This window comes from Bombyx mandarina, chromosome 15, assembly GCF_030267445.1.
Source record: "Bombyx mandarina strain Sakado chromosome 15, ASM3026744v2".
NCBI lineage: Eukaryota > Metazoa > Arthropoda > Insecta > Lepidoptera > Bombycidae > Bombyx > Bombyx mandarina.
This window is the reverse complement of record NC_143221.1, coordinates 5,866,653-5,928,799: the sequence shown is the minus strand read 5'-3', so window position 1 is coordinate 5,928,799 and position 62,147 is coordinate 5,866,653. Positions and strand designations below refer to the sequence as shown.

The following is a 62,147-nucleotide window of genomic DNA, read 5'->3' as shown; positions in this document are numbered from 1 at the left end:
GCGCATTATATCTCAAATTCAAGTTCTTTTTTTAATGGATAGCTTAATTTTTTGAATTATTTGTTCGTTCAATTGAATTATTTGTTCGATTGTCTTGTTTCAGAATTAATTTTCAGATTTTGAATTGTCATACATACGCATACATTGATTCACGTGACCTTAAAGTATACCGAAAAATAAACTATTAGTGTACCTACATATTAAAAAAATAAGGCGAGCTGGTTTATCGTTGCTGGCTGGTTTATTCATCGACGAGTCAAAAGTTCAATGAATTATAGAAGTAATGAAATTATTTAGCGGTAGGCAGCGGCTTGGCTCTGCCCCTGGCATTGCTGAAGTCCATGGGCGATGGCAACCACTCACCATCAGGTGGGCCTTATGCTTGTCTGCCTACAAGGGCAATAAAAAAAAGTATTTAATCAATTTTAGTCAGATAAATAGAAATTTTTACAACGTAATCACAAAAAGGGCCAATTAAAAGATTTAACATATAATTTTGCACATGTCTTAATGCGTACTTCGGATACCTAGCTGAAGATCTATGTATAAAGTTTTGAAGAAATATTGTTTTACTTTATATTATAACCTTTTTTAATATTGTATTAATTTAACTGCTCTAGTAATAAATATCGCATTTTTAAGGTAATTTATAATTCATATTTATATACCTAGTCAGGTCATAAATTCTGTCACATGTTTAATGTAAAATAATTAAAACAAATTTATTCATTATGTAACCATTCATATACCAAAATGAACTTAACAAAACATAGATTCTTATGACACTAAAGTTTATTCAAAATGACCTCCGTGATTTTGAATACAGGCCTTCAATCTGCGCGGCCAGTCGTCTATCGCAGCACGAACGAGGTCCATGTCAATATCGGCGGCTGCCTTAATCAGGGATGTCTTGAGTGACTCCAAATTGGGATGAGGCTTTGAGCACGCCTTTTCCTCCAAGTTTTGCCATATCTTGTAATCTAACGGATTCAAGTCTGGACTGGAGGAGGGCCAGTCTTCGTGCCGGATGAAGTCGATTTCACGCGCCGCCAGCCAGTCTTGTGTGCTCTTCGCTATATGAGCCGGCGCCGAATCTTGTTGGAATACCCAGTGCCTGTTATTGAACATGGTATGAGAAACAGGTTCCACAAGGCTCGTCAGGACTGTATTTTGATACACAACTGCATTCGTTTTTACACCTTTCTCACAAAAATGTACCTCTGTTAAGCCCCAATAAGAAACTCCCAACCATACCATGAGCTAGGATGGAAAATGACCTCGTTGGACACGCGGAATACGGTTGCTCGCTTCTTCACTACTGTGTGCGTACACCTTATCATTTTGTTTGTTGTAGCTCTCTTCTACGGTAAAAATGTTTTCATCCGAAAAAAGAATTTCTCGATATTTTTTCCCGCGTACCGCTTCAACAAAGCGCGGCATCTCTTCAGTCTCAGGTCCATTAGACGAGCATTCAAACGATGTCCTGTTTTTCTTCGATATGCCCGAAGCCCTAAGTCTTCATTTAACACCCTTTTCATCGTGATTCTGCTTAACCCCATCTGAAGGGCCAACAGTTTCTGCTTACGTTTGGGATTTCTTTGAATTCGCGCCTTCACAGCTTTTATCACTGCTGGAGTCCTAACAGACCGAGGGCGACCACTTCTTGACCTGTCATCTACACTAGAGTATTCATTGTATCGTTTGATGGTACGATAAACGAATCTTTTCGTTATATTCAAATTTTTCAGTATTTTCAAAATTTGAATTGGCGCGTAACCGCAACGATGCAACGCAATAACTGCAACACGGTCTTCTTTAAGCGTCCACTCCATATTTAAGAATGAGTGAAAATTCTAAAAGTATACATTTTTATTTTCATGAACAATTCGAAATTCGAATTCAATAAACTTTTTTGTGGCCAGCATTCTAAAAGAAAAGTTTTTACTGTGTGACAATACTTATGACATGACTAGTTAAATTATTTTATTAGTCATTTTCAAATATATCTTACTTCAATTTTTTCAAAATTAAAATTGAGTTGTGAACATTGCAAGGTTACAATAATAATATTTTTACCGTTATTATTCTATTAAACACTAATTATTATTGTTATTGTTATTAATATGTTTAATAAAAATATTTTAATCACTGTACTTAAATAACATTCGATGATTCTAGATTTTTCGTATCAAAGGATTTCCAAATTGACCGGTAGTTTAACACAATTAATTCTTTATCACGTCAAATGCAACTATATAGTTTTTTTCTTTACAAATATAGTGCATGTGAAGCTGCGTGGCAAGTCTAAATTATTAATTATTAAAGTAAAAGTTTGTATTGTTAAAAAAAGGTAACTAGAATTATGAACAAATTATTACACAGATATTTTTCTTTATTTCTTTAGATGATTAATCATACAGACTAGGTTCATTTAAATTAAGGTAGCCGGTGCAGACAATCCATTTGGGGCCCCCGTAAATCTTTGCGAGTTTCGATTGATAATTACACCTGTGTGGCTTAATGTATCTTCTTGTCTCTGGACCGGTAATGAAACTTTTTCGAAGATTGTTGTGATTGTATAATTGTCCTGTCGACAACTGTCGAAGAAGTGGTAGATACTCTGGTTTCGAAATCTCATTTGAAATACGATCCATCTAAAAATATACCATTGTTAAAGTTTAGATAATTCAACTAACGAAGGTACCTATATATATAATCAAGACATGTGATTCGCGACAGTGTAATTTTTAGTGTATCTTGTGTGTTATAAACAATGTGTTTTATTTTATGGTTTACCTTAAGATAACGATTTATCGGAACACCAATTAAATTTCATTACCATTTATTTTAATTTATATGTCACTGAATATTTTCTTTGAAGCTGGTTCCAAGAAGAGTCACAGTCCTGAGAAGTGTCGGGTTAGGTTTTTTTTATGATTGAGCGATCCTGGTTGCCCGGAGGCCTTTCCAGTTTCACAATGACAGGTGGGCGAGCAAGGGCTCAGCCAGGAGGGGTGGGATCTGCTAGCAGCCACTCGAGCGCCTCCAAGGGAGACCTAAGAACTCAAGAATAGCTGCTTGGCGAACTAATCTACTACTACGATTACGGGGGTCCCTAAGCCCGCTCCTAGTGTTATAACTAAAGGCACTAATGCAAGGGCCCTGTGGCTACGGCTGCGTTCTGGAGTTTCCTTGCGATTAGGGAATTGTTTCTACTCGAGTTGCAAACAGGCGTGTCGTCGGCGAATAAAACTAACTGGGTCGGCGGCGACCGGGGAATATCGTTGCCGAATAAACTAAATAGAAGCGGCGAGAGGACAGAGCCTTGCGGGACTACAGCCGTGAAATGTCACGGAGAGCAGTGGGTTCTTTCGACTCGATATCAAAAAGAGCGATTCGACCAGAAGTCCCGTATGATGAGCACGAGACTGTCCGGCACGCCCATGTTGAATAGTTTGAAAATCAAATCGTTGTATCAGACTTTGTCAAACGCTTTTACGACGTTGAATAAGAGAGCTCCCGTGTAGAGCGGTTTTGGTCGGTTAAGCCCTACGAGAATGTGCGTGAGGTGGTAGTCCTGTTGTACGCATGAGTGATTTTTGCAAGGAATCCGAATTGTTCATCGATGAGAGTCCCTTTGGATTCTCATCCAAATAAGAAGTCTCTGAGGCGTTTGTAGAACAGACGCCCATACAGTTTGCCTAGAGACATGAGGAGGCTAATCGGGCGGGTAACTCGTCGGATGATTTTTTGGTTCACCGGGTTTATGTATGCCGATAATGTCCGCTTCATTCCACGTCGCGGGAAAGATACCTCTCGTCATAGCGGCATTGAAAATAGATGTCAACATTACGATGAGTTGGGCGGGTAGAAGTTTAATAACGCGATTAGTTAAACCGTCGGAACCGGGAGCTTTGCGAGGACGTAGATCTTTGATCAATTCTTTAACTTCCATCGGTGTAGTCGGGTTAGTCTTTTTATAAAGTTTATTTTACCAAATACCATGAACATAGATGTACATGTACAAAATTATAATATACAGTAAACTGAAAAGGCACAGAGCGAGGACCTCACTCCCACACAGTGACATTTAGTAACAAATCTTTGACTTCCTAATCAGTTCCTAATCAGTTTTTATATCTATGAACTGTTGGTTTCTGAATGGACTTAGAATTACAAATCATTAATTTTAAAAAAATGTACTGGGTTGCTAAAACTTTGATTTCCTTACAATTATCTCTAAAGTACTTTTATTATGGTGCACTCGCAGAAGTCGAGCATCGCCTTTCCCGACTCGTCGTCGCCGAGCATCGATGCCACAACACTCGGCAACGACAAGTCGTTTCCTATTTTTGCGACGAGGACACGGCGCCACCCCTCCCATGCGGGGTAGGCAACGAGCGTGTGCTCCGCCGTGTCCAAGTCGCAACCACAATGGTAACACTCTGCCGTCGGCTCGGCTCCGATCCGGTGCAGGAACTCACCGAAGCAACCATGCCCAGTGAGCACCTGCGTGACCCGGAAAGTGAGGCATCCTCTGTCACGATTCACCCAATCCACAAGAATCGGGCGAATCGCCTCGACGGTCCTACGAACAGCCGAAGGATCGGCCAGCCGCCTGGATCATGACTCCAGCACGGACCGCCGAGATTGGGCCCTCCGCGCTCTGACCACACTGGGGCTGGGACGCGCCACGCCCCGGGCACGAAGGTTAGCCCGTCACTGATAGTCAGCGGCGAGCGCCTCCGCCTCCAGGACCCAAGGCGGCGTCCCAGCCAGTACACACGCCGCCTCAAAATAGATGGTGCGATAACCACGGAATTGGAGCTCATAGACATCTAGAACGTAAATGCGCCACCCAATATATAAGTTCTAAGGTCTCAGTATAGTTACAACGGCTGCCCCACCCTTCAAGCCGAAACGCATTACTGCTTCACGGCAGAAATAGGCAGGGTGACTCACAAGAGACTCACAAGAGGTCCTACCACCAGTAATAGAGTAGTACTTCTCCCAAGTTTTGTTTATAAATAATGACATACTTACAGCTAATTTCAATTGATCATCTGTCAACGGAGTCACTATTGGTCCAAGTAATAACACACTGCTATTTTTTGCTAGGCTTTCTGGGTCAACTAGCATTAGTTCATCAGTGTTAACCTTACTTTTGAGTTCGTCATTAATTACTAAAAACATGTGTTCTGAGATAGTTTTCGTGAGTTTTTCATTTTTAATTGAGTTCCTTTTTTCGATATCTTCTGCCTTTATGGAATTCAAAAAGGTTTTTAATCTATCGAATGGTTTAATGGATTTGGCTTGGTTCTTTTCGCAACACAGTGACCTCAACTCAGCAACTAAAATATTAAATAGTAAGTCTCTTTTTTTATCACCCCCAATTCCAGAAAATTCGTCGTCGTACCATCCACGAACATTATTGTTTAGTAATTCAGTTAATTTCTTAACCGCTGGATAATTTCGATCATCAGCCGCATTTACGATTTCCCTGTTCTGCAATCTGTAGACTGCATTTTGATTGTCAATTCTTTTATTATATAAATGATTTTGAGGTAATTTGGCAATTTTGCTTTTGAAATCAACATCTTCTTTCTGTTTAACAAAATATTTAGGTGCATCTCGGTCTGCATTATATCCAACTTTAATTAAATCGCTAAATCCATATTCACTTTTCTTTGGTTGTGAATTTAAGAGATTATACAATTCTTCGTCTGTCAATTTTGATAACACGTAGCTTGAATCAGTACCTATGATATACAGTAAAGTTGTAAATGATAGAATTATTATGCTGGTATCGTATTATAGTTCAATGAACTAATTTCGCAAAAAACAAATTTAGGTTATACATATATTATTATAAATACTTTTGATGGAATTTAAATTTGTAGAATTCTATTTAAAATTGCAATAATAAACAGAAATCTTGAAATCTAAAAATTCAAATGTTTAAATTTCTGTCGGCTATCATTTCTTTGATCTTGATTTTTCAGGAAAAATTACGGCGGGAGGGGTTGTTGGTGATAGTAAAGCGTCATAAATTGTGATCACTAATCACTAGAAGTATTGGTAATAAAAGTTCAAGCAGTCCGTATTTTCTTCATTCACTTATCATTTGTTACTCACGCACGGCGCAGAATAGAAACGAATAGAAGTAAAAGTTACACAGTTACCTACTAAATTAAGTTCATTAGTTAATTTAGGTATATACTTCGAATTGGGCTGGTTTGTACGAAGCTACTTACGGCGCCGGTGCATCATGCATATATGATCCAATTTAAAAATCTTTAAATTACTATATGTTATCCATAGTGTAAGGAGAGAGTCGGCTAGGATGTAAAACTATTCGTAGTATAAAAATAACTATACAAAGGTAGAATCAGATTTTAAGTTTTACCGATAAATTGTAAATATGTTTTGTAACCTACAAAACCTTTTAATTAATATTAACTGTTCACGTAACTAATTACTTAACGCCCAGTAGAACGGCTTTCTAATTCGTATCTACTATTGATTAGCAGGAAAAAGATAGGAGCTACACTTTAGCGCTGGACTTAGGCTATACCGACATCCATAGTGAGTAAGGCCTCATTTGCAAGGGAGTTTTTTTTAAAAAAATAAGCGTTCATAATATAAAACAGATGCATTTCCTATGTTCATACGTCAGCGCTTATAAAACGCGACGCTTTTTTATTGCGCAGTGTTGCATTTTGAGCGCTAAGCGTTGGGCGTTACAGATTACGTCACATTGAGAACGTTATAAAAGCGCAACGCCGAGTTTTAACGCAACGTTTTTAAAGCGCCCGTGCGAAAATAGTCTAATAGGCTACTTATCTTGACATCCACTGCTCTCTGATAGAAATATTAATGATGAACTCGTGGATTTATTAAGTCCGTACATGAGTACAAAACGAAACGTTTAAAATCACTAAATCAAGTTATAAATTTCCAAAAACAAACCTGAATAAGTGACTGCTGAAGGCATTTTTGGTAAATTTTCTTCGTTTGGAATATAGCTTTTCGATTTTATGTATTCTTCTAGGTCACTATTCGAATCATATGATGAAAAATATGAAGGTTTTTGCAGCATAGCCATCGGAATTGTATGTTGTATCTGAAAATTAAACTTTATAGTAGTTTTACTGAAAGTCGGTTTAATCAAAAATAAATTTCATCATGCTTTAGAAACTGAATAATAAAAATAATTTCATTAGCAATTTGGCTATCAGTTATCGAGTTTCTTAGATTAATAGTTATTAAATATCTTCTATTTTGTACATAATTACAGCATGTCAAACAAACTAATGTGTTAAAATATTAAATTGTGTGATACCTTGAATAGGTGCCCTCTAACTAAAACTAAATATTGAATGATGATTTACTTACCAATAAAATCAATAATAGTGGTATTTTGACAATCCATGAAGGCATTGTAGCATAAACAGTTTAATATCAAACTAACCGATGCACGACCACAAGTTTGCTGATAAAAATCGTTCTGTCATTATTGTTTTTTAAAATTAACAATGAACAAACGCTCGTAAAATTTTTAACACTTATTGGAAAATTACTCGGTCAACATTGAATTAACAAGCCTCTTTTCTATTTGTAGTGATGTTCGCAGTTACAAATTGTACTCTTTTTGGTTGAACTTGACAACGAGTTGATTGAAATTGCTGATCGTAGACCAAAGGAAAAATAAACGTTGGACACAACGGTCTCTACTACCTAAGTGAACTTACCATTTCAGCATTATCAACGTTAACATTAAATTTTTAAAAATACCGCACTGTCTAGTATGTTATTAAGATTTAAGACCGCTAACAGCGATAAGACGCGCGATTTTATACTACAAGCAAAAGGCAAAACAAAGATAGTATTTTTAGGAAGTACCTAATTCTTCTTGATTGGTGAAATGTAGTAGGGAAACTGATTTAAGGACAAATAAAATGTTATGATAAATCATCCGTTTTATAGATAGTTTTTGTACGTTTATTGTATAGTACTTACACATCTTTGAATTTTGCTCAGCTTTTTCACCCAATAAAAACAAAAATCTTAGCTAAAACGTTTTAATGAAATGATGGCTTTGAAAATGGTTTCAATTATTGATAATTACAATTTTTTTTTAAAAATCTGCCTGTTTAGTTCGATTGTTTTTTTATTAATTAGTGTAGATGGGCGGACTAATTTACGGGATATTATTAAAATATTAGCTGTGCATTATTATCTAAGCAGTATAACAACAATTCTACCAATTAAATATTATGTGTATTTTCTATTATTCTTACTCTTAAAGCCGGAATACATGTTGGCTGGTATATATGATGACTCGAACTCATGAACCCTGTGTTAGTATTTTTTGAAAATGTGAATTGCGAATATTATGAAGTTTTTGATTAAATTTGTATTTTAGGTGCATGGTTATATTTTTTCATGGTTAGCGTGGTATGGACATGTGATGCGTAGAGAGAAGATGCATGTGACTAGGAGATGAATGGAAATGGTAGTGCAAGGTAGAGGGGAAGCGGTCGACCGAAGGAGACATGGATGGAGTGTGTAAATGACGATATGAGAGAGAGAGGAGTGAGTGTTGAGATGACGGCTGATAGAAGAGAATGGAAGAGAAAAATCCGATCCCACCTAGTGGGATAAGGTGGTGAAAAAGAAGAAGAAAGTTATATCTTTTCATAATATAAGTTATTTAAATACCATTCTTGACAACACCAGGTAACATTCTTCTCAATATTAGTCGTGATGGTCATGTGTTAGAGGGGCAGACTTGACGCGTCTCACGATGTCCCGCCATCTCTCCCTACTCAAGGCCATTCTACTGCATTTCTTTAGGGCAGTTTCCAGTGTAGTTTTAATTTGGTCAGTCCACCGCACTGGCGACTTCGCACGCGATCTTATACCGTTCCGCATTCCCTATATGACAAGGCGTTCTATGATCCGACATCTCGTCGCAAAACGTGTCCAAAGAAATATTATCGAGATCTTAGTACGAAGTCCAAACATTCTGCTCCAGCACCAAATCTACAGAGTATCTATTTTTTTCCTTTTCACTTCTTGCATAGTCTAAGTCTCAGCAGCGATATATGCAGAATATTAATGTTCTAACGAGCCTGATTTTTGTGGTATTGATTATGTTTCTATTTCTCCATATTTTGCTCAGCCCGTCCATCGTGTAGTAATTAATGATATTTGTGGATAAAAATCTTCGAATTGAATTTTTTCTCGCGATGTAGAATGTTATTTTCGAGAAAACCTGCACCATTGCTAATATAATATAAATAAAATTTTAAATATGGTACTGGAATTTACAATTTACATCACTTCACACGATCACCATTTTTGTTACAAGATATTTTGTACTTTTTACCGAATTCAAAAAAGAAGGAGGTTCTGAATTTAAGTATTTTTTATGTGTTACCTCAGAACGTTTTTTACAATGTTTCAGAATGTTTTATAACCACAATGACTTCACCTAAAAGTCTTAGTTACCAGGTCATAAAATCTTTTAAAAAAATATATTTATATCTTAGAAAATTTTAATCAAAATTCAAATTCACAGAAGGAATGCAAATAGTTGTAGGTAGCAGGTAATTAATTAAGAATTATTAAACAATATTAACTATAATACCTAGAAAGATATATTTTTATAGACATTGTAAATGTTTCAGGCTGCCTGAATTTATATGCGCGTCTATGGCAAAGTAGTGACAAAAGATATTACAATTGCCCTAACCGATGCAGCATAAACTAAAAATATGAATATTCCGTTTCCGATATTGACACCTCGGTTGATCGATTCTAAATGGTTCAATGCAGACAGTCCTTGTGATGAAGAGGCCGAACTTACTGCTTTAGAACAAGCAAACCAACAATGGGTATGTTAAAATTTTGTAACTAAATAACTAATTCGTCTCTATTTTTTACCTCGATTTCTCAAACAAACTCATTTAACTAAGTTTGTGTCATCTATCATTGGCATAATAACATTTGAATTTAACTGTAGGTAGAGTTTTTATAAACCATTATGAGGTATTTTTGGAATATTTACTTAGTTCTTCTAAAAAACAAGTTATATATTTATACAGAAGAACTTATACATTACAATTATAATTAATGTAACATGAAGAGTTTTATAAATCTAATTTGATACCTTGCAGCTGAATTCAATTGGCCAGCAATATATGAAACGTGCCCCTCTTGGTAAGACTGAACCTGAACCAATGGAAGAAGAAGGAGATAGCGATGAAGAAGAAGGTAACTACAAGTTCCTTTTTAATTATTTTTTTTATCTCGTTATACAACGTATAGATTACTGAAAATATTTTTTATAGATCGTTTCTGTTGATACTATTTTGCAGTAATAATTTATTGAGGAATACATCAGATTTCATTTTAATTTTTAATTATTAAGTACACACACAGTAAATAATTGCCTCCATCTTTCAATCCGAAACACATTACAAATAGGCCAGGTAGTAATACATGTGGGGTCACTAGATGCTCTACCATCAGTAATTATGAAAATGGTAATTCTGTGACTATGCTGGTGTTTAAATCCTGTGGGCAAAAATGTTGTAATAAAATATGTACTCAACACACATTTGCAAATTACTTCCATGATGAAGGAATAACAACATGAAATTAAAATCAAATTTTAAAGTCTGTAATTACTGGTGCTCATCTTATGACTTTTTATTGAATAATTTTTTTTTGATATCTGATGCTAGCACTTTTTTGATATTCAATTTAAGCTGCTGTAAAATTTTGCTCTCCTTATTCTTGTTCAGTCTTTGTAATAATGAAACCTTGCCACCACTGACCCAGTTAGCTTTTTGGGGGATGACATGGGTATTTACTACTCTAATGGAAACAAGCTCTTCTTTGTGAAAAAACTAGAGACCACAGCTGCAACCCTGGAACAGTGGTTCCACAAGTGCCACATCAAAGTAACTTGACAAAAAGCACAGTTATAGTTTTACAAAAGTAGGATCTCAGTATGAATTTCCTGCAAAGGTCCTGGAATAGCATCCCCAGAACAACGTCTTAATGATAACTTACACCTGTGTTTTCTAAAATGTGCATCGCAGTTAATTTTGAGAAAATAAAACCATGCAGTTCTGTATATAATATCTTGTGATAGTTTAAATGGAAAAACTGCATTTATTACTTACTTTAATTTCATATTTTTAGGTAATGACGAATCAGATGAAACAGAAGAATCTCATGATGAGGATGAAGAGGAAGATGTACCAACAACATACTCTCCAGCTAGGAATAACAATGAATTAGAACCTGACAGTTTAGATGATCTTAATGATGCACCCGAACTTAATGTTGCAGATCAAAGCTCCCTTGCTGCCCTTTGGACAATACAATAGTTTAAAATGTTATTACGACAATAAATGAATTATTTCAGATTTAAACTGATGTGTAACACATTAATAAACGATGCACAATTTAATGCGACCCGTGAATCGGTGTGCACTGCATCGTTGTGATTCTAGCGTCCCATGCTTGGTATGTACTGCATCTTAACATCTGTTGTACCCGCTTGTATAAAAACGCGAGCTACCATTGTAGCTGGTCATTTAGAAGCCGCGCTAAACAGTTGATGTTAAAGTCGAGTCCTCACTTAATGATTAGCTATATACAAATGGTAGCCATTCAAGTTAATTATTAGTGCCCGATTTGTGATGTCGCTAAGTCTTTAATTGTTCATGTGCTCAATCTCTAAAGATTCTTTTAACTTACTATGTATAATTAATGGATCCAATTGTCCCGTCAATCGCGATTTTATTTATCTGTTGGAATATGCTCTGTGGATCGTCCCGTAAGACTCTGTACCTATTACTTCTGAACTTATGCCAAGGAGCTGGATGGATCTCCTCAATGGACCCCAAGATCCTTTACCTCTAAATCACCATAGTTTCAAGATACGTATCACCATTTAATTATTTCAAAATTGTAATATTTCACCATCACCAGCATATGATTACCCTCAATATTTTGTGAATATAATATCCTATTATTTAATCTATTTAAGTTACATGTATAAGTTTTTTTTTAGATATTTTCTTTTTTGCATGTGTGTGTGTGCTTTAGATTAATATACATAATATATATGTTGGTATGACTGACTGCATTTAGTTTTTATTTTTATGGCGCCCTGAGAAATTTTTAGAAACTCATACTCTCCACTGCAGCTACCGGTTGGTGTAACGATTACCGTTACAAAATTTATGTATATCGACGCCTGAAAGGCAAACGTGACTAAGCGACAATAACTGCTTTGTACATAAATGATAGGCAATAACCATATTCGATGCGCAAAAAATATATATTTCTAAGTTTATTAAAATCATTTCAATCCTACAGCTAGATTCGTTAAAATAGTTTTTTTTTCAGGTATTTCAACTTTAAATTAGTCTACTGTAAACTTCACGCATTGTCGGTTAGTCACGTTTGCCTTTCAAGCGTCGAATTATGTATCTATAATATATTATGTATAAACCATATACAAGGTCTTTATATACCTTATTTTCGACTATTTTTACTGCGTACGTCATGTGATTGAAGTATCAAATGCATCGTAATCTCTACAGGACATATAAACTTTGTGAGACTCAATTTTTGATGTTATTTCTTGTATTTGACTATTCTTACTCGCATTATAATCTATATTTCTGTTACTAAACGCCTAGATTGCCGGCTAGCTTTACCGTTTTTTGTTAATGTTTGTTTTAGTATTTTAAGGTCTCTTAGAAAAAGTTTCGCTCAGTATCATCAGTTTCGTCTTTCCTAGTCTACTAAAGGTCCACATTTAGAGGAGCGGAGGCCCCTTGGTCCCAAATTATTTTCCAAATAAACTTTTTCAGTCGATTTTCGAATACTTAAATTTTTTATTGTGAAACCACGTAGATTCTCTTAGTATTTAGCAAACGTCATAAATATAATCGAAGACAAGAGTTATCTGAAATTAAACTTCGAAGGAAGGAAAATATGTTTATTAGTGTTTACTTGTCGGCATTTGAGATTTTTTTCCAAAGTCTATTGTGGAGGCACCGGGGCTTTCGCCCCGGTTGCCCTCCCCTAACTTCGGTCCTGGTCCACTAGGCCTTCCGGCGCTTTAGTAACAGAAATCGGCATAATTACTTCAGTGCGTCACGTAGGGCACCGGTGACCTACACGGGATCAAAGGGTTATTTGAATACTATTCGTTGGTAATCACGTGACGACGCAACTAAAAAAGTATTTACGAAATAATGATGGAAACTACCTATGTGGCGTTGCAATTGGCCTCTATGTTGTTTTTATAAAGTGATCATATACCAGGTTTTGCTGTTGTGACGGGTTTTATTGATTTTTTTGTATGTTGAGTGGGTCCTTGAGCAGCTCTATAATTACCATAAGTAGGTGGCACTGTGGTTAAATTAAAAGTTTTTAGGACGTCTGCCTGCAAGTAGCAGCAGAAATAAACCCAGGAAAGTTATAAAAATTTATGTATTTACAAAAAATTAAATGTAACAAGAATTATCACAATTTATTATGCATGATTAATAAAATTAATAAATTCAATGTGAAATAAGGCCCTGTCCACTCAGTTTGGAAATTATTTAATATCAATTTATGATTCTGTTTAGGTAACTGCCACAATTATTTTCATAAAATTAAATTTAACTGGAGAACCATTCAAATCTGGGGCAACCATTTTAGAAATATCTAAATGTTTTTGTGAAGACAAAGGTTTAATGTTGGTAACAACACCCAGCAAATAATCCAAGGTGCTCTTCATCGAACAGAAATTTCGTTGCACATTATTTTACTAACAATTCTTGCATTTCTGATTGAGTAAATAAATTTAAAATAAGATATTTATAAAATAATTAATAAACTAGGCTAAAATTATATTGGAAGTAAGTAAAATTATGTGTCTTGGCTTCGAAACAAAACAATTATATCACAAGCAATCTCACTATAATTAAACATTCATTGAAACATGCAATCGCTACACTCTCATCAAGAACAAATACATATATATAGGTATTTAATTTTCTTAATTATGTTTTTATAATAGTAACAAATACCTAATAAGTTCACTGTGGTAATAACATTTTCAATCATAAATATGTTATAATATACATGTTACATTCCTGTAGGATAAGTACTATTGATGCATAGATCGTCCAACCAGCTTCAGTTAACTGAACCCTTTGAGTGCATACTGTCGTTAGATCGACTCTCTATTAATTCGTATAAAATTCGAAGCATCAGAATACTGACTATTTGTACAGTTTGATTAAAGGCATTAGGTATTGACCTATACGAATTGTAGTATAACGATTTTAATAACATTTATAAATAAAGATTTAAAATATTTTGCTGTAAAATTTGCATTGATTCTCTTAAGTTGCATTTTTTATAAGGTACTTTTTTCAAAAGAAACCCTTCAGCAAATTATGCAAAATATTTGAAAATAAGCTCAGCACTTCCATTAATTTGTTACTGGAACTTTTAGATATTAAAACTTTAATGTTGTTATCCACATTTCATGGCCATCTCATTTTTCAAACCTGTATGCATATATGCTTCACAATAGGCACAGGCTGGATGGTTGTGCCTACTACCAGGAAATGAACAGCACTCATATATTATTTATTATTACTTATTACCATCAGTTCAATTGGATAGTGGTTTTAGCTTAAAAAGTACTGGTAACATCAATTAGTACGCTAACAACTCTACTTAGCAAGGGACCGATGTTGGCTGATGGGACACTCTTCCATTTGCTTGCAAGACATTTCTCTACATGACTATGAGTTGGCATTTGATCTGGAAAAAATAAAATAAAACCAAATTTAAAATGAACTGGATCCAATTTAGTCTTCCTTTAAGTTTTTTTTCTTCTCTCTCTAAACTGGATGAACGAACAAACGGCTCTGACTTGCCGAGCGCAGCAGCCTCGTAATGATGCCTCGAGAGGTTCCTCGCTCTTTGTGGACTCGCCTATTGTCTTTTCGCTGTTCATTATATAAAATTATAATAAATGGTTTTATTCGAATTTTAATTAGAAAACAAAACGGGTCTTTAGTTAGTATTCAATCTTGAAAAAAAGAGGCTTCCGATAATCCCTTATTCACCAGAGAAATTACAATTATTATTTATTACTAGTTATGAGAATTAATATTATGGGTAGGCACTAGATAGACATAATGAATTAATTGAACTGTTGATCTACTCATTAATATTATTTTGTCATCACACCATTGAAGTGGTTTCTTTAGTAAATTCTTGATGAAACTATTTTGTTATCAACAATTATCCCTTGATTGATAATGATGATTAGACCTATGGCAGTGGAAAAATTTGCTCACCTGAACAATTGCTGAGGTCCAATGTGAAGAATATAGCACTTTTTTTAGCTAAAGGATTGTATTCATCGCAATAATAGTGTAAAGCCATAGCTAATGATGATGGTAGAGAGTCTATTTTAGTCATTAACATTACACCGTCTTTAGCTACCTCATCCATATACTTAGTAATAAGTTCCGCCGAATCTTGTAGCACAAGAGAGGAAGTATCTACAACTATGTGGCGGACTGTTGAGCTTTCATTACCTGTAAATTGTTTTTTTTATTTTTATATTTTGATGTTTTTCTTAGATCATTATAAACACGCGAGTGATTCCTGATGAAGCTCTTTCTTGTGTGACAACATTTTGTAACATTTGAATGGCTAAGTATGAGACTAATAATCTTCATATTCATCCTTTTTTTTAAATAATTAATAAAATATTATAATAAGTAGTTATTTAGGATTCTTACTCTCAGTTTTGCGAGGCTAGGACGCGGCAGAGGAAGAATAATATTCCATTAAAAATTGATATTGAATAGAAATTTACAGAATAAAATATTAGTAATCTGATTAGAAATTATATTATATAACAAATTAGAAATTCGTGTTTGGTAGACTAAAAAAATATATTATATTGTTAAGAAGCACTTACGCAAAAATTTTGCTGAGACCAAGGCGACTTCATTTATAAATTCATTGAAGGCATTGGAATCAAATTCCATATTTTTACTGTTATAAACAAATATAAATGAATCGGTGTCTTTTTTTTCTGAAATCGATGATATCCCTGAAATGTATATTATATTTCATTAGGCTTTAGTTTATGCACATAATTAGGCTTTACTTTATGCACATTTGTCGTCGTCGTGGCCTAAAGGATAAGACGTCCGGTGCATTCGTATGTAGCGATGCACCGGTGTTCGAATCCCGCTGGCGGGTACCAATTTTTCTAATGAAATACGTACTCAACAAATGTTCACGATTGACTTCCACGGTGAAGGAATAACATCGTGTAATAAAAACCAAACCCGCAAAATTATAATTTGCGTAATCACTGGTGGTAGGACCTCTTGGGAGTCCGCACGGGTAGGTACCACCACCCCGCCTATTTCCGCCGTGAAGCAGTAATGCGTTTCGGTTCGAAGGGTGCGGTAGCCATTGTAACTATACTGAGACCTTAGAACTTATATCTCGAGGTGGGTGGCGCATTTACGTTGTAGATGTCTATGGGCTCCAGTAACCACTTAACACCAGGTGGGCTGTGGTTTCGGTTCGAAGGGTGCGGTAGCCATTGTAACTATACTGAGACCTTAGAACTTATATCTCGAGGTGGGTGGCGCATTTACGTTGTAGATGTCTATGGGCTCCAGTAACCACTTAACACCAGGTGGGCTGTGAGCTTGTCCATCCATCTAAAAAATAAAAATAAAACATTATGATCTGAATACTTATTCTATTTGATTATGTATTATACATTTAATAGAAATAAAAATGTAATTAGATTTTCAGCAATTTCAATCACAATTTATATTTATTTCACTTATTAATATAACAAGTGGACGAGCATGCGGGTCACATGATGACAGGTGAATTACTGAGGCGGTTTCAATAACTTGAAATTCAAAGAAATAATTGGTATTTAGTTTATTGCTACATTGACTAAAGTTTAATAAGCATTTTGACGTCATGGCCTAATGGAAAAGACACCTGGTTAAATTCGTATCGAGCGATGCGATTTTGCAGGTATTCGAAATCCGCAGGCAGATACTAAATTTTCTAATGAAATCTGTACTTAAAAAATAAACATAATGGACCACAAAATGACGATAAAAAACTACAAATTAAATAATCTTACCTGTTTGCAATTGGAGAATTGAATCCTCATCAACATTGTACTTTTCTCCTAAATTGTACATATCACGATTAAAACTATTTTTATCATACTTAATACTAGATGGAAGTATTTCATTCTTGTTATTTAAAATGTTACTATAATTGACACTAAAAATAATCATAACAAAAGCAGAAATGACTATGCTTGTCTGAACTATGAAGCTATTCTTAGTCTCTTGTTCACGATAAAAACTTTCTTGATGTTTTGTAAAAGATCCAGTTTCATTTTGACTCTCATCAAAATAACTTCTGCTTCTAATAGTGTTCGATGAACTATTAGAAACATTACTCAAATGTAGTTCACTGTTTTCCATTTCAGAATTGCTACTGAAATCAAGATGAGACGGAAAATAGGCAGGTAAAGATTTTGAAAGAATTTCACTGCAATAAAAAAATTACCAAATCATTAGTCACTACTAACCATATGCTATTTTAAGTAAGCTACATTTCTTGAAAGCAGTGATGATGCCACGATTTATAGCTATGTGTATCAGTTTTTGTGATTTTTTTGGTAAACATACTAGATTTACTAATACTAACTTAAACATTTCGTTTATTAATGGAACATGTTTTAAATAATTTGAATATAGATTAAAAGCAAAGCAGTGAATTGTGTGACTGATGAAATGATAACATGCTGATAATCCAAATAAAATTAATTAATTACCTCTCATTCTTACAAAAACGATTTTCTATTTGGGGATCAACTGAACTCTGCCTTCTAGTTATGGGCTTCCTAGGTACTTCTATTGGATGAGCATTGCTACTGAAATCAAGATGAGACGGAAAATAGGCAGGTAAAGATTTTGAAAGAATTTTACTGCAATAAAAAAATTACCAAATCATTAGTCACTACTAACCATATGCCATTTTAAGTAAGCTACATTTCTTAAAAGCAGTGATGATGCCACGATTTATAGCTATGTGTATCAGTTTTTGTGATTTTTTTGGTAAACATACTAGATTTACTAACTTAAACATTTCGTTTATTAATGGAACATGTTTTAAATAATTTGAATATAGATTAAAAGCAAAGCAGTGAATTGTGTGACTGATGAAATGATAACATGCTGATAATCCAAATAAAATTAATTAATTACCTCTCATTCTTACAAAAACGATTTTCTATTTGGGGATAAACTGAACTCTGCCTTCTAGTTATGGGCTTCCTAGGTACGTCTATTGGATGAGCATGCTTACTGAAATAAAGACAATTTGAATTAGACTGGTGTATAAATACTAATTATACTTGTAAAGTAGACAAAAACATTTATCACTACAGAAAATAGTATCCAATTTAAATAGTGGCTGATTTTTTGATCCATAATTATCTCAACTAATAGACAGTAATCACCACCAATGGAAAATTTTCTGAAGTTTATTCCGTTCAAATATCTTCATGACCATTTGATTTATATTGATTTACATTTGAAAAAGAACTGATATGGTAATTTATGTATACCTATTTTAGGGTATGACAATTGACAATACATTATAAAATTTATAGAAATTACTATTAATCAGTTTTTTTAGTTTAATCTATTGAAGTTTAAAGTAAACTGTGTTAGGAACGGTTTATTCTGAATAATGCTATAATTATTTATATTCTTTGATATATATTAAAATTTATTGTAGGGTATTGTATAAGACATCTAAGACAGATCTAATTAATTTACAGTATGTTTCTTCTACCTTTTTTTATCATTTACTTCTTGTTGGGAATTCCTCTTTTATTTTGGATTTATCTACACATTTTACCTATTTCTAATAATATTGTGATATACAAACAATATTAAGTAAAATTGGGGGATATTTGTAAAATATCAACAGACCTAAGTAAAAGGTAAGAGAAAGCAATATACAAAGTGTATTGTGTGTGAGGGTGATCAGAACATTTCATCAGAACAAACCACTCATTAGTGAGTGAGATGAGTGATGAGTATCACAAGTCTATATGGGATTTTACTGTGCTTTCCTATAATGTTATGCATAGAGGTTTTGAGAATTCTGTATTGTGTTAATCTCCTGAAGACTTTAATAAGATAATCCGGAAGATTTTAATAATTACTACAAAAATGTCAAAGTAATATTTTCACAATGTCCATTATTATTTATTTTTCTTTTTCAAAAACCCTAATAAGTAATAAAGTTTTAAGTTTTAGTAATAAAGACCATTCCAATGGTTCATAGCAATATATATTACCTGATAGTATTATCAGGTTCATCTTGCCCATAGCCTTCTGTGTTAGCCAAATTCTCTTCAATTGGTGATATACTTCTGGAAACTCTATTCCCATCCATTGTGAATTCCCCACAAGCAAATGGGCAATAGCCTTTGTGATAATGAATACTTGGTCGAGCTACAGGTTTAATATTGGCCCCCCCATTCTGAAGTAAAAAAATAGTGATAAGCGAATACAAAGTGTGATAAGCGAATACGATACAAAGGCAATAAAAAAAAAGCGAAGAGAAAAAAAATTGTGAAAACAATACGGGTTTTTAAGATTTACAGGAATGACAATAGTCTGCAACTAGAACATTATTTACTGAGTAAATTGAATAAAATATATGTTTTTAACAGATTATACTCACACTTCCTTGCTCTATATTACTCATTAAATTTAGGAAGCAATATTTATTGTTTTCGCTTTATTTATTCGGAGACTCTCGATTATGTATTGCTGCAGCTGTATAATCTATGCTCTTAATCAAAATCTATCTATGTCGGAGATTTTTTTAAGGTATTTTATGACCTGGTAACTAAGATCTTTAAGTCATGTCTTATTTTAATTTATAATCTTATTTTTATGAAAAATTATAATATGGAGATAAATGAAATAAAATGAAGATGATTAATTTGAGACATTAATCAACTGGGATGAAATTAAATGAAATGAGCTGATGATATGGGATGAAATATAATCTTAGTAAAATGGTGGTCATTTATTGAGATTTTTTCAATGAACTTTTTGAACGATCCCGAGAAGTTGCATTCAGCGGATTTGTTTCATTTTCCCACATTTGTGCACTTTCACAGATATCAAACAGTTAATAAACCACCGTTAAATTACACATTTAAACCTGAAGAAACACTAAATAGACAAAATAAAACAAATCACACAACTTCACTCCTCGCATTTCCGCCAAAAAGTCTCACAGATTAATAAATTAGATTTAGTTACTGCCATAGATAGTACACTTCTTATACCGGTCACTCACATTCGCACGAATACGCAAACCCACAAGTGTAGGATGACATTTGCAAATGATTATGCAAAGTTTTAGTTGCATTCGTGGTTTTCCAAGCTGTGTTGGCTTTTTAACGGACATCAAAGCGCGCGAACCGCGATCCTTCGCGTAGTCTCCCACACATTCGTGTGACCAGTTGCGCCCACGATTGCGAAGGTAACGGACGTTTCGCCATTTCATAGTCCGTGACGTCTACTGACCTTTATCATGGATTGGAACAATACCAAGGTGATGGAGTTCATTGAACTCCTGCTTGCACTTTGCACATTGTACGAATGTTCGCGCGCATGTGAAGGGCCGTCAGGCATTCATTCGCAAACTTAGCGGCTGTGCAAATGGGTTCAGTACTCAATTTGCGAACCCGTTTGCGCTTCCTCCTACACTTGTTTACGAATGTTTCACGAATTTCTCTTCTTTTTTAATTCTCCAATAGAACATTGAAGAAAAGAGAGTTTTTAATTCTTTCCCAGGCGTTATTAACAGCCAATCTGTTGTTATGGGATTTCTTTTGAGGGTCCCATATGGTCGATTCGTTTTGCAGGAGTTCAATGAACTCCATCACCTTGGTGTTGTTCTAATGCATAATCATTTGCAATTGTCGTCCTACACTTGTGGGTTTGCGTATTCGTGCGAATGTGAGTGACCGGTATAATGCCATACACGTAAGGCTCAGTAAATTTGGCCCTCCTTTTATTGATTTTCGGATTTTTTTGATTTTTAATTATAATTCGTCGTTTGTTCGTTAATGTTCGAGTGTAAAAATTGTTTGTTCGTCTTTTATTTATTTATAATTAATTAAACAAATGATCACCGTTAAGTGGCCCCCCCTTACTAGATATCTTTATTTTTATCGCTCAGATTAATTCATTTTGATCAATTATCATTTGTTCGACGACTATTGGTGATTGGTTGATCATAAAAAACAAATAAATTAAAAAAAAACGAAGCCTTGTAATATAATAATATTATGTCAATCAAAATACTTCTCGATAGTAATAATTAAGTTAATATAGACGTAATTTTTTTAAATAAAATCCTGTTTATAGAGTATATATTATACTAAGTTTAATCTTCCATATTAAATGAATTTCTACTAAACGTCCCTGCAATATATTTCTTGAATTTATAAATAATTATCATTTCAGGAAAAACAGATTTTGTGTGCATTACATTTATATTTTTTGAACTACGTAATGAATTTATAATAATAATAATAAAGCCTTTATTCAGACAAATACATTTTTTTTTTACATATACAATTATTATTTCTTTTCTTTTTTCTTTTTTTTTACTATGTTCTAAGTAAGTAAGTGGTATTAATATTAATTAAATTTTTATGGAAGATTTTTTATTTTATTTTTACCTATATTATTATTAGTTTTTGTCTGTTTGTCTATTATAGACATAGGCCTCCTCCAACTGCCTCCACAAGCTTCTATTTTCAGCTGTTCACACCTCACCTCCAACACCTCACGCCTACATTGCGCATGCGCCGGTTTTGTCAGTCAGCTGGCAATGACCGTATACACTAGCGTTTTGTTTACAAGTGCGTTTAAACTAATTATTTCTTATGTAGATCAAAAAAATATTTAAAACTTCAACAAACTTCAACAATACTTCAACAAAAAATGTCAGTGAAGACGGTCAATTAGTCGTTATGGTACGATTAGCGCGGTTTTAATAAATTCAGTTATTTTTAATGATATTGAATATTAAAAAGCACATAGAAATTTCAGTGATTTCTAATTATTTTTAAGAATATTTTAGGAGTACAACTTACGTGTTAAAATGATACTATTCATTATCATGCAATAGGGGATAGTCATGATACTTGAATCTATAATAATACTAGCTGACCCGGCAAACGTTGTGTTGCCTTAAATAAGATTTCTAGGGAAATTCTACTGTAGAAAAAAAAACCTCATTTAATCACATAATACCTCATTATAAACAAAAAAAATATATACAAAAAATAAAAATAAAAAAAGAAATGTTTGGGGTGGACAACCCTTTTCACTTAGGGGTATGAAAAATAGATAGTAGCCGATTCTCAGACCTACTGAAGATACTATTGATACACAAATAAAACCAAAAAAAAAATGGCTGAAAAATGTATAGTATTGTATAGCTCTCAAATATATTAAGTGTATAATCTATGATGTATAGTGAGTAAGACAGGAGACCGGCTTCGTTCTCATCCCTACTACGTGATGTTTGCTGGATGAGTGGTGACACCTGGCGGGGATAGCTGATCGATTGATAGTTGATCAATAGTCGACCGGCGAGGGCGGGAGATCAAATTCAATTTAAAAATAATCATAATTAAAGGAACTTGAAATTATAAACTCGAATAAGAATTTATCGTACTACAATTATAACATTTGATTGCCATCTTGCAACCTTATTGCGGATCTGTGCATAGAATAAAAAAATATATTAATCGGGATGGAAAAATAGGGGTTGATCGTATAAGAGTGAAAATTGAGAGTAATATGATTTTTTTAAATTTTAAGTCATGACAAAACAAAATAAAAATTTTGCCAAAAAAGTTAAAGTTTATATAAATATATATAAAAAATAGAGGTTGATCGTAGAGGGGTGAAAATTTTAGAGTAATATGATTTTTTTTATTCTACGTCATGACAAAAGAAAAACAAAATTCTCGCAAAAAAATTTAAAGTTTTTAATTAGCAAATAAAAAATAAGGGTAGATCGTAGAAGAGTGAAAATTTAGGGTTGTATGTATTTTTGTATGTTGTATCATAAAAAAATAGAAATTAAAAATTTTATCTAAAAAATAAATAAAAAAATGTAGGGGTGGACTACCCCTAACATTTAGGGGGATGAAAAATAGATGTTGGCCGATTCTCATAGATACCGGATAAGCACAAAAAATTTCATCAAAATCGATCAAGTCGTTTCGGAGGAGTATGGCAACGAAAACTGTGACACGAGAATTTTATATATTAGATAATATATATAAAAATTAATTGCTGTTCGTTAGTCTCGCTAAAACTCGAGAACGGCTGGACCGATTTGGCTAATTTTGGTCTTGAATTATTTGTGGAAGTCCAGAGAAGGTTTAAAATGTAGATAAATATGAAAATGCTTGGAATTAAATAAAAATAACAATGATGTTTTTCCTCTGATGTGTCCCCCGTCGGATGGATTCCTTTTGTTTGTTTTAAGTTTATTTTATACAAAAATTTAGGTCTTTTATTTATCGATTGAGACACTACGAAGTATACCGGGTCAGCTAGTAAATAATAATTTAAAAAACTAAAAAACAAGCTTTAATAGAAAATGCACATAAAAAATTGGAAACTAATTTATAAAAAAAAAAGGTGGTTTCCTTTTTTATATTTTGCCCTTGTACTGGCAAACGAGCATACAGCCCACCTGATGGTGAGTGGTTACCGTCACCCAAGGGCGTCAGCAATGCCAGGGTCAGAGCTAAGCCGCAGCCTACCGTTAAGTACTCTCCACAAGCCTCGTTTAAAGAAGGACGTGTCATAGCGCTCGGGAAACACCGTGAGCCAAACGTGAAACATGAAGCCATTGTTCATGAATTTTATTTAGGTCATATTATATAATTCAGAAGAGACCTAGCAGAAAGTACGATGCATACAATTACTAAAATATAAAAGTGTTAATAAATGTTATTTATTGAGACTTTTTAGTGGACGTTTTAGAATCCAAGAAGCTATGAATATCCAGCGGTTTTGTTATATTTTACCACATTTGTGTGTGTTTTACAGATGTTAAGCAGTCGCAGTTAAAAGCTTCCTGAGATTTAAGCATAATTGGCAGGAACGCGAAGAGCGAAGTTGTGTGGATTGTTTCATTTTTTAAATTAATTCAATGTAACGTGTATTATTGGTAGTTTATTGATCGCTTAGCTTAACTGAAAGTATATAAGTTTGGGAAAATGAAACAATTGCTGGACGCGACTTCTCGAGCTCTTACAAAAAGTCCATTAAGCTCTCATTAAATTCCTATGATTTTACTGAACAGGCGTCACTTATTCCCATCCAACAACTACGATGCTGCCTAAATGTTATCCAAAAACTAAGTGGCAATGTTTGAAAAATAAAACTGCGAATTACATTTGAGATGTATTAATTACGCAATAAAAAAAACCAAACAATCTAGAGAATTAACCAAAAGCGAATGGAATTTTTAATCCACCAAAATAACTTGTCAAATCAATCAGAAGCCAATCACACGATCACTAATACAGAAGAAACAGACAAAGGAGTAGGCATTGGTAATATTGTACGCCAAATTTTGTTCCAGAGGTTGTCATTTTATGAAGAGACATGTCTGGCACTATTGGCTTTGCAGGATAAGTTACCAAAGTCATTTGTGTAGATTCTTCATTCTTTTTTATTTGGTCTTCAAGCCAAACTTTGAACGTTTGAATAGGTAAAATATCAACAACTTTATTGTTAATTGCAAATTGAGCAGTCATTTCTTTGAGGCAAACATTTTGTCCATTAACAACAATACCTATGAGCTCATTGCCAAACACTGCTGGGCCCCCAATATCTTTAAAGCACGTGGGAACTTTGGTATCGATACAGTCAAGGTAACCTGTTATGTAGTCACCGACATCAGATTCTCTGTTTTCTAGTCCTACATATTGTAGTTCTTTGATTTCACCTACTTCAACGTTCAGCCCATAGCCGAAAGCTTCGAAATCGGTAATAGACTTTTTATCGGTGTAGTTGCCGAGTTTGATTTTAGAAACAACTGTGTTATTGTATTTTTCTGTATATATTAATGCGACATCTTTATGAATTTCACCTCCATCATACGTAGGAAATTTTTCAATTTTTTTAACACGAAGAGCAATACAACTGTCCTTATTTTTATCATTAGTGGTATTCAATAAAACGTGATCTATTGCTTGTTGACTACATCGAGCCGAAGTCAAAACCATTCCATTAGAAACTACGACACCAGAACACAAAAATTGATTCTGGGGAGACATAATAGCCACCATAAACGGAAACTCACTGGGATTGGCTGCACGAATTTCGTGCATTAGAGTATTTTCTCTTCTAGTGCAAGCTGTGAGGTTGTTTAAAAAATTTTCTGTAGGAATTTCCAGCGACGCCTCTTTGGAATCTTCGTTTGTCTCGGCAATGTCTTCTCTGTTTTCATCACCAATACTTTTGTTTGCGTTATTAGCATAACAAAATATGGAAGTATTCAATAATATTGTTTCAAAAATACACAAATAGGCAAATATAGTTTTTACCCACATTTTATATTTTGCAAGAAAGAAAATTCTAGTTGTTCTTGATCCGATAACTGACAGAACAAACAATATGATATATTGAAGTAGATACGTAGAATCCAACCAGTAAATTATACACACTCAAAAGAGTAAGGCAATGTAAGGTTTTCATTCATGAAGAAGAATGACAAAAATTTGGGCGGTAAATTGTTGCGGTATGACAAAACACGATATTTAGACTTAGTTGTGGTGCTGTTGTTGACCCTTCATGTGGCTCAATCATGTATGTAATTCTCTTACAATTCTTTAAACAGGTTAGCTCATCTTTGGATGTTTTAACGACAAACGGAGAAGCAATTTCTGCCAAAAAAATTGAAGATAGGATAGTTGTTGTTATGATATAATATAACAGTATAATCTTAATTGGTGGTCCGTTGTCGTCATCTACCGAGTAATTTCACTCGCTCGGAAGATCTTCTCTTTGTCATATACTTCCACACTGGTGATCTGCAATGGAGCAAAATTGCAGCCTTCATACGACCTTTATCATCAGCGCGTTAAGAACTTTGACTATCACAGTTCCCACACTTTCGCAGTTAAATACAAGTCATTAATAGCCAGCCAGCATGTTAGCCTCAACAGATGATCAAATCGTCGTGGCCTAAAGGATAAGACATCCGGTGCATTCGTATCAAGCGATGCATCGATGTTCGATGTCCACGGTGAAGGAATAACATTGTGTTATAAAAATCAAACCCGCAAAATTGTAATTTGCGTAATTACTGGTGGTAGGACGTCTTGTGTGAACGCACGGGTACCAGGTACCACCGCCTTGCCTATTGCTGCCGTGAAACAGTAATGCGTGTCTCACATTTCAAGGTGTGTAGCGGCATTTAGGTTGTACATGTCTATAGGCTCCGGTAACCACTGAACACCAGGTGGGCCGTGAGCCCGTCCACATATCTAATAATATTATAAACTGTGGATCACATGCCTATTCTACTTTTACTAAATATTACACCTAATTTCTAGTTGGATCTTAAATATTAAGTGTACCTATTATCTATGTTGGAATTTTTTGACGTTTGACGTTGTCAACTTGTCACTTGCTTGTCACCTGCGCAGCTTTTCTAAGGTTTGAAATTATCCTCAAATTTAATTTAATTTTGTTAAACAATACTTCTGTTAAAAAAGAAAACCATAACATGTCGAAAAAGAGAGGAAACAAAAAAAATCAAGATTTAGATGACGATTTCGATGAGAAGCCTTCAGTCATGAATGAAAAGACAGAACTAACCTCTAAAAATAAAGGAAAAGGCAAGAAGAAGAATAAAACTGGAGATTGTAGCGATAGCGACGAAGAGAACATAAAGAAAGTTCCAGTTTCAGACGAAGAGGACGTCCCGAAACCGGCTGCCAAAAAGTCACAAAAGAAAGGTTGGTGAAGTTAGAAAATTCGTATGTGGCACACCATATGACAACAAAATCGTAAACAACAAAATTTTGTCGGGTGTTTCTTCTTGGACGGATCTCCACAAATGCAAAAAAAACATAAGTTTTTATTTAAGTGTATTGTATTTTGAGCCAGTTGTCTTGAAATTGGTTGACATATTAAATAATTTTACAATATGTCAGCTCTTTATCTTATTGAACGATGAATTTCTAATATCTAAATTGTGTAACGTATAATATGGCTGTTATCTCTGAAGACTGTCTGTTTTAGGAAAGAGTAAAAAAAAGGGTGCTGATAGGTCAGACGATGAAGAGGATGATAACAAATCCATTATCAACAATACAACAAATGTTTCATCAAAGCCAGCTAAACTTGCAAAAAAGAAAAAAGGTAATTACAACCAACAGATAAATAAAGCTATTAAATGATGATAAGTACTTGGAATAACAAAAATAAAATAAAATTATGATAAGTCTTGGTCATAAGGATGACACCTGATGTATTATCCATTTGACACCAGGTGAGCTGAGTGGTTGTTTACCCATCATGCCACCCATAGTATTTGATACATTTACTATTAAATGTATTAAACAACACAACAGTAAACCCTGCCACAACTATTGTTACAATAAAAGATAATATAAAATATATATTGTTGTATATTAAAATAATACTTAAATTTAAAATTTTAACTATTCTCAAGTGAATTAATATTCATAGCTTATTCTTTTGGACCTTTTTGGACTTTTTTAAACATTATTATTTTATTAAAACTGAGTATGGTTATAATTATCTAACCTGGGTTAATAGTGTTACATTGAGTAAATATAGAGCCAAATTCAATTTTTTTTATTACTTGAAGTGTTTGATAACATTGTATATTTACCAGGCTATTAAGTCTAGTGAGTGAAATGAAAGACTTGAATGCATACTTAGTATTCCTTCTAAAAAGGCAATCATCAGAAATCATGCCTTAACCCAAATTTTTTTTTGAGGGAAGTGAGTGCTATCTCCCGGCCCTTCTTCACATATTTATAAATGAATAAGATGATAAAATGAAATTAACCTCCTAGATTACAATAAAGGGATGTTACAAAAATATTACTCCTTATCAGTCCTTTTGATATTTATGTTCTTTTATGTTCACTCTGTTGGCTTTTATGTCCACAGGGAAAGGTAAGAAAGATGATGATTGGTCTTCGGAAGGCAGTGATGTAGATCTCAAAGTGGCTTCAGATGAAGATATTGCAAAGCCTGTTGGTAAGAAGAAAAGTAAGTGAAATTGCACATTTTTACTTGTTGATGATGAATGATAATGAAGTGAATACTAGTTAGGGCCAAATTTTTTTTGTCTGTTACTTTCTGTGATATTCTGCTCTAACAACAAAATAATGCAAAATCTGCCCTGAAACTAGAGAAATTTTATATTCTTTTAGTACCTCCGAAAATCTACTTAGGTTTTATTAACAGTCCCACATTATCTACAGGCAATGAAAATTAAAGCTTGTAGGTAATTCAGTTGATAGGTTAAACTCTTCAACTTATATTAAAACTTAATTTACAAAAAAAATCTTTAATACTTATTTGATTGACAGCTAAAAATAAAAAGAAAATTATAGAAGCTCAATCATCTGATGAGGATGATGACCATGATGACACAAAATCAGTTGTCAGCAATGTCTCAAGTAATGCTCCCAAGAAAGCCAATAAACATACTAAAGGTGAATATTACAACAAGCTTAATTAATGATAATTATATTATATCCTCTTCTTTTTCTCCTTTCTTTTCTATTTTATTTTTTCTTTCTTATTATATCATAGTATTGTATTATATATGTAAATTAATGATTAAACTATATTGTCACACATTTAATTCAGCCAAGGGTAAAAAGGATGACTGGCCTGATGAAGAAAGTGACAAAGAATTGAAAATTGAAGCTTCAGAAGATGATGAATTAGTCATACCTTTAGTAAAAAGTAAAGGTGAGTAAATAATTCATTAACACCTCTTTTCTATCTAAGTCTATTTTGCAATAAATAATGCAGTCATGCATTCTATTGTCTCATGATGGGTGACAAAATTATTTTTGTTGTCAGTGTAATGACTACTCTTTAAATAATTTAATTAGTTAAGCTTAAAAACGTGAATAAGGTGGAATGCGAGCTCGTTGATCCATCTCAGCAGTTAACAAAATTATAGATTTTTAATACATATTATCTAAGTTTAAAAAAAAATGTCAGCCCTATTGTTGCAACTGCTGTTCTGTTCATTAATTGGCATCAAGCCAACCTACAGAGTGGACTTTATACTTAAGAAAATTAATAAAACAATTTTAGGAAAACATAAAAAGAAGAATAATATGGATGATATTGAGGCAGAGTTAAAGAAATTTGAAATAAAAGATCCAGAGCATGAAGAGAAATCGCTAAAGGGCAAAGTAAGTTTTTTAAATTGTACATCTATCACAATTAACAATTTCTTGATATAAAAATGTTATTCTATTAATAATATTATATAATTTTGCTTTAAATATTGTGTAAATTTAATTGAAGATATTCATTAGAGAATAAAATTATCATTACTGTAATGTTATATGTGTACTGTTATCAATATTGTAATGATGGAATATCTCATGAAACTACAATCATAATATGTGATCGTGCATTCTCACAGTTTCGATTCTATTCTTGTCTTATATCTGCTTGTTTATATGTAAATGTATGTAATATAATGTAAATAAGTAAATGCTTAAACATATATTGTAATAAATATTCATAAATAATGTGATATGTTCTCTCTTCATTAGGATAAAAAGAAAAAGCGACAAGAAGATGAATCCATTGTTGAAGAAAAAGATGACGATAAGGTAAAATAAACATGATCATTTCTGTGTTGAATAAAGATACAAATAAAAATAAATGTGACATAAAAATTTCACAAGGGTACTAATAATGAGTAACCCCCCATTATATAATATGAAGTCGTCCTGGCCTAAAGGATAAGACACCTAACGTACTTGGTATGAGCAACTATTCCTGTGTTCAAACCTAACAAGTGGGTACCAATTTTTCCAATGAGATCTATAATGAAATAATGATGTGGCCATTAAGCCATTATTGATGGCCACTATTTATCAAAGAATCTAGGCGCATTAATTATAATTTGCGTACTTATAGGTTAATGTGCGTATTGTAAAACTGCACGGCTAGGCTTTTTCACCTGCCTAACTTATAAAAAAATATATTGGATAATGGCATTGTTTTTGAACACAAACTATGCCTAAACATATTTTCATGCATCCTTTACTCATGTCAGGTGACAGAATTGCCTTCAAAAGAAAAAGAAGATTCTGTAGAAAAGAAATTGAGCCACAAAGAAAAGAAGAAACTGAAGAAACAGCAGGAGTATGAGAAACAGATGGAATTGATGACAAAAAAAGGTGGTCAGGGGCACAGTGAACTTGATGCGAACTTCACGGTCAGTCAGGCACAGAAAACAGCTGGTATGTATTAATGTACTTAGCTGTATTTGCATATTGACCTTCCCCTATTAGTCCTCTACTTCTCATCTCTAAACAAACCGTACGAATTCTGGGGGGGCATTTGAAGATAAGAACTTATTGAAATCTTAGTCTTGAGTGGCCATAATCAAAGATGTTCAGTCTTATCCTCATTTTTACTATGAAATGGGGACCTACTTCCATTTTGTTTCGGGTACTTTCGGTTTCGTTCCATTTGCTGTCATTTTTTTTGTTTTTCCTACCTATGCTGATAGCCTTGAGAGGCTATTTCAGCTTCACCCTAACGTGTGTAGGTGAGCTCACGGGGCTCAAACCGGAGAGTTGCTAACACTGACCCTAGCAAGAGCAGTGCTTCGCAGAATCTACCACCGGATCGGAAACGCGACCCACTGAGAAGATCCGGCGAGAAACTCAGTGGGCTCGGTGTCATTAGTATTTACAGTACGAACCGATCTTTGACAATGGCTTAGTATTGTAAAATTGTTGCTTCTAGTTCAAGTTATTATTATTGTATTAATAAAAATTGACCATTTGTGTGTGAAAAAAAAAAAAGGTTTTGTGTTTCTGTGAAATGTACATGCAACATTTTATTTTTAATACAATTACAAGATATACATAATTTTATTCGAATTAGGAACCATGACAAAGTAAAATTCGGTTGTCGTTGTGTGACATAGTATAAGGTGAATATTTTTCAACAGGTCAAATGGCAGCCCTAGAAAACGCAGTAGACATAAAAGTCGAAAACTTCTCGATCAGTGCGAAAGGAAAAGATTTATTCTTGAACGCGAATCTCTTGATTGCCAACGGACGTCGATATGGTTTGGTCGGGCCTAATGGACACGGAAAAACAACTTTATTGAGGCATTTAGCACAACGCGCCTTCCCGCTCCCGCCCCATATAGACATACTGTTGTGCGAGCAAGAGGTGACGGCCAGTGATATGTCAGCTGTAGATACGCTCCTCGAATCTGATGTTAAGAGAACCGGTGAGATATTTTTTTTATATCGTCGAAACTACTGCGCTAACTTCCTTGGTGCTATAGCAAAAAATAAATAATCTTAATAATGTTTCGACTCATTCTGATGAACAATGCACAAACGCATAGTAGACAGATAAGACAGACAACAACTAAAATGTTTAGTCTCAAAGGTTTTACTATCAAAGTAAAACTGAAACAATGTATTTATTTGTGTGTTTTTAGAATTACTAAAGGAATGCAAAGAGCTTGAAGCTGAAACAGAGAAAGGCAACCTCAGCAAACAGGATAGACTTAATGAGGTAAGCGAAATGAATAAAAACGTCTCATTCGAATTCGTTGAAGTTTGTGGTCACAAAATATTTTTACCGTGTCTAAATATCATCATCATCATCATCATCTCTCCTCATCCACTTCTTGCCGGCCACCTTTCGGAGGTCATCGCACCACCTATCCAGGGGGCGTCCCACGTTACGTTTTCCGTCTAAATATCACAGTAGAGGAAATATTCGGTTATTTTCAGACATCTTGATTTCCAGAATTTAAATGGTCGACTTTGTGTTAAGTGGTTAATTAATTATTGAGGGTAGCGCAAGGTTAACGACCTCGCACGAGTTCTACAGCGCCGGAACGTTTGCAAACTGCCAAGCAATTCTGAGTTTATTGACTATTGACTCATAAGTTTTGTCACGTATTCATTGCGGATTCACGAAATATCGAATTACAATGAGAAGGGTAGTGCTTGTTTTTTTTTATTTTTTTTATTGCCCGTATAGGCAGACGACCATACGGCCCACCTGATGGTGAGTGGTTAACGTCGCCCATGGACTTAAGCAATGCCAGGGGCAGAGTCAAGCCACTGCCTAGCTAATTTAACGAGTTAATATTATTTTCTGTTGACATGAGAATAGTTATCTTCTTTTTAGACTTTAAGAATGGACTGCTTACAAACATAATGCTTAATTTCAGGTTTACGCAGAACTGAAAGCGATAGGAGCGGACGCGGCTGAGCCTCGAGCGCGCCGTATCCTCGCGGGTCTGGGCTTCAGCCGTGAGATGCAGGATCGACCCACCAAGAACTTCTCCGGTGGATGGAGGATGAGAGTTTCGCTCGCTAGGTAACATCTTATCTATTAATTTTTTCTTTTTTTCTTATTTCTTTTATCGGAGTCCGACATAACCTGGTTCGATACCCCCCGGACCGGGTATCCGTAAATGGATTCGCCAGCGTTAAAAAAAAGGTAACATCTTATTTACACAGTGCTTTTATAAATGAGTAGCTGAGGATATTATTATTGTAGGTCTCCTTCGGAGGCGCTCGGGCAGCTATTATTAGCAAATCCCACCCCTCCTGGCTGAGCCTTTGCTTGCCCACCTGTCCCGGTGAAACTGGAAAGGCCTCCGGGCAACCAGTAATCCTTCAATCCTAAAAAAAAGATATTATTAGAGAAAAATATTTGTCTAGGTATACGATTATCATCGCCAATGGCAGAATCGATAGGGTTGCCAGCGTATGTAGCTTTCGACTCGTAACTAATTAACAGCCTGGCCACGGGACATTCGCCGATACGAATATTCGCGCGGTGCGAACGGCGAAGCGTCTAGCGACTAAAATAAGCGCATAGAAATGTACCTAACAAGCCACGCGCACGGGCGACCGGCGAAGCGACCGGCGAAATGTACCGAGCGAATCGCGCGATGCGGCGGGCGAGCAAAACAAATGCATGAATACGGACGGCGCGAGCCACGGAGTCGAGCGGTAGTCGCGGCGAATAGTACAGTGATTAAATGAGTTTAGTTGTTTTCGCCGCGAAAAATTAACGCCGAAATTTTTATATTTTTTATTTATTTTTTATTTTATATTTTTAAAGTCGTCGTGGCCTAACGGACGTCCGGTGCAATCGTGTTGAGCGATGCACCGGTGTTCGAATATCAGGCGGGTACCAATTTTTGTAATGAAATACGTACTCAACAAATGTTCACGATTGATTTCCACGGTGAAGGAATAACATCGTGTAATAAAAATGAAATCCTCAAAATTATAATTTGCGTAATTACTGGTGGTAGGACCTCTTGTGAGTCCACACGGGTGGGTACTACCACCCTGCCTATTTCTGCCGTGAAGTAGTAATGCGTTTCGGTTTGAAGGGTGAGGCAGCCATTATAACTATACTTGAGACCTTACAACTTATATCTCAAGGTGGGTGGCGCATTTACGTTGTGGATGTCTATGGGCTCCAGTAACCACTTAACACAAGGTGGGCTGTGAGCTCGTCCACCCATCTAAGCAATAAATAAAAAATAGCTGAAATACTAGCTAGACCAGCTATTTGGAAGTCTAGCCACCCAAAGTATTTCTCGTACTTCTTGTGGAATTCTCCATCTATAGGTATACTCCGATTCTTATTCAAATCATGTACTTCACAATCTTTTCCAAATAATAGGTCCTGAAAAAAAACTATTAATTTGTAAGCAATATCGAGATAATTTCGATATAGACATTTCGCTGTCGGACTTCCTTACTAGTCGCGGCGGCGAACGTGAGTACCCGTGGCCTGCAAACGGTGCTGCGCGAATGGTCGCCTCGTCCACCGCTTCGCTGTTCGCACCGCCGATCCCCGTGGCCAGGCCGTTAGTTGTGCAATTTAGGGAGGGCTATTCTAAGTATTTGTTTAATATATAGATCATAGACGTAACTGTATTCACAGAGAAAGTCTAGTTTTGGAAATTTTATTGCGTAATTTTTTTTATTTTTTTTTATTGCTAATATAGGTAGACGAGCTCACAGCCCACCTGGTGTTAAGTGGTTACTGGAGCCCATAGCCATCCACAACGTAAATGCGCCACCCACCTTGAGATATAAGTTCTAAGGCCTCAGTATAGTTACTCAATGATTATGTTTACAGAGCCCTGTACATAGAACCGACTCTGCTGTTACTGGACGAGCCTACGAACCATTTAGATCTGAACGCCGTGATCTGGTTAGACAAGTAAGTAGCGGTTTAATTATTTTAAAATATTATTACGCTCTGGGGCTTGGGGTAAATAATAACTTACAGCGAATAACAAATTAAAATTGAATTTGATTATGACGACACTTAAGGTAAAATTTAATATTCACTTATTTCCGCTTCGAATTGAAGTTATCACTAAAACGCTTTAGACGCGACATGTCTACAATATTATATTTTATATTATAAATACATATTATAATATAAAAGAGAATATATGCGTGTATGTATGCTCACTTAAAAGCTGAGAACGGTTATCCCAATTTTTTTTTTTTTATTGCCCTTGTAGACAGACGAGCATACGGCCCACCTGATGGTGAGTGGTTACCGTCGCCCATGGACTTGAGCAATGCCAGGGGCAGAGCTAAGCCGCTGCCTAAAACTTTGTTTGAAACTTTGTTTATATGTACACACAAACATATGTATATATCGCCGATGTAGATTTTTTTAAGAGAAGCGAACCGCACCATGCATCGTCTAATATAATAATAATAATTAATAGTTAATAGTTAGCCAAAATTAAGTGCATATGTGCAATTTGTGTAGGTATGTTTATTCTTAGGCTAATAAATAATGGAAATGTCGTTTGGTTAAGATTTTTTAATTACTAATTAACATTCAGGAGGTGTATTTGATAGTATAAATTATTATTTTTATATCTGAATATAGTTTAAAACAATTTCAGTTACCTGCAAGGATGGAAGAAGACGTTACTAGTGGTATCTCACGATCAATCTTTCTTGGATAACGTTTGCAACGAAATCATACATTTAGATCAACAGAAATTGTTTTATTACAAAGGCAATTATTCGATGTTCAAGAAAATGTACGCACAGAAACGAAAGGAGATGATCAAGGAATATGAGAAGCAAGAGAAGAGGATAAAGGAACTGAAGGCCCACGGACAGTCCAAGAAGCAAGCCGTGAGTATCGGGGCTCGAGCCCAGAGTGACTGGCGCACTCCTCCGCCAATAGATACGAGACAATCGTAAAAGCGAAATTCGAATGTAATAAATTAATTAACAAAAAAAGCTATGCAAACATTTTTTACTGGTGGTAGGACCTCTTGTGAGTCCGCACGGGTGGGTACCACCACCCTGCCTATGTCAGCCGTGAAGCAGTAATGCGTTTCGGTTTGAAGGGCGAGGCAGCTGCTTTAACTATAGCGAGACATTAAAACTCATATCTCAAAGTGGGTGGCGGCATTTACGTTATAGATGTCTATGGGTTCCGATAACCACTTAACACCAATTAGGCCATGACCTAAAAAAAACTTAGTGTAAAATGGTTGCCGTTACCTAGAATGTTACAACTTGAATGTCGTCATCCATCTTGAGACATGAGGTCGGAGTCTCAATTGTATTATGTACCAGCTTTTACACGCTTCAAGTCGGAACGCACGACTGTTTCGCGACAGAATTATGACGGTGGTGCCTTCCCGTGCGGCCGTACTAAACGTTACTGTTAATAGTACAGTTTTTTTTTAAAGGTATTTTATGACCTGGTAACTAAGACCTTTAAGTCATGTCTTATTTTAATTTATATTCTTATTTTTATGAAAAATGATGAAATGCAATGAAAATGATTAATTTGAGACATTAATCAACTGGATGAAATCAAATGAAATGAAATGATATGGGATGAAATATAATCTCAGTAAAATGGTGGTCATTTACTGAGACTTTTTCATTGGACTTTTTGGAGGATCCCGATAAGTGACGTCCAGCGGCTTTGTTTCATTTTCCCACAAGACATTAAACAGTTTAATAAACCACCGTTATTACACATTTAAACCTGAAGAAACACTACTAGACGAAATAAAACAAATCACACAACTTCACTCATCGCGCGTTCCCGCTAAAAAGTCTTCTTCAAACGAGGCCTGTGGAAAGTATTAAACGGTAGGCAGCGGCCTGGCTCTGCCCCTGGCATTTCTGAAGTCCATGGGCGACGGTAACCACTCACCATCAGGTGGGCCGTAAACTTCTCAGCCTACAAGTGCAATAAAAAAAAAAATTGTACAATTAATGAAATGACATAAAAATGTAACAGGAAAAGAAACAGAAGGACGCGCTGACGCGGAAACAGGAGAAGAACCGCAGCAAGGCGCAGCGCGAGGACGAGGACGGCGCCGCGCCCGTCGCCCTGCTGCAGCGGCCCAAGGAGTACATCGTCAAGTTCAGCTTCCCCGACCTGTCGCCGCTGCAGCCGCCCATCCTGGGACTGCACGGTAACGCGCCGCCGCAGACACACAAGCCCACCTCGAGACATGAGGTCCAAGTCTCAGTTATTGTATGACGCTTGCGCAGCCAAAGGGTTTTTTTTTATTGCTTAGATTGCTGGAGCCCATAGAAATCTACAACGTAAATGCGCCACCCATCTTGAGATATAAATTCTCAGGTCTCAAGTATAGTTACAACAGCTGCCCTACCCTTCAAACCGAAGCGCATTACTGCTTCACGGCAGAAATGGACAGCGTGATGGTTACCTACCCGCGCAGACTCACAAGAGGTTCTACCACCAGTAATTACATGAACATTTGTTGAGTACGTATTTCATTACAAAAATTGGTACCCGCTTGAGATTCGAATACCGTCGCATCGCTCAACACGAATGCACCGGACGTCTTATCCTTTAGACCACGACGACTTTATACTGACTGACCGAGTCAAGCTCCAGGTCATCATGGAGATCCACATTCCTTAGCACAGTAATAACACCACGTTTTGTCCAGGGTCGATAAACCTGTAATAATTATTATTTTGTTACACAGACGTGGATTTCAACTTCCCCGGTCAGAAGCCTCTCTTCAAGGGCGTGAACTTCGGTATCGATCTTAATTCTCGTATCGCGATCGTGGGTCCCAACGGAGTCGGGAAATCGACGTTCCTGAAGCTACTCGTCGGCGAATTGACTCCTATACGCGGCGAACTGTTTAAGAACCACAGATTGGTTTGTATAATTAAAACATTATAATTTAAGTACGCAAAAATTGAGCTCGTATAAAAAACTATATATGAGTCGACTATTATCAAAGCCGGCAATGTGACTTTTGGACAATTATTGGTAAATCAGAAAAACGAACTATTGACTTTGTATTCCATTGGCAGTCACAAAACTCTTCTGAACGACATCTTAGATAAATAACAGGTTAAGTATTAACCTTTATTTAATGCAGGTTTTGAACCGTATTCTTTGAAGGAGACGATTATATTCAAATCAATCTGTATTGACATATCAATAACATTTTTTTGTCCAAATGCACAGATTGCCACCATTGATAATAGACCTAATACCGTTATTATAAAGTAACTGAAATTATTTGAAAGTAGAGTTGTTAGAAACGAACATTGATTGTTAAAAATGTATGTATGTATTAAATGTATGTAAACTTATAGACATTGAATATTTGTTTTAATTATTGTTGAAGTATATTTTAACTGCGATATTACAATAAATGCCCTTTGTACCTCGGCATAGTTTCATCCTTAATATGTTTGGACATATCATTCGTAATGAAAGCTCATTGGAACGTCTAGTGGTTTAAGTAAGAGTAGACGGTCAACGCTCTCGCGGCCGATCATCCACAAGGCGGGCAGACTTGATTAAGTCATCTATGAAGTGTTTCCATACTGAACTACACGTACCGCCACAAATAGAGAGAGATGGAGAAGTCTCTCAAAAGCCGCGACCATTAAGACATACGTAACTACGACCACTCCGCCAGGAGTGTACGACTGAGAAGAAGAAATAGTTTCATCGCTCGAAACTATTTTTTTTTATTGCTTACATGGTTGGAGGAGCTCACAGCCCATCTGGTGTTAAGTGGTCACTGGAGTCCATAGACATCTACAACGTAAATGCGCCACCCACCTTGAGATATAAGTGCACGGGACAGTAGTGGACTGGGTAATGGTGTGATTGCAGAGGATAGGCAGATTCGACCAGCACTCTGGCGAGCACCTGACGGCGGAGGAGACGCCGGCGGAGTACCTGCAGCGCTTGTTCGGTCTGCAGTACGAGAAGGCGAGGAAGGCGCTCGGCACGTTCGGGCTGGCGAGCCACGCGCACATCATCAAGATGAAAGACCTCAGCGGCGGACAGAAGGCCCGCGTGGCGCTCGCCGAAATGACTCTCATGGGGCCCGACGTTATCATTCTGGTTCGTTGTCATTTACTCCGCTTTAATCTAAGATAAATTAATAAATCATCGTATCATATGATATCATAATCATAAATTAATTAAAAAAACATTACACACACTACAATGTATTTGACACACACACACACACACGCACGCATGCATATCTACTATTTGTTTATTGTCAAAGTTTTTTTATTGCTTATAGTCTGTGGTCAAATTGAGAATAGATTGAATATGGGAACTTTTTGGCGGAAACGCGAGGAGTGAAGTTGTGTGATTTGTTTTATTTTGTCTATTTAGTGTTTCTTCGGGTTTAAATGTGTAATAATGGTGGTTTCTTAACTGTTTAATATCTGTGAAAGTGCACAAATGTGGGAAAATTAAACAAAGCCGCTGAACGTAATTTCTCGGGATCCTCCACTGAAAAAATCTCAGTAAATGACCACCATTTTACTAAGGCTATATTTCATGCCATATCATCTCATCTCAGTTAATATCATCCCAGTTGATTAATGTCTCAAATTAATCATCTTCATTTCATTTCATTTCATTTTCTCCATATTATCATTTTCATAAAAATAAGAATATAAATTAAAATAAGACACGACTTAAAGGTCTTAGTTACCAGGTCATAAAATTCCTTAAAAAAGATTGATTATTGTTTGTCTTTAATGATCTATCTAACGTGTAGTCTTGGCGAAATCTGTGATTATAGAAGTATTTTATTTTATTTTTAAGATTATATTTATATTTGACAATAGAATCATATTAGTGTACAAACTTATAATTTTAATTAATTATAGTCGACTATCAGGACCACTAGTTTACTATAATAATTAATTTTACAAACTTGTTACTAAAACGATCTTCGATTATAAACAGGATGAACCCACAAATAACTTGGACATCGAGAGTATAGACGCGTTGGCCGAAGCGATCAACGACTACAAGGGGGGCGTGGTCATAGTGTCCCACGACGAACGACTTATCAGAGAGACGGATTGCGCGCTCTACGTCATCGAAGATCAGACCATCAACGAGGTATGACGTAATTGATTGTCAATTAAATCATTTTGATTAATTATTTTATGAAGTACAAGCGGCCCGCTCCGGCTCCGCTCGGGTCTTTAACAAAAATTTTAGTCACGTCAAACGTCAGTTTTATTTTTTTTTAAATAAAAGAACACTTCTTGCGGCATAGTTATAATAGTTAGACATATGCTGTCGCGACACTTTTTGTAAATAATAATGTGTTTTACAAAGTCGTAGTACATTACTTTATTCTTTCATCAATAGTTTTCGCAGGGCACGCGATGTAAAGAATATTTTAGGTAATTTTTTTACAAAATTAGGTAATTTTTTTCCAAAAAAAAAATGCATTATGCTTATGTCACTTTTTTTAAATCGGTTCAGTAGTTTCGGAGCCTATTCAATACAAGCAAACAAACAAATCTTTCCTCTTTATAATATTAGTATAGATATATAAGGGGAATCTGTGAATGAGGATATGAAAAAAAAAATAGTCGTAAGCTCATTTCGCGAAATTTGCATTAACTTGTCTCTTATTTTCTTCTTGTAACGTCAATAAAAATTGTTACCATATGTAACACAACAGCAACAAGATGAAACTTATTATTTAGATGTATAGAGATTGAACTGCTTTGTCGTCGATAAACAAAATGCTCTGACCCAGACATGTGAGCTAGTTTGAAATGGTCACAGAGTCCCTCAGCAGTCCTTCTGAAACATGCTTTGAGGCGCGAAGTCCGAGTCGAATAGTCACTGCTTTAACCTGGAGACTGCTAACAAAGATATACCTTTTACAACAGTTTCAGATCACAATGACTAATTTTGAATGTTTTTCACAGGTCGATGGTGACTTCGACGATTACCGTAAGGAGCTCCTCGAGAGCCTCGGGGAGACGGTCAACTCACCATCCATCATCGCTAACCAAGCAGTCCAACAATGATATTGTAAAAATAATGGTCTTCCTCACACTCAAAGCTATTCACTGATGAAAGATGCTTAAGGATAATGTTTTAAAATGTATTAATTGCTCGATTGTGTAAATAAATTATATTACTGCTTCTAAAAATTGATTGCGGCATGTATACCGTGAGCGGGGCGCATATTGCACGCCCGTGCGTGTCCGACGTGTCCGGCAAACGACGGCACAGGACGGTCTGTCATTATGCGCTCGGGATTCACGGTCTACGAACATACCGACTTACATTTAGCTAATTATCGTAAGCAATAATAGTGTATGCATATGAAAAGTGCCTATCCCGTCAAAGGGACGTTTTGTCTGTGGTTTTGTCATGATTTAAATAAAATTTCGGTATCAAGAAATCTAAAGCGTTATGAAGTCGCGTCGTACGTTTAAATATTTGAGCGTTTTGATTCAGGCGGCGTGTTGGATCGCATTAAAACGATGAACTATGGATAACTTCGAATTGATTATATTTTATCTATGTATTTAAATAGGATAATCTGTTAAAGTGATCTATTTAAAAAAAATATGTCCGTGCTCCGATAAGCTAGACGCCCGCTGTATCCAGTGTAGCGATTGTACGGCAATAACTAGCCATCGAATTTTACTACAATTACGTACGACACTTTCACGAAATGCTTCCCCGATGAAGATAATGTTATTTGGTGAAAATTAAACGCGCAGAATTTATTACATAATGTAATTACATCATATATTCATTGCGAAACTAGTTCGTTTCTTATTGAACACTAGCTGACCCGGCAGACTTCGTAGTGCCTCAATCGATAAATAAAAGACCTAAACTTTTGTATAAAATAAACTTAAAACAAACAAAAGGAATAAGTCCGACGGGGACACATCAAAGGGAAAACTAAATTGTTATTTTTATTTAATTCCGAGCATTTTCATATTTATCTACCTTTTAAACCTCTGGACTTTCACGAATAATTCAAGACCAAAATTAGCCAAATCGGTCCAGCCGTTCTCGAGCTTTAGCGAGACTAACGAACAGCAATTCATTTTTATATGTATAGATTAGGACAATCGTTACTGTAATAATTGGCGGTTTTTACATTATATGCACTTCAGTAATACTCAACTTTGGATGGCCAATCAACTCGTCTGCTTGTCAGCTCATATCGCAGCAAGGAAATTAATAGAAACGAGTCTTAAATATTGTTATGAGAGCGTTACGAAATCAAACTGTATAGGTAGTCGTCAGTTTTTATTTTAACAAAACATACAAATTTTATTTATACATTGAAATAAATTTTGTTACAAAATTAATTTTGTTTTATTTAATTGATGTTAATGACATTGGAGATTAATTGATAGGTAAGAGGTATAGTTCCGATTTAACACAATTAGTTAATCGAAAAACAATCACGTGGTTTTATTATTTAAATAAACATTTACACTACAGTCCATCACAATACAAACAGTTCCACCAAGTCTTTTTATAAAAAGTTAGCTCCACACATAATCGAAAGAGACAGACGAAAACTGAGACTTACAATGGATATGACATAGGATCAGTTACTGTAAGAATGCCTCACGAATGTCTAATTGCGAGAAAAACGGATAAGATTTTTTTTAGCATATACGTACCGATTTTTATATAAATTTGGGGTTTTTATTAATACTATAGAAGAATAGAAGTAGAAGTAGAATTATTTTGTCCGTGCAGTTTGGGTCATAAAAAATCGGAGCGGTGAAGTAAGTATTTCGCTCTCTTCCACTCACGAGTCTTATGGACGGGCATAGTGATGCGCATTATTGTTGTCGATAAGCGTTATCGATAGTGTATTTAGTTTTGACATTTTGTGGGTTAGTGATACAAATGAAAGAAAAAATCACTAACCGAACACTTACACCACATATAGCCGCAGCAAGTTAACGAGAACGGCAGAAATTAACACTGCAACTTTTCGGGATCTATTCTTATTTCAGTGAAAATTTTGAACACATTGTTGATAACAACACGTGCACATATTATTTTATAAATAATAAATTCTGCCGTTTTGATACAAAACAAAGGAGTATTCATTGTGTCACTAAAGAAATTCAGAGAACGAATGCATAAAAACACATTTCTCTTCGACATAATGTACTATAATTTGCAGGTAAGTACAAATGACTCTTGACATAACAATGTCTCACCACCCTTCGTATACCACCCCGCCGCCGTGTACCTGCCCTCGATGACTCATTTGTTTTTATAGATAATGGCGTTGCGCCCGCGCAACATGCTCACCGCCCTAGCCGGGTTATGTTTTATGATCCAAACTCCACGGACAAAATAATTCTACTATAGTTCGTTTCGATCGAATTCCAGTCGAAGATTGATGAATTGTTTACTCGCTTGAATTTCTGATGATCGTAGTGCCTGCCCGCTTAATTAGAAGCTGGCTAAAATTTCAATTTTGTCGCACAAACCTACGGTATACTTAGTGCGAGTTTTTTAACGCTCTCGATAGTTTAAAAGTTATCTCAAAATTGTATGCAGTTGAAACAGCGCCCCTAGCGGCAAACGTAGGCAAACGTTCCAATTCCATAGAGTTAACTTTTACGCTATCGAGAACATTAAAAAACCCTCACTAAGCACACTGATCCAATCTAATACATACGCATTTACTTATTTTAGACAATTTTAGGTAAGTACATACGGTAAAGGTGTTAACTAATAAGACCGAGCTGCGAATTAGTTTCAAACAATTTTCTATTTCGAATACTTCATCGAGAGAAAATTACGAACAACTTTATTATTTCATCTTCCGTTTCCCGTTTACAAAGCGTAAGCATAAAATAAAAGGTAATCAAGTGCACTCGAAGTTTTTCCTCAATTTGTTCTCAGCCTTTCGCCCCTCCATTACAAAGTTCTCAGCTTCATTAGAGGATTTAAAACGCAAATTTCCTTTCAGATTGTAACTTTTTCCACTTCTTGAAAGAAAGCTTCTTTTGAAAGAAAATTAGTATCCTTCCCTTTGAGGGGCGAGAGAACGTGTTTTAAAACATTCTGTTGGATATTCAAGTCGATTTGGTGGAATAATTACGTTTCTGGGATTCATTATTGAAGTAAAACTCTGAGAACGTGCAGTTAAATTTAGGTACTCAAGGAAGACGAAAAAGAAAACTTTCATATAATTTTATTTACACACACACACGGCTCAGCATATTCGTCGACATTGCAGTGAACGCAGATTTTATTATAATTAGGATGAGATTGTTGTTACCATAATTATGTCTTGCACACTGCAATATTATTTATATTTAAATTAGTAAATTTTGACTTAAAAAAACTAAAATAATGCGCTACCAGAGATACTTCTCTTGTCGCGCAATATCGCTCGGGAAAGTACTTCTTCAGGGTATTTATTCCCTAAGTATTATGACATGTCTATCTTCAAACTACATAGATCAGTCTTCGGCGGTGTAGTGCTTATGTCCAGTAATTAGAAACTTTTTTTTCTGTTTAATTCAAAATCGGTTAAAACGGTTGTTTTATTTAGAAAACCTTTATGATGATACAAGAATTTTATTTATCCACATACTACAAATAATAAAATCGAACAGACGTAATGAGAAATTTTCCACAAGTTTTCTAAAATCCAAATTCAGAATTTAAGAAAAATATTATTTTAACGAATATAAATATTTAGAATAGACTGCAATTGATGCATTCTATAGGTTGTGTAATTTATAGTAAATTATATGATAAATATATGAAAAATAAATGTGTATGATAATTTGATTCAACTTTATATTTGGTTTTAAAAACTGCGTGTTGAAAAAACTATAGTTTTGATTAATTTTGACGACATTAACAAATATTGTCGAATTTTAATTGTCTTATACATAATTATCGTAATGTTTAACAGCTGTTTTAATTTTCATACCATATTTTAAAACACGCCTGCGCATTCTATCATAATAATATTATGCCCAAATTGTGAAGAAATTGGAGGAAATGAAATTGTCTTAATCTAATAGACCACATATTATTTCGTTAGATACTATTAAATTCCATATCCGCTAAGTGTTATGAATTATCCCCTAATATGTTAACAATGCGAGGCTTGCTCTCACCCCGGGAGGGTATTAATGTCTCGAGTACAGCCCGCCCCTTGTTCAATATCAAAGCCCTCACAACCTTGTTGAAACGGCAACTCGTAAACCAAAAGGAGGATAACTTGTGAATGAACACTTTTCTCTTTGATAAGGTTGTAAAACTCACCAATGGAATAATTCGGTACAATGTGTGCACAATAGAAGCGATTACATTCACCCTAGCGACTTGATTTTATTTGTGCAGTTATTGCGAAGCCAGAGAGATATTTAAATTTCATTAGGTTTGTTTTACACTTAATTTGTGAGGGGAGTGTTATATTGTTAGGGTGGCGCCCGTTATTGCTTGCCGAGTTGTTTCAAATTGCCCTCTGTATTTCAACGATTTGAATCTGACTAGATACATGAATCAGATAGTCACCCTTCTACAGTCATATCTCTCTGTAATGATCAATTTTAAACCAGAGATTAGTGCGTTAACAACTGTGTAGAAGTTTCAAATGTCGTCGATGTTATCTTGATCAATGAGCTAAAAGTATTAGTGGTGCGTTACCGTTATTTGAAAATCGCAAATTATCTATTCCTTATTCTATTACTAACGTTTCTTTAGAGGAAATCTATACATATAAATAAAATTAGAGTGTCTGTTTGTAATATTGAAATAACCGCTTTTTTCTACATGCATATGAATATATATACGGTACATACACCAAAATAATTTTTTTTACAATTTTTGTCTGTCTGTCTGTCTGTTTGTTTCGGCTAATCTCTGGAACGGCTTGACCGATTTTGATGAGACTTTCACTAATAGGTAGCTGATGATATAAGGAGTAACGTAGGCTTTTAGACTAGCTTCGCCCCGCGGCGTCACCCGCAGTTATTGTCGTACCGCGCACAACATGGCGGGACTCGCCTATCAATAATAAAATTTAATGTTACCGAAGCGAAGCGAGGGCGGGTCGCTAGTATTTTCATAAATTCTAGGCTAATTGAACTATAGCTCTCGCCATTAAATAATCTAATTTTCATTCAAATACTTCAAGATAAATGATACTATATGTACATATAGCTCTAAGTGGGCACATTTTGCAGACGCAGACTCCATTAGTGTTGTTCGCCGGACTGTCACAATCATTTTTCTTTCTCGCCGCTGCTAATTCTCGACCGCGCTTCGCTGGGCAATGACGTCAGTATACAAATCTTGATACTTTAGAAATATGTTTTGCTGGTAAGTATGATCGCCCAATAATTGTCGTTGTCTGGTAGATATTATTTATCTACTTGTATTATGACTTGATTTTTGTATTTCGGAGTTGTCTATTCTACGTAACTTGTGATTTGTTGTACACTAAAAATATAACAGTAACAATTAATTAACAGTTTGTTATTATTGCGGGCGGTTTTAAGTGATTATCCAAGTTAATGGAAAATAAAAGCTATTAAATGGCGCCTAATATGAAACGTAAATCTAAAGTCTTTTGCATTGATAAAACGGGTGTCCTACTCTTCAAATTGTTGCAAATGTGTTTCATAGCAGCAATAGGCAGGATGGTAAAATCCACCCGTGCACAATGTGCCCTTACAATTAAAAAGAGAAATGAAGTACAAGTAGTTAGGTACTAGATGTAGTTTAGTTGTCTGTGTTTAATTTTAATTAATTCTACGGCATCGGAGTCGATTGAAACATTCAAATTGGAATACAACTGGCGAAAAACTAAGAAAATAATGCCATTATCGTATGTACCTTATACAATTTATATGAAACTAGCTGACTCGGCAGACTTCGTAGTACCTCAATCGATAAATTATAAAAGACCTAAACTTTTGTATAAAATAAACTTAAAACAAAGAAAAGAAATCCGTCCGACGGGGGAAACATCAAAGGAAAAACAAAATTTTCATATTTATTTACCTTCTAAACCTTCTCTGGACTTTCACAAATAATTCAAAGCCAAAATTAGCCAAATCGGTCCAGCCGTTGTCGAGTTTTAGCGAGACTAACGAACAGCAATTCATTTTTATATATAAAGATAAAGTATCAAGACCTTTTCATTCTCTGTCGGAGTTCGGAGGTTGATATCGACTTTTATTACTCGAGAGGGGTTGGTCATTAGCAGGATAAAGCGGCTGCCACCTGATAAAGTGCGTTTTGTTGCTCACTTATTCCTTCATTTTGTGAAAAACCCGATGTGTTGTTACGCTTTTTATTTCATGTTTTAGGGTTGAGCTAGCTAGAGAATTATACAATCGCGATGCGTGAACGAACATTTGTAATTTTTAATACTTAATCAAGGAGCGTTCTGTGTAAATTAAATATTTTTCCACTTTTTCTGAAGAAGGTCGCGAGCTGTGTTAGTTACTCAAATCTTCGAAGGCGGATCTGTCCACACTACATGCCAGTGTTATACATAAACGTTGTGTTATGGTAAAAGATAAGACATCCGGTGCATTCGTATCAAACAATGAAACCTGCACCAGTCTTAGAATCCCACAAGCAGGTACCAATTTACTAATAATGATAAAGTTATATCGTCGTTTAATAAAAATCAAACCCGCAAAACTTATAATTTGCGTAATAACTGGTGGTAGGGCGTCTTATGAGTTCGGACGGGGAGGTACCACCACTCTGCCTATTACTGCCTTGAAGCAGTAATGCATATAGATTGAAGGGCTAGTAGAACAACATCCGTTGCACTATAAAGTAAGATTTAGAGCTCTTGTCTCAAGGTGGGTGGCGGCATCGTTGTTAGTGTATATGGGCTCCGGTAACCACTTAACATCAGATGGGACGTGAGCTCGTCCACACATCTACGCAATAAAATATCTATTTTCTTCTCTAATCTTCCCTCTCTCTTCTCTAATCTTCTTCTTAAGTACAATGACTCTAAAAACACGTTCAGATAGTTATATACCGCATTGATAAACAAGACTTGTCTGACAGTGTTTAAAGTCAATCATAAAAAAATATCCACAACGGTTCTGTTACATTTTAGGCAGGGAAAACCACGAAGCTGGAAGACTGAAGAATATACATAAAACTTTGGTGGACGGAAAGACAGGCAGTTTTCGGAGTTTAAAGAAACAAAAGCAGGTTTTGCTAGCTTTCATAGACATGAAATCGAAGTATCAATTGCAACATGTGAGAGCTGACTGACTGCCTTACTGCAGAAGTAGGGAGCACGATAGTGCGGACCTGTGCATACCTTCGGAGCCATCCATAAAGTACGTCACACGAGTTTTGGAACTTTTTAAACCCTGTTCCCGTCCTTGTCACAGGTTGTCGTCACATTTTTAGAACGCCCTCTGATGTGACGTCACACATTTTAAAATTTTATGCATTTAAGTATTTCAAACTAATCAAAAGAAAAAAGTTATTTTAATTTTTTTTCTTATTTTTTTTAATAAATATAGATAGAATTTAAAGTTTATTATTCACATATGAATTTCGTATCGTAGTATTTTAAATCTGAACAGGGGTGTCAAAAGATTTGTTAATTCCCCCTGTCCATCGTCACAAAATGTTACATTCTGGTGATACCCTGATGACCCTGTTACCAAAACAAAAGCATGCCAGTCTGCCAGCCAGCTACGAGTAGTGTGATTCTGTAATTTTAGAGAAGTTTTAAGCATACTTTCATAAGTATAGAATAATACATAAAACAACAACTAGGTACAATTAAGTTTGAATGATTTCAAATTGATTAATAAATTACTTAATAAATGCATGTTCGTAATGGCGATTAACACTCTCTTACTGAAGCGACTCATACAATTGATAAACGGTATGACATCTGACTCGTAACCATTGAATAATTACGAGTACTATATATGATTCTGGGTACAAGGCATATTCTACAAGTATAGTAAATTTTTTATTTACCTACTTAATAAAACATTAACCGTATGAAGCGTCCTAATAAGACCAGGATGAGCTGTTTGAAAGAGGATAAGCGAGAGAAGGCTGTGAGTGCAGAGATGACGCATGATAGGCCTGAATTGATAAAGAGGATATGCTGCGTCGACCCACATATGGCATAAGATCGAGTCAAATCTTCTTCGAATAAAACTCTAACAGTGACTGACTGACAAATAATGTGCAGATCAAATATACTTATAGAAACATGAAATATCGTACAGAGGTTATTTGATGATTGTAGGTGAACAGTAAGAATTTTTTTTTTTTAAATACCTATTCTATGGGCGTAATTTGAGTAGAATAATTACAGCACCATAAATACAATCAAATAATAAATATTGTAAACATGAAACTAAATATAAACGGGTTTGGTGAACTGATGCCGCGACTTGAAGACGGTCCGGTTGGTGTTTAGAACTTGTATGCTAACTTATCTTGAAAATGTTATTAGCATAATTCAGATTTCGTCATAGCTTCTGTTCTATTCAAAGTTGTAGCACTAAGCAATTGGTGGTCGTGCTGAGATTAGTTTGCACTGCTGCTCGGAGTTTGCAGTCGAGACTTAGCGACGTAGCGAGATGGGCTGTGATGGACCTGCTGATGCTCCGATGCTGGTGGGCTGTGAGCCGGCTGCTGTTGAGTGTTGATGATTTTGTTAAGCTGAAGGAGTGCAGGAGCTGTGGAAATCGACTTTAAAGTGTGATAGTCAACATTTTAAGGTCTCTTTTTCCGTCGTGGGTGTAGGACCTCTATTGAGTCCGCACGGGTACGTACCAACACCCGCTTATTTCTGCCGTGAAGCAGTAATGCGTTTCGGTTAGAACGGTGGGGCAGGCGTTGTAACTATACTAAGACCTTAGAACTCTTGTCTCAAGGTGGGTGGCGGCATTTCCGTTATAGATGTCTATGGGTTCTAGTAACCATTTAACAACATGTGGGCCGTAAGCTCGTCCACATATCCAAGCAATAAAAATAAAGGTGGTCAAAAGACAGACAATCTGAATGTTGTTAGGTACTTGTCTATATGTAGACTTTCCTTAAAAATGTTGCTAGTGCGATCTTGGTTTAGTCAAATAGTCTATACTGTCATAGCTACCGCTACGAAAATCTGCTAATTGCTAAAATTGCCTAATGTGTAAATGTAGATAAAGTTAGATTTCCAGTTTTAATTTGAAGATTTTGCAGTAAAAGTCGATTTGGACACGGCAAAACAGAACCCCTGTAGAACGCCAGTATCTACGGTTGAGTTATCGTCGTTTCGAAATCGTAAATTGCTCCAAAGGCTGAAGTTGTTTACTCAAAAAAAAAACGAAATGAAAACAAATTCACCCCTATGTGCTACGGGGCGCAAAATCCCGGGTCGTGCCAATAAATGCGATTAGACAAACATTTCCTGAAGCGCGCCACTTTTTTCCGAAACTTAGGGAATAAATCAGATCGGTGGTGCGTCGTAGTTTTCTCGTCTTCGCCAAATTTATGTACCGATCGGCCCTTTCGTATGGAGATATGGACTGCTATTTACATATAAATACCTCGATTATTTGAATTATTCAATCGAGAGGGGGCGGCATTGACAAATCACTTCCTCGAGAGATAGATCCAATCCGTGTTGTGGTATCGTCCGAAAGGTTGACATCAGTTTGACGTGTCGGGGATTCCGATATTTCGGACGGCAACACGAAATGTTAACACTAAACATTTTCTAAATCAGATAGCCTTATAAGCATAATGGATAAAATGGATTATACGTATATAATAAAAATAAAATAAGACTTAAAGTTTTTTATGGCGCAGACCACCCAATGTAAACAGATTAAATTACTAGAATGCATAGATATCACAAAGTAAATGCATCGCCCACGCTGAAACATAATGTTGAAGATTCAATGCTCTAATCATCTTCAAAGCGGTACAGATTTTGTGGTTGCTTCGCGAACGCAGTGAGTATCACTGTGGTCTAAGCCTTGTCGATTCAAAACACTTCTTACCAACTATAATAGTCGAAATAGGAATCAAGAGGGACTTACGATTTAGTGAGGATGCTACTATGCTGATGACAAGGTAGTAGCAGTTTTATTAGCACGAAGAGGCCGGCTTCCTTCGTGTACGTACATATCTTTTAGGCAATTAAACTTTATGTACCACTTTTAGGTGTAAAACGTCACGATACGACGAACGTTATAGGAATAAATTTTATTCTATTAATGGATAAACTGAAGAAAAAAAAAACTCAAACATTCCCGCTGTATTTTAGTTTACCCAGTCAAGTAGAGCAGCGCGGGTAGTTTTCCCGCAGTTTTATGTCCTCTCACGTGCCATTTAGCTCGGGAAATAGAAGTTTTTGTATGGAAATCGGACGCACTAAACCGCCGGGCTCGGGTGAGCCCCGCCCATTGTTGTTACGTAACGGACTCATAAAACTTTATCATTCGCGTGTAAAACTAATTTCGGTGTTTTTCGCAGCGGCTACTGGAGCAATGTTCACGAAACGCAAATCTTGTTGTGGTCGAAAGATTTAGGTATGACATCCGAGGCAGATGAAAAAAAAATTGGATCCTGCTTCTTGATGTCGAAATGCGTCTTGCTAGTCGTTAATGAAACAAAATAAGAATTAAAAAGAAAAACAGGATAAAAAATATTCGAAATGTATTAAAGTGTGTTTATTAGTTTTAAAATTATATTTATACTAGCGAGCCCTGACTCCGCTCGAGTGTTTAACTAAAATTTCAACGTTATTTGATGTTGTTTTATTTTTAAAATAAAAGTACACTTATTGCGGCATAGCTATAATAGTTAGACATATGCTATCGCGACACTTTTTGTAAATAATAATGCTTTCTACAAAGTGTTAGAATCGTAGTACATTATTTTATTCTATCATCAATAGTTTTCGCAGCGCACGCGATGTAAAGAATATTTTAGGCAATTTTTCCTAATTTTTTCAAAAAAGATTATAGCCTATGTCACTCGGTAATAGTGTAGCTTCGAAACAGAGAAATAATTTTTCAAATTGGTTCAGTAGTTTCGGAGCCTATTCAATACAAACAAACAAACAAAATCTTTCCTCTTTAAAATATTAGTATAGAAGTATAGATTATTTATGCTCTTAAAAGGATTACATGTAACGAGCTTTTGTCTTGAATCAAAAGTCATTGGGAAAAATTGAGGATTTTCTAGGCTAGCTGTCCATTGAAATATCACATTTTATGCTTCTCGTTTTTTTTTCATCCATCATATCTGAAGATAATCATTAAAATAAGTAGTTTTTGGTCTGGTTTTATTAGGCAACACGCTGCATAGATGAGAATTATGCAATAAATTACTTTATTTTTAGTACATACTTATACCTATCCCAAATACGGATCTTTTCATTGTGTAGTCTCGCTCACTCATTTGCCAGATCTTATCTGTTATCATTAAAGCCGGCAACACTGGACTTTAATACACACTGTAGCGTCCCATTGAAAGATATCATCGAATAAAATGATAACGATCGACAAATGCCGCAAAATCCTTTGCGCGATGCTCTTATTACTGGTTATTTTATTTCACTAATAATCGTGTTATTGTCTCTTATGTGTAGATTAACAAGGTTTTAGCAGGGACGGATTCAAAGAGGATATTCATTTTTGTTCAAAAAAAAAACAACTCCAGAATATACAGAACAAGAAACGGAACGCATTAAATGTTTTTTGTTTGGATAACATGTTTGTTAACTGCTTAAGCTTGTAATTTTTTTTTATCAGGATAAAATAGGGGGGCCGGGGTATGTCCGAGTCGAACTGACTAAAATTTTCTGTCGTTCAACAACCCACGTCCGAACCTCGCAAGAGACAAAACTCATGAAAAGACAAAGGCGGGAAAGTGAAGCGTTTAGTGTGAAGCACATCTGTCCCATCACCCTCCCCCTCGGGACGACGGACCGGCGGTCGTCGGCGCTACGACCACCAGCCCTATCGGTCGGCAGGCTATCCGGGGTCGAAGATAGTCGGCCTTCTATTACTCGATGGCGCCGGGTTTGTGAGTCTCTCACGCGCCCCGCCACCTCTTTCTGCGAGATGGTGCACTCGCAGAAGTCGAGCATCGCCTTCCACGATTTGTCGTCGCCGAGCATCGATGCCACAGCACTCGGTAACGACAAGTCGTTTCCTATTTTTGCGACGAGGTCACGGCGCCACCCCTTCCATGCGGGGCAGACGACGACTGTGTGCTCGGCCGTGTCCAAGTTGCAACCACAATGGTAGCATTCTGCCGTCGGCTCGGCTCCGATCCGGTGCAGGAATTCTACGAAGCAACCATGCCCAGTGAGCACCTGTGTGATCCGGAAAGTGAGGCGTCCTCTGTCACGATTCACCCAATCCACAAGGACCGGGCGAATCGCCTCGACGGTCTTACGACCAGCTAAAGGATCGGCCAGCCGCTTGGACCATGACACGGATCGTCGAGATTGAGTCCTCCGAGCTCCGACCACACTGGAGCTGGGACGCGGCACGCCTCGTGCGCGAAGGTCAGCCCGCCACTGATAGTCAGCGGCGAGCGCCTCCGCCTCCAGGACCCAAGGCGGCGTCCCAGCTCGTATTAGAATAAAATCGAAGGTAGGTAACTAAAGGTAAATGACTGTAAATTAATAATAAAAATTCAAATTACATATACCTATAAAAATTACCGGTGGATTACAAGTACGACCGCGTCTGGATTGTGAATGAGGTGGTGGAGTGCAGTCGGGCAGCCGTTACATCAGATAAGGCGTTTGATATGCTAATGTTGGTAGCAAATGTTCGCGTAATGAGCGTGCGACTGTTTAGCGCCTACGATATTATTTCATTGTTGAAGCTTGAAGGTACTTTTGATGTTAATGTTTATTGTTAATATAAAGTGATATCAGAACTATAATAATTTACGCGGAGAAAGTTCGTCCAGGAATGCAAATTTGGCAACAACAGTTGAGTTTAATCGTAGTTCTTTAGTGAAATGAAACAGTTTAAAATCAATTAGTTCCAACTCAATTTCAATCACATAGATACGGTGTCGTCGTGGTCTAACGGATAAGACGTCCGGTGCATTCGTGTTGAAGCGATGCACCGGTGTTCGAATCCCGCAGGCGGGTACCAATTTTTCTAATGAAATACGTACTCAACAAATGTTCACGATTGACTTCCACGGTGAAGGAATAACATCGTGTAATAAAAATGAAACCCGCAAAATTATAATTTGCGTAATTACTGGTGGTAGGACCTCTTGTGAGTCCGCACGGGTAGGTACCACCGCCCCGCCTATTTCTGCCGTGAAGCAGTAATGCGTTTCGGTTTGAAGGGTGGGGCAGCCGTTGTGACTATACTGAGACCTTAGAACTATATCTCAAGGTGTGTGGCGCATTTACGTTGTAGATGTCTATGGGCTCCAGTAACCACTTAACATCAGGTGGGCTGTGAGCTCGTCCACACAGCTAAGCAATAAAAAAAAAAAAAAAAAAAAAAAAGATACTCAAATGTATTGGTAAAAAAAGAAAATATTGTATTTTTTCATTATTTGCTGAAATGACTCATATTGTGTAAAACTGTAGTTTCTCGTGCACAAGCGCTGACGTTTGGGGCGCGGCAGACTTCGGATTAAGATGTTATCGCGGCGAACTTGACGCGCGGCTGCCGTCTGACTAGTGCCGATCTGGTTGATCATCAGTTAGCCGTTAATGCGTTGTAATGCGTTCATTGTTATACTACAACGTTGGTATAATACATTAGGCATTTCAAACAAATGCCCTTGTTCAATTGTGGTGTCATTGTTTTAATCCCGGCTCGAATGTTTCTGATCGAAATCTACATTAAGTACTATGCGAATTTTAAATAGTCTATGAATGTCAAATAAGTTGCAACATTTATAACATTATCAATAGTTCCCGATCGCTTTCGGGTATCGATCGCAGCCAATTCTCTTTGGCTACTTTTCCACCCTCTCTATACAGTAAATCGCATTTACAACGTTTCAACCTCGCTAACATGTTAAAATAGAACTAATGGACATTCGCTCCAGTCTAAGGCCGCAGGAGACGAATAATACAAGTAAAATGGTCCCATCTCCACGCTTCATTAAATTTATTGCCCCGAGGCGCTTCGAACTCAAGTCACTACGTAGTACTGCCAACAGAGAAAACATACAATTATTTTGTATTTCTAATGATTTAAGTTAGAGTATTCGTTTGATTAAAATAAAATTTAAGGTTTAAAATCGCATTTTAATTAATTTTACGATTTTTGATGCTTAGTATATTATTTACATTTAGTGTGAAATTTTAATTTAAAATTGTTAATGCCAGAGTAAAAAAATTAAGTAGTTTTAATTATAAGCGTGAGATTCGTAAAAACCTAAGAAAAGAATGTAATGATTCGTACATCTAGATTTAGTTAGAATGAATTCGCTTCCAACTAAGTACTAAGTAATAATTTACATCACAATTCTAACAAACAATCCGATGTGTTAATGGTAGTGTAAAGTAAGCGAATGCGTGACGTAACGGCTTAGATATGGTTTTTTGTGTTTATTCGCAACACAATAGGATTATTCTCCATTGATCATAGCTTATTACATTATAAGCGGCTATAAGGGTACGTTACATGAAAACTAAATTTGGTTTATCGGTTTTATGGAAAGTAGGTGTAAATGCGGCAATAGTAATTTATGACGCATTCGTGTTTTATTTACGTAGTGATATTTTATTTCTCGAGGTCTGGTAAAAATGAATTAAAAGCTATGTTCACAAAGACATTACGATACAAAATTCAGAATTCCAACTTCGAGCGGTTACAATTAGAGAAAAGAGCTTCTTAATAAAGAGAAAAATATATCAAACAAACAAAAGGTAATGCGGGGTAAGTGGGGAGTTATCTGGCCGTAAAGTTTGGAGGAGGCCGCGGCTACGAAGGCGGCTGGAGGCGGGCCCTCACAATGCCCTCAACTACTAATGTTTACTCAACGTAGAGCGCGACAAAGGGCCGGAACTATTGTTTGTTGGAAAAGCTTTATTTAGCTACCCTCGCCGCGTCGTGCCAAGCGACAATAGGTTACCCAACTTAAAAATATATTATCGCGATCTTCGACAGTCTTAACGTGGATTAAATATTTTAATAAAATCACTTATTTTCATTCTGATATATCCACGAACATTTATTTAATCCAGAGATTCTCAACGTTTTTTTATGTCGCGGCGCGTTTTTCACGAATTCATATTCGGACACAAAGAAAAAGATAAACTTAAAAGTTGTTTACTAATAAATGTAAAATAATATGATAATAATTTTGAATGTAAATATGGTAATTTATAGTATATATATTAATACTTAAAATCAATTTAAATGCTTGAAATTATAACAATACTGTGTACAATGTTTTACTTAGCAGATTTATAATGGTTTTTGTTTAAATGAGGTAGGCTAATTGTTGAAATTAATAATATAAAAATCTAGCTTCAATAAATTTACTGCTGTTTTACTAATCAAATTCGGATAAATACAATACTTCAATATATAGGTACATATCTAATATATAAAATTCTCGTGTCACAGTTTTCGTTGCCATACTCCTCCGAAACGGCTTGACCGATTTTGATGAAATTTTTTGTGCTTATCCAGTATCTATGAGAATCGGCCAACATCTATTTTTCATCCCCCTAAATGTTAGGGGTAGTCCACCCCTAAATTTTTTTATTTATTTTTTAGACAAAATTTTTAATTTCTATTTTTTTATGATACAACATACAAAAATACATACAATCCTCAATTTTCACCCTTCTACGATCAACCCTTATTTTTTATTTGCTAATTAAAAACTTTAAATTTTTTGGCAAGATTTTCATTTTTATTTTTATTTTGTCATGAATTAAAATAAAAAATCTGATGTTACTCTCAATTTTTCATCCCTCTATGATGAACCCCTATTTTTTGTTAATTATAAACTTTAATTTTTTTGGCAAGTTTTTTATTTAGTTTTATCATGACTTAAAATAAAAAAAAAACATATTACTCTCAATTTTCACTCTTATACGATCAACCCCTATTTTTCCATCCGCAATAAGATTGCAAGATGGCAATCAAATATTATAATAAAATTGTAGTACGATAAATTCTTATTCAGAGTTTATAATTTCAAGTTCCTTTAATTATGATTTTTTTTAAATTGAATTTGATCTCCCGCGCTCGCCGGTCGACTACTGATCAACTATCAATCGATCAGCTATCCCCACCAGGTGTCACCACTGATCCAGCAAACATCACGTAGTAGGGATTGGGACGAAGCCGGTCTCCTGTCTTACTTACTCACTATACATCATAGATTATACACTTAATATATTTGAGAGCTATACAATACTATACATTTTTTAGCCATGTTTTGTTGGTTTTATTTGTGTATCAATAGTATGTTCAGTAGGTCTGAGAATCGGCTACTATCTATTTTTCATACCCCTAAGTGAAAAGGGTTGTCCACCCCAAACATTTATTTTTTATTTTAATTTTTTGGATATATTTTTTTGTTTATAATGAGGTATTATGTGGTTAAATGAGGTTTTTATTTCTACAGTAGAATTTCCCTAGAAATCTTATTTAAGGCAACACAACGTTTGCCGGGTCAGCTAGTATACTGTATTTTTACCAGTGAAACCCGGTTATGCTCTGATGTCATAATCACCTACTATGTAGATTATCCCGTGGATTTTCCAAAGAATAATTATATAATTTTACTAAAAAAATTACAAACACAACGTACAGAAATAAACCAGATTAGTCGAATCCTGATGCTTCGTTATACATGAAAGATTTTTTCAAATCTAACTACAGTGCTTTGCATACAATAATTAAAAGCAATTTAATTCTAAGCTTTAATTTCTAATATTTATATTCAATTAGTAGATAATATTATGTTAAAAAATATAAAGTGTCCCTGTGTTGCTTACATCCGCTGGAAGCAAGGGCGCTGGAGAGTTGAAAATTATCCTTTTCATGAACGACCTCAAACATAATAGAGAAAGCACTTAAGCCATTTTCTCCGCCTTTGAGTGGCGTAAGCGCGGCCATTTGCTGGGACTACATCTCTCGAGCTAGAAAATTAGCCATTAAAGATCTCTAGCCAGCTTTGTCAAGTCGTATGACTCAACTATTGGGTACTATGTCCTGCTCAAGTAATCTATTACCTTTTTAGCATCATTAAAACTACTTTTACTGCTTGATCTTGCTTTTATTATTTTAATTTTATTATTTTGGGTGTTTCGAATACTTTATGGTTATCGTGATCACTAAACTGATTTAAGTAACTAAATACCGTCACTTTTTGCTGACCAAACGCGAAAATCGAAAAAATCCATTTTAGTATTTATGTTTTCATTGAATTATATAAAGCATTTTTTTTATTGCTTAGATGGGTGGACGAGCTCACAGCCCACCTGGTGTTAAGTGGTTACTGGAGCCCGTAGACATCCACAACTTAAATGCGCTACCCAACTTGAGATATAAGTTCTAAGGTCTCAAGTATAGTTACAACGGCTGCCCCAACCTTCAAACCGAAACGCATTACTGCTTCACGGCAGAAATAGGCAGGGTGGTGGTACCCACCCGCGCGGACTCACAAGAGGTCCTACCACCAGTAATTACGCAAATTGTAATTTTGCGGGTTTCATTTTTATTACACGATGTTATTTCATCACCGTGAAAGTCAATCGTGAACGTGAGTTGAGTACGTATTTCATTGGAAAAATTGGTACCCGCCTGCGGGATTCGAACACCGGTGCATCGCTCAATACGAACGCACCGGACGTCTTACGAGGGCGGCACTGAAAATTTCGGGAACTAACGAAGTGACACAACATTACTATTTAAAAATGTATTTATAGCTTTTCGAAGTATTCTCCGCGAAATTTGACACATTTTTCCATACGATGGAACCAATCATTGAAGCAACCATTCCATTCGGAAGTTGGGGTCTCCAAAATGGCCGTTTTGTAGGTGTCCAAGCTTCTTCAGGTGATGAAAATCTCTGTCCACGCAATTTATTCTTTATTTTAGGGAAAGTATAGAAATCACTAGGGCTTAGGTCGGGGCTGTACGGCGGATGGTCTAATAATTCTATGTTTTCTTGCTCTAAAAACTCTTTTGTTCTGTGCGCGGTGTGAGAACTCGCATTGTCGTGATGGAGGATGATGCGGCGGTTGCAGTTATTTGTCTTTACGGAGTTCAGAAACGACCTGTGGCAAACAAATGCTAGCATACCATTCTGCATTAACCGTTCTTTGTCCCTCAAGAGGAATAGTCGTAACATGGCCGGTTTTGGAGACAAACGTGGCCACCATTTTTTTTGCAACACTCCGTGAACGAACAATTTTTGTTGGCTTTAACTCATTTTCGAACACTCAAACTCGTGACTGGTTTTTTGTTTCGGGTTCGTACGCGTATATCCAGGATTCGTCACCTGATACAATTTTGTATACAGCATTTGAGGATCCTGCGTGGAATCTTTCGAGAGTTCTGACGCACCAAGTAACGCGAGCCGCTTTTTGCGAATTCACAGATTCACAGAGCGAATGCGGTATCCATCGGGAAAACAACTTTTTTACACCTAATTGTTCATGCAAGATGATTTCTATTTGACTCATGCCAATGTCTAAAGTTGCCTGAATTTCGCGGTATGTCACATGTCGATCTTCCTCAATCAGCTCACGCACAGCATCAACGTTTTCTTGGGTGACTGCAGTTTTTGGACGACCTTGACGGGGATCATCACTGAGCTTGACACGTCCACGTTGAAACTCAGCAAACCAGCGATAAATTGTGGTTTTGGATGGGGCTTCATCACCAAATGCAGAAATCATCCGGTCAACACACTGTTTTTGTGTTAAACCACTTCGAAAGTCATAATAAATCATCGCTCTTGAATTTTCTCGAGTCAATTCCATTTTCTCAACGACTAAACAAGTTTGACAAAACCTCGTGACAAGACCGAGAATCTTTTTTTAAATAAAGAAATGTTATTCGATTTTTAAAACCAAGGAGTTTTCAATTAAAAAGATTTTAATATGACAGGAACAGTGGAAATATTCTATTCCCGATACCTTTAGTGCAGCCTAGTATCCTTTAGGCCACGACGACTTCAAAAGATTCATTATCATTCACGTATTCAGATTTTAAAGACAGACTATTAGGCCTTTAAAGTAAAGGCTTAATACAGACATTACTTAGTTGTGCTCATTCAACAGGGTGAAGAACAAAATGTTCTGACCTCTACTTGATTACTGGAGTACTAAAAATTCAGTACCGCCGCAAAAATCGTTCGCGTGCAATGATACTGTAGTCAAAATTTCATAACGACATTGATAATTCAATTCCAATAAGACGGAAAATGATTTGTCACGCGACTGAACGGCTATTTCAAAGACGCGTTATGCTTTTACGAATCCCTTTACAAATTGGATTTTCATGATAGCATATTAAATTCATGTCCGTTAGATTCGGTGATATTTTATCAACGTCGTGTTTTTTGATATTCCCTCATGTAAAAGATCACATCTCTTAGTGGCCGGGTATAAAAGTACCGATCTATGAATAATAAATGTGTCGAGCTAGCCGGTTGAGGAAATTGAATTTTATAGTTCGTAACACGTTTGAGGACAGATGTCACAAAATGGCTGGCTGTCCGCCGGCGGCTATGTGGAATTGGTGCGTAATCGAAATGTCAAATACAAATCAAAATTAGGTCGATTGTAGTGTTAATAATTAAATAATGATGGACTGGATTGTCGCTGGGCGGCTTTTGTTGGTATCACGAGGGAACACGCTATTTCGTAGCGCGTGGGGAAGGTGTGAGCTTTATTACCATTAACGAAGTTACTTCTGTTTGGCTGAACAATCATGGGCTTTTAATATGAGATATATAACGATCGGGTGTGCAGTAGGATTTAAATTATTTTTTCGTAGCAGGAGAAGCTCCGTACGCCGTACATTAGAAGTGAGATACTTCATATTACCTTTTTTTTATTGGCAGTGTAGGCAGACGAGCATACGGTCCACCTGATGGTGAGTGGCTACCGTCCGTCGCCAATGGGCTTCAGCAATGCCAGGGGCAGAGCCAAGCCGCTGCCTACCGTACCTATACCTCATACACATTTTACGTCCGCCGGATTTCCATATCTTGGGATTTTTTTTTTTCTCTGGAGAATAGGAACTGATGAAATTCAGATGGTTAAGTTAAGTAAGATTTAATCTGACTTGATTATTTCTTATTTGTATGTTTTATTTTTTATAATTTATTTGTTATATATATCGTTATTGTCACTTAATTTGCCAGAAAAACCACACATTGCTGAGTCTGTGTCTTGCGAATACAAAACAATGACAAAATTAAATTATTATGAATGTAAGACAGAATAATTGACAATTTGACAAGAGTAGCATCGCACAACAATGGCATACAGGCGAATTTCATGCAACCACTGGGGAAAGACACTGAGAATTTCTCAAAATATTAAATCTCATCGTGTCTTTGGAAGCGTGTAGCTTTTACTACCAGATCCGTCATATTTTTAAATAAACAAAAATCACCGTCGGCAAGTCTATGAATGTAATTCAAGATATCAAAAAGTAAAACAAAGAGTTATAGATGTAATATAAAAGATACATTAAATAAAATAAAATTCACCACTTCAATTTGACTGTCCTTTAAATTTTATTATTGTTCTCCTCTCACGATTCAGAAATGGATTAACTTTATCCGTTTACATCATTAAATTTTATTAGTGGTAACACAATAGAGATCTATCTGGGTACGAGAGAGGGATTTTTCCGCAGGCGATGTACTCCCCCAGCCAATTCGTATTTCCTTTTGGCGTGAATTAAGCAGGCTATTACGTCGGGTTCGAGACGTATGACGAATCATAAAGCCGGACGCACAATAGAGATACTTCCATTTAAAGATTTGGCCGATTTGCGACCGGAAATCAGCTTTTTAATGTCAGCACTCCGGGGAACATTTTATTGACCCGCTTGCAATATCTACAATTACAGTTTTTGTACAGTTAGCATTTCCGTTTAGAGTAATAAACAACCTGAGTACACGCTATTTATAGCTTTACCTAAATAACTACATATATAGTAAAAAATCGCAAATATTACGATATTTTTTTACAGCATATAATAAAGCTTTAATAAATTAACTAGCGACCCGCCCTCGCTTCGCTTCGGAAACATTAAAACACACATGAAACAAACAAAAAAAAAAAAATTTTTTTTTTAAAAGTAGCCTATGTTCATCAGGGACAATGTCGGCTTCTAA

The 62,147-nt window shown here is 35.8% G+C and overlaps 4 protein-coding genes across 10 annotated transcripts; 2 read left to right on the top strand and 2 right to left on the bottom strand.

The window, feature by feature from the left end:
• Window positions 1-2,374: 2,374 nt before the first annotated feature.
• On the bottom strand, window positions 2,375-8,784 carry LOC114242993 (uncharacterized). The gene is made up of 4 exons (XM_028174350.2): window positions 7,396-8,784; window positions 6,970-7,123; window positions 5,044-5,759; window positions 2,375-2,654 (listed from the first exon to the last, which is right to left on the bottom strand). The coding sequence occupies exons 1-4, from the start codon at window positions 7,438-7,440 to the stop codon at window positions 2,409-2,411; spliced, it is 1,161 nt and encodes a 386-aa protein (XP_028030151.2). The 5' UTR covers window positions 7,441-8,784; the 3' UTR covers window positions 2,375-2,408.
• A 684-nt stretch (window positions 8,785-9,468) lies between these two features.
• LOC114242953 (uncharacterized) lies at window positions 9,469-12,162 on the top strand. The gene is made up of 4 exons (XM_028174287.2): window positions 9,469-9,611; window positions 9,693-9,899; window positions 10,182-10,278; window positions 11,215-12,162. Exons 2-4 carry the CDS (start codon window positions 9,780-9,782, stop codon window positions 11,400-11,402), a joined length of 405 nt encoding a protein of 134 aa, XP_028030088.2. The 5' UTR covers window positions 9,469-9,611; window positions 9,693-9,779; the 3' UTR covers window positions 11,403-12,162.
• Window positions 12,163-13,509: 1,347 nt separating this feature from the next.
• Window positions 13,510-20,421, bottom strand: TORIP (Torsin interacting protein). 7 transcript variants are annotated; one of them, XM_089733039.1, is made up of 8 exons: window positions 19,861-20,421; window positions 19,472-19,656; window positions 18,369-18,467; window positions 17,936-18,088; window positions 17,231-17,649; window positions 16,028-16,162; window positions 15,396-15,638; window positions 13,510-14,853 (listed from the first exon to the last, which is right to left on the bottom strand). In XM_089733039.1, exons 1-8 carry the CDS (start codon window positions 19,882-19,884, stop codon window positions 14,723-14,725), a joined length of 1,389 nt encoding a protein of 462 aa, XP_089589165.1. In that variant the 5' UTR covers window positions 19,885-20,421; the 3' UTR covers window positions 13,510-14,722. The 7 variants fall into 7 exon arrangements, with proteins under 7 accessions (XP_089589165.1, XP_089589167.1, XP_089589166.1 ...); XM_089733041.1 differs by having other exon boundaries at window positions 17,231-17,595; XM_089733040.1 differs by having other exon boundaries at window positions 17,936-18,034.
• Window positions 20,422-26,627: 6,206 nt separating this feature from the next.
• Window positions 26,628-42,141, top strand: LOC114242922 (ATP-binding cassette sub-family F member 1). Its single transcript, XM_028174253.2, has 18 exons — window positions 26,628-27,196; window positions 27,483-27,602; window positions 28,383-28,484; window positions 28,808-28,933; window positions 29,091-29,195; window positions 29,550-29,650; window positions 30,020-30,079; window positions 30,529-30,715; window positions 31,435-31,722; window positions 31,939-32,015; window positions 32,683-32,831; window positions 34,620-34,703; window positions 35,410-35,647; window positions 36,777-36,954; window positions 37,498-37,676; window positions 38,652-38,885; window positions 39,750-39,908; window positions 40,736-42,141. Exons 1-18 carry the CDS (start codon window positions 26,965-26,967, stop codon window positions 40,835-40,837), a joined length of 2,721 nt encoding a protein of 906 aa, XP_028030054.2. The 5' UTR covers window positions 26,628-26,964; the 3' UTR covers window positions 40,838-42,141.
• The last annotated feature ends 20,006 nt before the right edge of the window (window positions 42,142-62,147 follow it).

Coding starts and splice junctions, on each gene's coding strand:
- LOC114242953 (XM_028174287.2), top strand. CDS start 9,780: ATGAATATTCCGTTTCCGATATTGACACCTCGGTTGATCGATTCTAAA. Junction 9,900..10,181: donor AACAAGCAAACCAACAATGG/GTATGTTAAAAT, acceptor GATACCTTGCAG/CTGAATTCAATTGGCCAGCA. Junction 10,279..11,214: donor AGATAGCGATGAAGAAGAAG/GTAACTACAAGT, acceptor TCATATTTTTAG/GTAATGACGAATCAGATGAA.
- TORIP (XM_089733039.1), bottom strand. CDS start 19,884: ATGAGTAATATAGAGCAAGGAAGT. Junction 18,089..18,368: donor CGTTTTTGTAAGAATGAGAG/GTAATTAATTAA, acceptor TTTTTATTGCAG/TAAAATTCTTTCAAAATCTT. Junction 17,650..17,935: donor CGTTTTTGTAAGAATGAGAG/GTAATTAATTAA, acceptor TTTTTATTGCAG/TGAAATTCTTTCAAAATCTT.
- LOC114242922 (XM_028174253.2), top strand. CDS start 26,965: ATGTCGAAAAAGAGAGGAAACAAAAAAAATCAAGATTTAGATGACGAT. Junction 27,603..28,382: donor ACTTGCAAAAAAGAAAAAAG/GTAATTACAACC, acceptor TTATGTCCACAG/GGAAAGGTAAGAAAGATGAT. Junction 31,723..31,938: donor ATCTGATGTTAAGAGAACCG/GTGAGATATTTT, acceptor GTGTGTTTTTAG/AATTACTAAAGGAATGCAAA.
- LOC114242993 (XM_028174350.2), bottom strand. CDS start 7,440: ATGCCTTCATGGATTGTCAAAATACCACTATTATTGATTTTATTG. Junction 7,124..7,395: donor CACTATTATTGATTTTATTG/GTAAGTAAATCA, acceptor TTTAATTTTCAG/ATACAACATACAATTCCGAT. Junction 2,655..5,043: donor ATGATCAATTGAAATTAGCT/GTAAGTATGTCA, acceptor GTATATTTTTAG/ATGGATCGTATTTCAAATGA.